The sequence below is a fragment of the Durio zibethinus genome, chromosome 2, assembly GCF_047325235.1.
Source record: "Durio zibethinus cultivar Kanyao isolate XHJ-2024 chromosome 2, ASM4732523v1, whole genome shotgun sequence".
NCBI lineage: Eukaryota > Viridiplantae > Streptophyta > Magnoliopsida > Malvales > Malvaceae > Durio > Durio zibethinus.
In genome coordinates, this window is record NC_143163.1 from 12842344 (window position 1) to 12914432 (window position 72089).

General features: G+C 28.2%; 2 protein-coding genes, 1 non-coding gene and 1 pseudogene across 17 annotated transcripts; 1 reads left to right on the top strand and 3 right to left on the bottom strand.

Annotated features, from left to right (window-relative positions):
- Positions 1-10815: 10815 nt before the first annotated feature.
- On the bottom strand, positions 10816-11199 carry LOC111308463 (protein RALF-like 22 pseudogene; annotated as a pseudogene).
- Positions 11200-35092: 23893 nt separating this feature from the next.
- On the top strand, positions 35093-46334 carry LOC111309310 (protein NLP6-like). 14 transcript variants are annotated; one of them, XR_016331386.1, is made up of 6 exons: positions 35093-35429; positions 35733-36297; positions 36500-36547; positions 36694-36868; positions 37000-38177; positions 38731-38960. XR_016331386.1 is itself a non-coding variant. In XM_089750560.1 (5 exons), exons 2-5 carry the CDS (start codon positions 36004-36006, stop codon positions 46003-46005), a joined length of 447 nt encoding a protein of 148 aa, XP_089606686.1. In that variant the 5' UTR covers positions 35093-35429; positions 35733-36003; the 3' UTR covers positions 46006-46334. The 14 variants fall into 14 exon arrangements, 2 of the variants coding, with proteins under 2 accessions (XP_089606686.1, XP_089606692.1); XR_016331395.1 differs by lacking the exon at positions 38731-38960 and adding an exon at positions 45529-45951 and having other exon boundaries at positions 36500-37917; positions 38112-38177; XR_016331398.1 differs by lacking the exon at positions 38731-38960 and adding an exon at positions 45529-45951 and having other exon boundaries at positions 36500-37917; positions 38115-38177.
- On the bottom strand, positions 41238-41344 carry LOC149520011 (small nucleolar RNA R71). The gene has a single exon (XR_016335628.1). It is a non-coding gene; the product is annotated as a small nucleolar RNA R71 (small nucleolar RNA).
- Positions 46335-58146: 11812 nt separating the features above from the next.
- Positions 58147-60048, bottom strand: LOC111309312 (transcription factor bHLH162-like). Of its 2 annotated transcripts, XR_002692443.2 has the most exons (4): positions 59852-60048; positions 59407-59742; positions 59013-59297; positions 58147-58543 (listed from the first exon to the last, which is right to left on the bottom strand). XR_002692443.2 is itself a non-coding variant. In XM_022908371.2 (3 exons), the coding sequence occupies exons 1-3, from the start codon at positions 60023-60025 to the stop codon at positions 59157-59159; spliced, it is 651 nt and encodes a 216-aa protein (XP_022764106.1). In that variant the 5' UTR covers positions 60026-60048; the 3' UTR covers positions 58953-59156. The 2 variants fall into 2 exon arrangements, 1 of the variants encoding a protein (XP_022764106.1); XM_022908371.2 differs by lacking the exon at positions 58147-58543 and having other exon boundaries at positions 58953-59297.
- Positions 60049-72089: the final 12041 nt, after the last annotated feature.

The following is a 72089-nucleotide window of genomic DNA, read 5'->3' on the forward strand; positions in this document are numbered from 1 at the left end:
CCATTATCTTTCTCTTTCTTATCGATTTCAAGGTTTTACCTCTTGAAAATTGCTCGACACCAATAGCTTCTTATGTCATATTATAATTTGATTATAATAGAAGTTATTCCAATCCTAATTTTGAGATGAATATTTTGTTTATATTGTTTTCATGGATGGTTTCAGTTTATTGCTTAAATACTAGGAAATACAAAAAATGTAGCTATTTTTCTCATTTCCTATTTTCTATACTTTGTACAATAGTTGAGCTTATGTTAAGAATCTGTACAGCATAGCCATCGGAATGATACCTATTAACATTGTAATTTTGTTACAAGTTGATGTCATACTTAGCACTCTTTTCAGTTATTGGCCTTTGATCTAAGCAAATTTTTGGACATGTAAATGGGTTTAATAACTAAATTTAGACTCTGCACTTGAAAGATATTATGTCCTAATGACTTTTCTTATTTCTAATTTGAGAAAATATGATATTTAGGTCAACTTTTTGAGTAAAATGACTAATACAATTCCATTGAATCAAAGGTAAAATATATGAATATATTTTTTATGTATTATCAATGTATGGATTTTATATATTATTAGCAAATCAAAAGATGTCAGATGAGTAAATAGTAGTCTTTAAAATAAATATACAAAATTAATATTTTTACAAAAAATTTACTCATTAATGAGGTATAATCATCTGATTCACCTCATTAATGATGTGGCATCATTTGATTCATTGATAGTATGTAAAATCTATATATTGACAGTGCATACAATATAAATAAAAAATATATTATTGGTTATTCATATGATTGTGTTTTCAAAATGGTCAGTTAATTATAAAAATTTTAATTTTGGTTATTAAATTTTGAGTAAGTGCTTTTTGTTACCAAATTATTAGTCTCTAACAATGCATTGATGTGATAATAACATGTCAACTATTAAATGTTACAACATATTATCACATCATTTAATGTCACAATGCTTTGAAGTGATAATAACATGTCAACTATCACGTGTCACATTGTATTGTCACATTATTTGATATATCATGTGATATTACTGAGGTTGCATTATAAATTTTAGAAAATTAAAGTTTTGCTACTATGATAATGGCACGTGACATCTAATAGATAACATGCCATTGTTATGTCACCATTTCGTTAAACACTAATGATTAGATGGCAAAAAACACTTTATCAAATTTTAGTGTGACCAATATTGTAATTTACCCCTTGAATCAAATGCCTTTATATCTTTGTCTAACCCATTTTGACTTAATGACTGATAGTTTTTAATAGGGATGCATGTTTGTAATTGGTTTATATTAACCATGAAATCTTTGGTCTAGGCAAATATGATCTAATAGGTTAAAATAATAGCTGTAGGATTAATATGGAAAGATTAAAAGATAAAGATTGCATCATGCTTTCTATCTTTCTAAGATGTATGACAAAAGGATCGAATTACACTAAAAACTATACACTTAAAGGTTAGTCAAATTATCTTGATTTTTCTAACATTTGGGTGATCATGATGTGTTATTAGATGTCATTTATATTTATAAATAAAAAGATAATTCCTAATTAAATTATTTTATATTTATTACCAACATATTACAATAAGGTGACATGATGAATTAAAATGTGATTTATGTTATGAAATGATGAATTTCATAGAAAGACTTCATCAAAAAGTTTAATCAAAGAAAAAGGAAAAAGTATAATTTTACTAAATAAGATAGTCAAACCTATCTCTATTTAACTAAATCTTAGTTGCCTCTTTGCAAAATACAAGTTCACAGGATTTTATCACACATTTTACTCCTTTATAAGGTTTTGCCAAATTTGGCTTATTCTAGGTCATGTTAGGCTTACCTTTAAAGCTATATCATAGTATACATGCACGACCCAATAGGAATAGTGCCCAACACTAGGTCATGCTAACTGACCCATACTACTAGAAATTAGAGTATCATCGATGAAAAATTTTGTTAGTATAAGATTAATTTTCATCAGTAAAGCATTTACTAATAGAATTTACTTATGAAAATCCTTATTGATAGTAAGTGAATTGGTAGTAACATTTGATCAATAATTTTAAAATTTTGTTAGTAATTATCGACGCATAATTTTGTTGGTAAATAATTATTCTATCAGTAAATATATTTAAATAAAGCCATAAAATTTAATTGAAAAGGATAAAATTTTGTCAATAATCCGTCGAAAATCCCTCGATAATTCATAGGTTGTCCATTAGTAATTAGTTGGTAATCCATTAGTAAAAGTTAATTTTTGCTAGTAAAAAAGGAAATTCTGTAGGTAATTTAACTAACTCATTTGGTCAAATCCATTGATAAAAAATTTTATCATTAATTTGACTAATTTCATGGATAATTATTTAAGAAATCTTTAAATTAAAAATAAAACATGTGTGATTCATTAAAAGCCTATTATTTTTTCGTAAGAATTTGACATTTATTCAAATGGGTAAGTATTAAAGTTAGATATTTATTTTTGTCGATAAAATAATAAATTCATAAAATTCCAAAACAAAACATAAAGATCAAATCCACATATTATGAAGTTAAATTCACATCATAAAGTTCAAATCCATAAAAGTTCCAAAACAATCCAAATTATAAAGTTGAAATCAATAAAATATAGTGTTTGAAAACAACCCAAATCATCATAATACAAATCCTAAAAAACATGTCATTGTTATGCATCTCCCAACCTAGAATCTATATTGCCATCATCAAGTCTACAAGGTACCTTTGATTGTGTTAGATGAAATTATTTAAACCTCATCAATTGCATCATCTGATCTATAAAAAATTTAAAGTCAATCTTTAGCTCAATCCTTAACTCATCTATTTGTTCTTGTAATTAAGGTTGAGGATGTTTAGATGATGGACTATAACTAAGTTGGACATTGCCATAACATTGGACTGATTAAAGTAAAATAGCTTCTTAAATATGTTTGTAAATCCAAAGTTATATATACAAGTGCGTGTAAGTTTAACCCCTTCAATAGCTTTAGCGTATGCTTGTGGATCAAAACTTGGATGACTGAAAGAGTTTTCACCTTATTTCTGAAATAATGTAATAGCATAGTTCTTCTACTAGAAGTTTAAAACGATTATCATTCCATTTTACCTCTATAGCTTAAGCTATCTAATTCAATAAAGTAAGACAACTTGAAACAATTCACAATGTCAAGATATATTGAAAAAGGAATAAAATTTGGACAAGTTATGATTGAATACAAAACAGTTTTCACCTTTCACAAAGTTATTACATCTCAATTCACATAAAACACTATCTAGTTTAGTAAAGAATTTCCTACAAAATTTAAGCTTTGAATTAATATAAAAGTAGTTCATCAACAAGCACAATATAAAGTCATTACATCTCAATTCACACAATACACTATATAGTTTAATAAAGCAAGGCAATTTAAAAGCATTACAAAGTCATTGCAAAGTCACATAGACTAATAACTTTGGATTTGTTGTTAACAAAATCATCACATCCTCTTAAATGTTTGTGAGTGCAATTGAATCATTCTTTAAATTTAGGGTCATTGCATTTCAATTCACTGCATTTGTTTAGAATAATATTCAATGATATATGTAACAATGCAATTTATATAAAATTCAAATGTGATGATAAAAATAATTCATGAAAAAAAATCATACCATTCTTTTTATATGAACAAGAAATGCAATCCAACCGCTAGTGTGCTTTGTAATACTTTTTTCTTTTGATGTTTAACAATTTGTTTTTGCTTTTGCAAATATGTTTTACCATTTTCAATTGATCCATACATTCTTAATAAGAGCATACTAAATCAGAACAGTGATCCACCTCCGCTCCATCCCTTTATAGTGTATGATTTTATTAACTCTATGCTTTTTCATCACTAATTCCCTCTCATTTAACAGTAAGTTTTTCAATTGATTCTTATAAATATTATTCCATGTGCATTGAACTAAAGCATCATCAGACTTAACTCATTAACATTTTTTCTAACATAATAGACAAAAATGCAATAAGTTATTGACATGAATATGAACTTTTCATTGAAATAAAATAAATATATACAAAAATAAGTGTAATCACTATCTTTAATTTATCAAACATTAAATTCTTCATTGACGTAGGAACTTTACCTTATGTTGGCTAGGACCAGTAGAATTCCCTTAAACTATACTTGAAATTGTTGAGCTAATCGATAATTACTCAAAACAACTATCAAGGTCCATTTATTAGTAAGAATAGTTAAATTGTATGAATTGTTTAAAAACCAAATAATAATAAGAAAAAATTAATAGTAAAAAGTATAGCTTATATCTATCTCTTAATGGAGTAATCCACTTTCGTTTATCTAGATTTATGGGCGTTTATAAGCTTTTTTGTCCCTTAGTCCCCTGCCTTGTTATTCTCCATTTTTCATTAAGACTACCATTTGTTGATTGACCAATAGGTGGTTCCTTAATAGATGATGGATTGACTTAAGGCTTTGTAGGTGGATTATCTATCATTAGCGCTAAAGATGAGCCAATAGGTGGATCATCTCTCAATGGTGTTGAAGATGACCTTATAGGTATACCACCTCTCATCAGTGCTAAAGTTGACTCTATAAGTGGATCACCTCTCATCGATCCTGCTACGTATCCACCTCGAGTGTTATAGCTCTTTCCACGACGTCCCATTATAATTGTCATATAGAACAAAAATATTCCATAAGTATTTCAAAAACATAATGAAAAAAATAAACATATATAATATTCCATTAGTATTAAAACATTAGATGAATTAAGCAAAAAAAAAAAGCATACGAGATATTATAATTAAAATAGGCCAAATCAAGTAAATATTATATTTAATGTTACATATATTAACTAAATCGAATAAGCATTATATATGGCATTAAAAGTCATGCTAAATACATCCATCACTACTAGAATAAACAAACTCATATGTTTCATCATCATCATAATCATCATCGTCATCATCATCATCATCATCATTATCATCATCATCGTAATCTTTTCTTTTTTTTTTTATTTTCTTGTTTTTGTTTTTGTTCTTATTCTTATTCTTTATCTTCATCTTCATCATTTTTTTTCTTCTTTTTCTTTTTATTCTCGAATCATTTGTAATAACTTTATCTCTGTATAATCATTAACAACAAGAATTATAAGATTATCAAGTTCTTTTGAGATAGTAACATTTTGTGGAATAGACATTTTGACTTCTTGGTACATATCTTCATTTAAATTAGTTATTTTTCTTCATCTTCATCATTATTAATAAGCTGATATGTACTTATAATCTCTATTTTGAATACTACCTACCAATCATTTCAATCTTTTTTTTTAAAAGATAGCTTGTATTGGAAACTTGATGTATTTACTCAGACAAGACAAATGGTTCATTGCTAGCAAGTATTGAATTGTGATTAATTTCAACAAGACCATGATAGAGATCTACCCTTGCACTATTTTCTATGTCAAACCAATGACATTTAAAAAGTACAACCTTATTCCCAATTTTAAAGTACTCTAACTCAATAATATCTTCGAAGATATCATAAAAGTCATGCTCATAATTGTTATAAGAACTTTCTTTCACACATATCACATAATTCATTGTCTTTCAAGTTTAGCCATAGTTAGCTATATAAAAATAAAGCCATTCACAAAGTAACTTTTGAAACACCTAACCAAGCATTTTGGGCCATAAACTATATCAATTAGATGACGATCAACCTATCCAATCATTAAACATTAAAATTAATCATTCTTCAAATTTATATGAAAATATAATTTCTATTCATAGTTAGTATTATGCTCTAAACTTATAAATTGTCTTAACTATTATGAAAATCTTGCATCTCATGCTTTTTCCAATTCCGCATCACTTATATTCATAATTTTTTTTTTCATCTAGCCATCAAATATCCTATCTTCTGCAACATACACTATAGAGTTGACATAGTAATTACTCAATCTTAGGATTTATCTCTTTACAATTCAATAAAACATATAAGTGTGTCATAGTATGCTCATTCACTGTTAGACATCAAGACTTATCTTCTAGACCCAATGCTTGGCCAAGATGAGTGAAAATTGAAAAATATCCTCTAAATTGCATGACTCCCCTATCATCAATACATGAAACTCGGTTCAATCTTATTGACATATTTGGATCAATATAGAATGAGCAAAAAGTGGATACCTTATTTTAGCAACTATTAAATGTTTAAGATTTGTGCACTCAATATTATGCAAGTAGCAAAGATAGATTTATTCTAAAAATTAATATTACTAAAATGATAATAAGGACAACTTATTTGAATATTTTGTAAAGATAAAATTCATGCAATTAAATATAGTCATTAAAAAAACCTATCAGATTATTTTGAATCATTCACTCTATAGGAGACTTTTTTTCAATCCATCAGTGTATCCATTTTCATAAAATTAAGCCTTAATGTAACATAAGCACAAGATAAAGAAACATCACAAATTTGGATAAAGAGAAATATAAACAAACATGGAAATCTCTTAAAAGGAAAAAGATCAATTAATTTCAACTATCTTTGTATCTTTGACCTAAACATAAAAGAAAAATAACAAACAAGATCAAAGCAACAAAGACATCTGAATATAAAACTACAAAATACAAAATGAAATTGAAACACCGTGCTTTTTAATGCCTTTAGTTGCCATGGAATCAAATATATAGTGTATATTTAATTCGTCACCTCCTAAAAAATTCAAAACAAAAGAAAAAGCTCAACTTGAGAAAACTTCTAAATTTAAGCAACAATAACACTTAAATAAAAATAATAAAGAAAATTTTATTTATCAACAAAATTTTGAAGAATAAAAAATAGTTGAGGGAGAGAAAGAGACATTTACAACTTGTCCCATGATGGTGGTTGACAATGAAATGAACATAGAGGTTCGAGATAATAAAGCGATTGACGGTGATGAATAATTAATAGTAATTAACAGTAAAAAGAGTTGAGAATGGGATTTTGTTAGCATCTACAAGGGGCTAGTAGTGTTTTCATTTGTTTTTCCTTCATCCTTCTATATCCTTTTCCCCTTGGTTTTTCCCAAGCTTTCCATAAGTTACTTAAAACTAATCGATTTTTTATCACCCATAAAATTATGAAGCTTCTCTAGAAGCTTATGTATAACTTTTTTTTGAATCATTATCATTATTTTCAAAATATCTCAAGTTGTAAAAGATAATTTTATCCCCAATATTTTTAGTAAACTAATAAAACTTTCTAATAATATATTGAATTAAAAAACATGACATGTGTCAAGTAATCAAACTTGAACACATGTCATACTTGCATTTAATTAAGGGAGAATCTCATCCATGTATTGCTAGAATAATAACCCAGTTAGCTCGGGTTGTAATTTTTTCATTTTTATGAAATATAAATTTTTTAATTTAATAATACATTAAAAAAATTAAATAGTTTTTTAGTGTTTTTTTGGTTTTTTTATCATTTAAAAAAGGAGGGATAGTTATTTATCATTTAAAAAAGGGTTTTTTTTTTCATTTACATAGGAGGGCATTGTGGTCTTTTTGTCACATGTCAAGTAATTAGATAAAAATTGAAAGGGCAAAATTATCATTTCTTTGGTAGATTACTTTTATATATAGTTATAGATAATATAGAGTATTATAGTAATTTTGATCAATTATGATAAGAAAGATATTTTTGTAATCATGCTAGGAGGGATATTATAGTAATTTTGCAAAATTATGATTGGAGGGACATTTTCATAATTATGTAGTAAGGGCATCACAGTAATTTTGTCAAATTTTGTTAGGAGGGGAATTATCATAATTTTAACTAATTTATAGTAAAAGGGACATTTCTATAATTATGATAAAAAGGATATTATAATCATTTAGAAAATGTATCAACTCTTAATCAAAGAAATGTTGTGGCATTTTGATAATCTCAATTAGATTAGTAATTTAAAATGTAGTTAATTTTATATTATGTTAAAATTTAATATATATAACTTAATAAGAGTATTATAGCAATTTTCAAATAAAATTTCACAAGTCAAATTTCTATGAAATGATGATAGAGGTATTTTAGTAATTTAATATGTGATTAATTCTATATTATTATGTTAAAATTTAATATGTAAATTAAAAGGGGTATTATAATAATTTTCAAATAAAATGCTACATGTCAATTTCTTAGGAAGCAATCATAAGGACATTTTATAATTATGGTAAAGAGCATTATAGTTATTTTGATCAATTTTGGTAGAAAGGTATTTTCGTAATTATGATAGGAGGACATTATAACAAATTTGGTCAATTATAGTAGTAGGAACATTTCTGTAATTATAGTGAGAGGGACATCAAAGTAATTTTAGTCAATTGTGGGATGAGGAATATTTTCATAATTATGACATAAGGGTACCACAATAATTTAACATTTATAGGAGGGTATTTTTGTCATTTAAAATGTAAGGGGCATTATAATCATTTAACAATTATAAGAAGGTATTTTTGTAATTTAAGATAAAAAAGGCATTATAGTAGTTTATCATTTAAAAGAAGGGTATTTTTGTCATTTACTATTGGAGGGGCATTGTTGTCTTTTTGGATAGGTGTCAAGCAATTGGTAAAAAAATTGGAAGGGTAAAATGGTCATTTTGCTAACATTAGAGTCATTTGATATTTATAAGAGGGATATTTTTGTAATTTAAGAAAGTAAGGCATTATAGCAGTTTATCATTTAAAAGAGGTGTATTTTTTTCATTTAATATAAAAAGGGGATTATTGTCTTTTTTATAGGTGTCAAGCAATTGGTAAAAAATTGAAAGGGTAAAATGGTCATTTTGCTAGCATTAGAGTCATTTGATATTTATAAGAGGGATATTTTTGTAATTTAAGAAAGTAAGGCATTATAGCAGTTTATCATTTAAAAGAGGTGTATTTTTTTATTTAATATAAAAGGGCATTATTGTCTTTTTGATAAGTGTCATGCAATTGGTAAAAAATTGAAAGGGTAAAATGGTCATTTTATTAGTATTATGGTCATTTGATATTTATAAGAGGTGTATTTTGTAATTTAAGAAAGGAAGGCATTATAACAGTTTATCATTTAAAAGAAGGGTATATTTATCATTTAATATAGGAGGGTCATTGGCTTTTTTTGGATAAATGTCAAGCAATTGGTAAGAAATTGAAAGGGTAAAATAATAATTTTGCTTGGGGTGGCGTCATTTGATATTTATAAGAGGAGTATTTTTGTAATTTATGAAAAAAAGATATTATAATAGTTTATCATTTAAAATAGGGGTATTCTTTGTCATTTAATACACGAGGGGTATTATCATTTTTTTGGATAGGTGTCAAGCAACTGATAAGAAATTGAAAGGGTAAAATGATCATTTTGCTAGGGGTTTACTACTATAGACATATATATTATATGATTTCTTTAATCTTTTTGGTGCTTTTGTCGGCGCAACTACAATAGGTTTTAATTTTTCATCCAAATATTGTGTTTCAAAATTTTTTAATAAATATCTTGAAACTTTAAATTTTTTGGGATATTGTTTCTTTTTCTCAAACAATATATATCACATGAAAAGAATTTTTTTCTCAAACAATCTCTCTCAATCTTTTGTTTATATACTTTATATGAATTTAATCATTTTTATTTGATTTATATACATGTCGTTTATATTTTTCTTTATGTAACAAATTATTTTTATCATATATATTATAGAAATATTGTGTTTAATTTATTTTGCATTTTTTCATGAAATAGATTTGCCATCAAGGATTTTCTTTTGATGAGAGCTATCAAGGATTTTGCATTTTAATAGTTACTTGCAAAAATAAGTGTTTTTTTCACTTTACCATGAGCATAAAAAGAATTAAATGGAAGGGCTTAATTTTGGAAAAATCATAGGCTTTTTTTTTTAAGCTCTATTTACGCGATAAAGTAAAGAGTCGTTGATTTGAGAAAAGATGTATTCTTTTTTTTTTTTTACCAAAAGAAAATGTGGAATAAGATGACTCATATAGCAGGTGATCATTTTTTTTTCTACCAAGATTATTAGTACTTCCTCCTACCCATATTGGTTGTCCCTCTTTGACCTTTAAGGAATTTTAAAAAAATAATTTTAGTATACTTTATATTAGAATTTTAAGTTTTTATAAAATTGATGTACCATAATTATTAGTGTTAAAAAAATTAAAAAATATAAAAATAATTTTAAAATAGAAAAAATGTAAGATAATTAAGTGTTCAATAAAGGAAACAAAATACAATTTTGGAAACATAAAAAAAAGGACAAAAAAAAAAAGAGCTTCGGTGTAACAAATTAAACAAAATGTCTTAGTTTGCATGGTTACTGTTGTCGCTTCTAATTTGATATTGATCATATAAAAACGTCAATATGTAACTGAAATATGTCTCATGATCTTATCTAAAAAGAAATCTCAATTTCGACATGGAAAAAGAAAATAATAGTAATTAAAAGAGGAACACAGAGGAAATTAAAAGTCAGAGAGATCATCATGTATTTACATTCAATCAAAACAAAGAAAATCAAATATTGAAAATAAATAATTACTCCCTCGAAATTAAAGATCCCTGCTACTTTTCACTTTTGTGAAAGTATGATCATAACGTAAATATAATAACAAAATTATAAAAAAAAAACCTAAATTAATTAAAAGAAGGAAAATATTGCCCTATAAAAGTGATAACGTGAAGAACAAATGCATGGGAAATTTAACGGACATAGAATTGCTTCGTTTAACCAGTGTATCGATAGCAATGGGTGATGACACTGCAACCTCTGTTGTAAGGATTAGCCTGCCCAGGAGCGCCACAGTTATAGTAGGAATTGCCCTGACGATTGCATGGAACGCTGTCCTGCTTTAGGGCGGCGTAGCTAATGTACCTTTTCGCCTCAGCTAATGCCCTTCGGCTTACATCCGATTCCATCACAGTTTCCTCCTCATTGCCTATGCATTCGCCGAAGAGGCCTTGACACGTTGGCCTTGCACCCCGACTCCCATCGCGGATCGTGCTCGAGAAGGAGGTTCGACTCCAATGCATGCTACTGTAGGGGGAGGATGACTCCGCCGATAAGGCCAGAGAGATAATGAGGAGAGCACAAGAAAATCGAATATTCATTTGAGAAAAAGGGAGGGAGAAAGTTAGGCAAAGAAATGAGTGATAGTTTTGGTTTTTCGTGACAAATTATGGGTCTTAAGCAATGCTTTTTGTTATTTAACATTTTTCACGCTTAGCTCAACGTTCGTTAGGGAATGCCCGTTTCTTGCTCAATGAAATTTGGCCTAAATTAACTATACCAATTAATTCTGTTAGCCTATATTGAAGCGTCATGATGGGATCTAATCGTAGCTAATTTCGGAGGAAAAGAGTCGGACAGTGAGATCAATAAATCCAGTAGCTATATTGTGTCATCCAAATTATGTAAAAAAAAAAAAACTCACCAAAAGTTAAGCTATATTGTGAAAGAGTTCGAACTAGCTAGAAAAACCCTCACCAAGGTTTTTTTTTTTTTTTTAATGCGTAAAAAATTTATGCAAAAACTATTATAAATTCAAATTAAAATTATGCCGGGTCCCTATTATATTGGGCGTTTTATTTTATTATTATACTTTTTTAGTGTAATTTTACCATTATATTATTTATTTTTGGGTGCAATTCTAATCATCCATAGATGTAAAAAAAAAAAAAAAAATTGATATTCACTTAAAAATTAAATTCTGATGTGGCTATTTCAAAATAGAAAAATGACCACATGGATGATGAATTGGAATTTTGAAGAAAAAAAGGTGGCAAATTAAGTGAAAAATTGCCTAACTAAAAAACAACCAAACCAATTGAAGAAGTAAAACCTATTAAAGAAACCCACCCCGATAAATGCTATCGCTGCAAGTGGTAGAGGACGTACGGAAGAAAGATCAATGGAAACATTAAAAGGGAAGGTACTACTTAAAAAACTTTGAAGAATACCTATATGGGCATTGGTGGGAATAGGTATTCTGCGTACTTCAATTTCGTGTTTTGTAAGTTTGACACCATTCTTTTGGCCCTTTGCAGCGCCGAAATGAAACGTTCATGAGTTTGGAGGCAACTGGTGCTAGATAAAGGATTAATTAGTCAAGTCATTGTGGAAGGTGATTCTATGCTTGCGGTTTGAGAATTAAATATTGATGTTGGGATTTGGGAGCTATTGGGAATTATTTATTCTTCTTTTTGTCATGTACTGCGTGAATCCAATGTTTTGAGTTTTCACTTATGCGCTGGCTAGATTTGATTGTTTAATTGCTCAAAGGATTTCGGAGGCTGCACTACGCTTCCTCCTGCTCTATATAAGTAAATTTCGATTTCAGTACTTTAAAAATTCAAGTTTTTCTATAAAAAAAAAAAAAAAAATCATTGTTTTACATTTATAACCTCAAATTTTGTACTACTCATTTTACCCTTTTGCTTTGTTTTTCATTATGATAGTTTATTTTGTTATACAATGGTACTGCAGTTGGTGATTTGTGTTTTAATTTTTTTTTACCATAAATCAACTTAATTATCTTTATATATATATATTTATATTTCCTTAGGTAGCATTTCTTACAAATAGAAATACAAATATTTTTGTGTCAACGTGACATAACAAAATCTTGAATAAAGTATTTTATTTTCATTCATGGATGGATGGCTAAAATTACACTAATCATATAATAAAGTATTGAAATTGACCTAAAAGGAATTGTGTAAAAATATAGATATCCATTACACCAGGGTTTTAAAATGAAATTACCTAGATTGAGTCAAGGTTGAAAATGATATGAATTGGACTTAACCAAAATAAAAAAATGACATAACTTCATTTTAGCCAAAGTAAAGGGATGAAATAACTTGGACTTAGTTGAAGTCAAGAAATAAGGGTGACTAAATTGAAAATGAAGGTGATTGAACTGAGTTCAGGTCGAAACTAATGACTTAATCTGAGTTTATAAGTTGAAAATGATGATGATGATGACTTCGCCTGAGCCTATAAGTCAAAATGAAGATGATGACTTGGATTTAATCCTAATTAAAAAATAAGATGACTTAGTCATAGCCAAAGTAGGAAATAAAATAATTTGGTCTTAGCCGAAGTTAGAAAATGATATGACTTGAATTACTGAAGTTAGAAAATGAAATGACTTGGTCTTAGTTGAGATAAAAAATATATATAAATATTTAATTTGAGTTGAGCCAAAAGTTAAATGTAAATATGATCGGATTAAATCAAAGTCAAAATGGAAGTTATTGGACTGAGCAAAGGTCAAAAATAAAAGTGATCAGACTGAGCCAAGAAAAAAATTGAAGGTGACCAGATTGAACCAAGGTCAAAGATAAAGATGACTAGATTGAATCAAAGTCAAATATAAAGGTGATTGGACTTAGTTAAGGTTAAAAACTAACTAGGTTTGAGCCTAAGTCAAAAAATGAGATTAAAAGATTTTGAAAATAATAATCGCAAGTTTAAAAATTATACTAAAAGGTCTTATAGATTGTACTCAAAAGACTTTAAGATTATGTTTGGAGGATTTACAAATCTTATTCATTTTTAAAATACACTTCTTAAGACAAAAGAATATTCCTTGAAACTTTTTAACCAAAAGTCAAGGTCTTATCCTTTTCTTAATAAAAGATTATCTTTTAAAAATTCTCCTCAACCAAGGATTTACGAGTTCAAAACTCCATTACTTGAAAAATTCTTATCCATTCGGTATTCAAACTACTTGTTTACAATGTATGCAATGGATTTCATGGATGTAATGCATGACATATAATGAATGCATCCATAATTATGGTAAAAAAAAGGTTCTTAAGACTCTTTCATCCATCTTTGAAATTGGTTAGCTTTATAACTTCTGTCAACCCAAATATCTTTTCACCAAATCTAAACTTTTTTCAAAATGGTTTTTTTTTTTTTTTAAAGTTCTGTGAATCAACATTTTCACAAGTTTCTTTCATCACATTATTTTCATTATGCCCCTATCACTATCAATTTCTTTTTTAAAGTAATATAAGGATCATTTATGTATTTTTCTCATTTATAGATCATTCCAACTTCAAGAGAAATGCAATTCATCACATATTTTCTTATTACAACAAGCAAAAATGGTGAGAAATATGGTGGTTTTAAGAAAAAGGATACACGAACAAGTTTAGTAAATGATAATAAGCAGATAAACAATGTTAAAGCATATTGTTAGGATAAGTGTTTAAAGGGATTTGAACCTTCAAAATAATAAATGTTCAGACAATTTTTGACACAAATCCAGAATTCTTTCTTAAAAACTTATTTTGTTGCCATCTTTAATCTCTTTTTAAGTTTAAAAATTCAAAATTTACCCCTTAGCCGATTAGACTCTTGAATATTTTTAGGCTATCTTAGTTGTGCTCTCAGTCAGTATATCTTATTTAACTTAAATCACCCTTTTGGATTTTTTATTTAAGTCTTCCTTTTCCCTCATTTTTATTTTTTTATTTTTTCATTCTTTTTTTTTTTTTTGCGTTTCATTCCTTATAGGTATTCCTATATGAATCCCTAAAATATAAGATCTCACTATCATCTAATCATACCATAAGCATGCCTCAGTTTAATATATGATTCTTCAATTCAAGCATTCACATTTGATCAAAATTGACTTTTAAAGCACATAACGTTGGCTATAGTGAAAAGTTATAAAAAAAAAAAAGAGATAAAGTAGCTAAAAAATATATATTTGAAAAGGTGTAAACCATAGGATCATCTTTCATCATTTAAAGCAATTTGGCATTTTGCCCCATTTTTTATCAAATGCCTTCACATTTTTTTGTCTTTTTCATTTTTCCTTTCATCTTATAATCTCATTTTTTTCTTTCAATTTTTTTTTTCAAGAAGGGTGATCCTTGATGGGTTTCTTTCAAAGAAATCATAGTAGGCTCAAAATGGGTTGAAAGTGGATTATTTTACTTTTCATGAAAGGTAAAAGAAAGATGGCCATATCTTATTTCAAATATAAATACTTTATTTAAAGAACCTATATTGAATGAAATTGAGATTATGGACATAAGAAACCATATTATTCTAGAATGACTTTATTTTTGCCTTTTTAGCATGCCAACTCTAATTATCCAACAGATTATGGGTCTAAATCATTAGTCTTATCGGTATGAATGAAATTTCCAAGTTTGAATCCCAAACTATTATCACAATTGTCTGAACATTCATTATTTGAAATATGAGAATAAATGAAATATGAAAGGATATAAAAGTAAGGATAAAAAAAAATATGTAATGAAATGCACTTTTCATTTTATTGAAATAAGAAATAAATATGAGATAAACACATAAAAGATTACCCTATAGTTCATTACTTCTAAAAAACATCTTTTCAAAATTATGCCACTGTATCATTAGGTAGAGAAATTTTAATGATGCTCTACCCTCTTTTATCATCAAACTTGATCAACCTAATATTGATAAGACCATGTACCTTATGCTTCAAGGCAACATAATTTTCTGTTGAATAACCTATGTTCCTATAATGATATTATTATGAAGCATTAGCATCATACCATTTTAGATAAGGAGGTTTTATTAGCTCAACACAAATGATTCTCTAGTAAATATGGTAGCAAATCTATGTATATCATGGGAATGAGATCAAAAGAGCCCTTTTCTTTGTTTTTTTACAATTTTCTTGCATTACTAGCCTAATTATAAGGTTTTGGGGTAAACTTTATAATAGGTGCGGTGGTAAGGTTTTATGTATGAGTTAATGGGAAAATATGTGGATAAGTAGATGGTAATGTAGATTGATAGGTGTAAGGTGCTACATTATTTATAGATAGATAATGAATGGATACATCGGTGGGGGGCATTAAGGAAAACTTCTAAATTGTTGACTATTATAACTCACAGCTTGAGCTTCATTCTCTTTTTTTTTTTGGTATTTCACTTTTCTTCGTGTTGGCTGACTTTTCTTGGCCTAACTTGCCATTTTTAATCGTATTTTTGATAATTTCACTTGAGATCACCACATCAATAAAATTTTTCATTGCATTCCCTATTATTTTATCATAATAAGGTAACTTTAAGGTGCTCACAAATAGCATTATAGTTTCTTTCTTGGTTAAAGGTGGTTGGACTTGAATAGCTATGTCCTTCCACCTTTGGGCATACTTTTTGAATAATTTTATCACTTTTTTCTTCATATTTTGTAAAAAAAGGTGATCACTGACTAATAAAGGCATAGGTGAGTTTTTTTCAAAAATGGATGAGTTTTGTCCAACTGAATATATCACTTTATAGTCAAACCCGTAAGACTATCTTAAAACATATGAATTAAGAACTTCTCATTACTTGTGTATGTGGTCATTTTTTTATAGTACATAATGACATGTGTGATCGAACACTTTGCACCATCATATTTTTCAAACTCAGAAACTTTGAATTTGAATGAATCATAACATCCAATATCAAGCAAAGTCCAAAAGCATCCATAAAGCCATAAAAGTCAATTCTCTTCATAACTCGTAACCTTTCCTCAAATAGATTCATCTTTTGTTAAGATTTGTAATCTTCTAAGGTTTTTATTACCTTTAACTTCAACTTTTTTTTCTCATTTAGTTAATCTAGATCAAGAAATTGTACTGGTTCTGAAGCTTTCTCGCCCAAGACTGGATTGACATAACTTTGAAAATGCCTTTATGCAGTGATAGATTGCATCTATGGATAGGTATATGGATATGCCTTATGGAAGTGTGCTTGTGCCCCTTGAAAAGGCTGGCATTGATAAGGGTTGAATCCAAAATGGCACAAAAGATTAATTACATCTTGCATCAGACATTTTGGCTAACTTGGAGCTTCTTTTACCTTTTTCCTCTACTCAAGTTCTTCAGCATTTTCATCGTTTTGTTTATATCTCCCTTCAACTCTTTCTGGGCTTTTTCAAGCTTATCAAAATGGCTAGCATGTTTTTGTTCCGTGATCTTTGCATATACATGAGTGTTATATCTGTGATGAGTAGGTTGCCTAGAGTTTTTTGAAGATTAATATACACTTGAACCTTCAATACCACAATTAGCATGCTTATGTTACTAAGTGTTAATGCAAGAAGTTTTAAGATTATCTTAACTTGCTTAAAAGTCCTATATGCAATGAATGAATATGATGTGTAAATACATGAATTTGAGTGGAGTATTTCACTAGTCATTACAGAGATTATCATTTCATAAAAGCATAGATATTTTACTCCTTCTTAAGAGGGATGAGTTCGGGTATAGAGCTCATGTGATGAACTTGTATGTAATAGTGTATATGAAAGAACACATATATCTATATTCATAATTCTACCAAGCTAAGTGAAAGAATGATATATAAAAAGTAAATGTAAACAAAAAAATAATAAATAATTCAACATCAATCAAACCAAAAGTTAGGATTATTCAAAATTAATTAATGGCTTAACTCTCTATGTTTCCAATAAAATTGTCAAACTGTCATAACATATAGATCCATAAACCTATCGCTATACACAACTTAAGAAGTCACCTCCAATCTTTTTTATCTAGGTGTGTTGGTCATCTAATAAATCTATTCCTTTTTAAAAAGATGTCCTAAGCTTGACTCGGATATCTTTAAATGATAGATTCTAGTCTACAAAAGCAAATCTAAGTTTGGAGTATAGTTACGTGTGAAGAAAGTTATAACACTCCCACACATCAATCATAAAAAGGGAATATTTAATTTCAAATTATCCTAAGGATTTTGGTTCTAATGGTCTTCTATTAAATTTTAGTATTTAAATATAAAAAATAATTTCTAAGATTTCTTCATTAATCTTGTAGAATTTTTAAAAATAGTTCCTCACCTCAACAGTATTTAAGAATTTTATTTTTTTCTTGAAAATGTTTCATCATCATAAAAAGATTTAATCAATCATTTTTTTATTAAGTTTTTGTTTCATTGATAATATGTCTAATTTTTTCACCATTTGAGCCTAAATTAGAAATATTTTTCTAGAATTCAATCATTTATTTCTCAATCTTAGATAGAAAATAACATTACAATTATTTTTTGAAGTCTCATCTAAATTCTTTCACAATTGGGATTGAATTTAGAAAAAAAAAACTTTTTACTTAAAAATCTTATAGAAATTAAGCCATTTGTGATTTTTCTTAAGATTTCATCATTGGATAATTGTCATATATTTCCAAACAAATTTACAAGTTATATTTTTACCTTTTAATTTGGAAAGGAATGCAATTATTTTTATTAAAATTTTGTCTAAATTATTCAATCATTTGGGTTAAATTTAGAGAAATTCCTTACCTACAAATTTTTTAGAAAATTTACCACTTGAAATTTTTGAAAATCTCATTATTGGATAATTGTTAACTTATTTTCAAAATTTTATAAAGCTTATTTATATTTTTTCTTATAAATTTGTAATTTGAAAATAAATATTAATTGTTGTTATTAAAATTTTATCTAAATTTTTATTGCATTTGTGTTAAATTTTTTAAAAAAATTTACCTAGAAATTAACCATTTGTAATTTCTAAAAATTTTTTCTTTAGATAATTATAACTTATTTTTCAAAATTTTTTTATTAAAGTTTTATTCTATATAAATTTTTTATAATTTAGATTGACTTCCTCTAACTTTTCCTAAAATTTAATCATGCAAAAAATATTACAAAATAAATAAATAAATACCATAAAATATAAAAAAAAATACAAAAAAAGCCACCTCGGCTTGGCTTGGGTCGTGTATTCGACTACTACACAAACGGTCAGCAAGGCTATATGGCTCAGCTAGCTTCGCGACTTGACTTCAAGGGCTGAAAGAGGAAAGGGGTCCATGGATCAATGTGCTTGAGTGGAGTTGGGTATTTGGTGCAATATGCAAATCTTAGGCATTAATGAAGCTCAAAATGTTGCCGTTTCAATCCAATATAAGAACTTTGAAATTTTGTTTTTGTTCAGATTTCATTTTTGCTCTCTCTCTCTCTCTCTATCTTTGATATTCTCTACTTTTCTTTCTAACAGGGGAAGAATAACAATGGCTGGACACCTAATGCTAGCTAGGATCTGGGTTTTCATTATTAGAATCTCACTGCAGATCGTCGGGATTTGAATTTCATTACCCAGTTCTGGGATGGTAGTTGAAAACTTGGAAAACTCATCGAAATTTCGCCAAAAAACTTGAATATCACCGTAGAATTCAATCAAAAAATTTAAAAATTTTCAAAAATTTTTAGGAAACTTGTAGAAAGATTCTGACAACTCTTTTTGACAAACTTGACTCCCCAAATCCTGTTTAACCTTGAATTTCCTCAAAATCACTCTTAAAATCCCTCAAATCTCAAAACCAAAATACTACCTCTAATTAAATTTTGCTATTGAAAAAATAGCTCAAATTTTTGCTTTTCCTTTATGTTTTTCACTCTAATTTGTGTGTTTCTGGATTTTTTGCTATGTCGAATACCTAGCTATTTATCGAGGAAATTCAATAGAAATTTCTACTAATCTAGGATTACCAACTAAATTATCACAGGCTAAATTTTATCTTGAAATCAAATCCTAATCCCAATCTCCTTTCAACTTTGATAACCCAAACTCTATTTGATCCTTTTTGTTTAATACTTTCAGTTTTTTTTTTTTTTTACTTTTTTATGAGATAAAAATACAATAAATTAGATAAACTAAAAAAAAAATAAATAAATAAATATGAAATTAAGATAAAAGAGATAAAATAAAAATAAAGATAAATGGATAAAATAAGAATAAAAATACAAGGATAATAACAATAATAATAATAATAATAATAATAATAATAATAATAATAATAATAATAATAAATACATTTAAAAATATAAAATAAAATAAAATAAAATTTAACAATTGGACCTTTGGGCTTGAATATAGATCAAGCTCAAAGGACTTAGACCCAGGACTAAATGGGGTGTCTGCAATAGTGAGATTAATTACTGTAATAATGAGATTAAAATCAGTGGTGGGATATATGTTTAGATTCAAATACAATTGTGACAATGAGGTGAAGTATAGTGAGAAGAGAAAATAATTATTAAGCACATTGAATTAAATTTTGTATATAATGAAATTTATAATATATATTTGATATTTGAAAAATTAATATATAATTAAAAAATAATAAAACTATGTTTATATATCAAATAATATTTTTAATAAATAAAAATTACTAAAATTAGTTTTATAATCAATAACATTTATTTTTTTAATGTTATTTAACATTTAAACTCTTTTAAGTTTTATTTAATAAATTGTGACACAATTTTATTTTAAAATAATATTTATAGGATTTTAAATAATAAAAAATTTAATAACTATATTTCATAAATATAAAAAATAGTTCATATATAAATCTATATATATAAATTTATTTATACTTTAAATAAATATATATTTAAAAACCTCAAAGTAAAAAAATAACAAAACAAAAAAAATAAAAAACAAATGAAGCATCGAGGATAAAAGAGAAAGTGAGAAAGTTTAACAAAAATAAATAATTTAAAAACTTTTAAGTTAAAAAAATAAATTACCAAAAACGAGAAAGGAAAAACATTAGGGTTTTAAAATTAGGGGCATTTTAGGAAATACATTAAATATTCAAATATCAATGTGGGAAAAAAATAAATACTATGAATAAAATTAACTGTAATTTATAAATGTAATAGGGATATTTTAATCCAAAAATTAAAAAGGTAAGGGTAAAATCATGAGAAACATAACTTGATGAGGATAAAATTATCCAATTAGGGATCCACTGATCCATTGGACCTCTCTTCCTGTGGTGAAATTTGAACCCTCTGATCTAAAGGATCCAATAGCAACTTGCATGTGTTTTGTAAAACACCAAACTCCAGTGCGATTAACCCATAAAGTTACCTAAATGTAGCGAAAATCAAATGGGACCTTAGTTATTTTGGGTTTAATTATCGAAAGCGTTGGTTTTCTCTTCATGAACAGATTAAATCTAGGGTTGAAAATAGTGTTGTGGGATAAAGAAGGCTATTTTGTTTCTTTTTTAAGGCATGAATACCTAATTATCAAAATCATACTTTGAGGTTAAATTTTAAGAATAATTTTATCTGACAAATTTACAAAAAAAAAAAGGAAGAAAAATATTATTTTGGAGATAAAACTTATCATCTACAAGAAAAAGATTAAAAGATTTATAATCAATAATCAATCTTAACTTTTCATGAATTTATTTTAATATTTTATTGATATAGAACGCTTTGTATGTCATATATATATATATGTATGTATATTACAACATACATCATTATTAAATAAGATTTGTTGATGTAAACATTTATATGAACAGTCGATACGTAAGAAAATTTTTTAAATTTTTTATTGTAATGACACATAAGATATTATTTAATTTTAAATTATTTATCAAAAAATATATTTAAAAAATTATTGAATTATCCAAAATTTTCAAAATTTAAATGAAAATCAATTTGGATTTAAAATAATTAAATAGATAAAATTATTATTTTTTGTAAGATTTTATTTAAATAAGTAAAATTAAATTTTTTTATGGAGTAAATATATATATTAAAAAAATTATTAATTATCCAAATCTTTTTAAGATATATTCAAATAACAATTTTTTAATTATCCAAATTTTTAGATATATTATCATTCTGTCAATGAACATTACCTGGCTTCTCCGAAGAGCATGATTCTTCACCGTCACTAGCGTCCCATTCAAATAATAATAATTTGAAATTTTAAGAAAAATAGGAAAAATCGGGTTAAGAGATGGGAAACAAAAAGAATCCAAACACAGGGAGTTCTAACACATTAATAGTTTATTCATAGGAACCAGGAAAGCATAGACCAAGAAGCAGCATATAATAAATAATATGGCTACAATGACAAGCACTACGGGAACCATTAAGCCAATGAAACTTCCAACAAGAACTAAACCATAAGATGAAGACAATAAGATTAAGACCATCCTTAAAACAGTTAGAAACTTCATGTAAAAAAAGTTTATTTTGGTAATTATATCCGATCTCTTTATAATGATATATAAGATATTATTTAATTTTGATCTATTTATCAAAAATATATATTTCAAAAATTATTGAATTATCCAAATTTTTAAAATTTAAATAAAAAACTAATTTAGATTTAAAATAATTAAATAAAAAAAATTATTACTTAAAAAAATTTATTTAAATAAGTAAAATTAATTTTTGTTTTTTATTTATGGATTAAATAAATGTATTTAAATAATTATTGGTTGTCCAAATCTTTTTAAGATATATTCAAATGAAAATTTTTTAATTATCCAAACCTTTAAATATATTATCATTATGTATATCAACAGTAAAATGCCTTCTCGAATAGCGTGATTCTTCACCATCACTTGGCTTCCCATTCAATTTAGTTCCCAAAACAATATATGATCTCCTCACATACTTAATAACATTAACATTACTCTATTGGTTTCCTTTTCCTTCCAACAGTGACAAATTTCTATTTAGGGTCGGAATTTATTTTTTTTATAGGTAGTTACGGTAAGTTCTCTCTATTTAACTTTGACACTTTTTTTTATATATTATAATGTATAAAGTTACAAAAGCACATCTATTCTTATATTTTTTTGATACTATCTACAGATTTTTTATTTTTACTTTTGACCCTTCATTCAATCGAGTAATATTTTTTTACTTCGATTAGTGTTTTTTCATCTATTTCAAGGTACAAAGTTATATAAACATTTATTTTTATCTTTTATAGGTATTACCTATAGAGCTTTTAACTTTACATTTGACTTTGCACTTAATTAGATATATATTTTTTAAAATTAAATTTTTTTATGCGAAAAGGCTTTCATTATCAATCTACATAATTACAATGATTTAAACCTATTATTCGTGTCAAAATACTTTTACTAATAACAATAACTAATTGGAATATTTGAAAATCATATTTTATATATTTTGAATATATAAATAATTAAATAATGTTAATTTATATTTTTATTTATATTCATATTTAAATAAAATAAAGATAATTCGTGTCTCATTCGAATGATAAGTTAATTGATAAGATAAATTAGGAAGTGAATTGAAGTAAAAGAAATAAAAAAAAAGGTTAAGAGTTAAAAAACAAACGATCTAAGAAGTTGACACGAGACAACTTTATAGATAATTATAGGTTTAAATAAATTAATGTTAAATAATTAGATTTTTTTTATTAACTTAAACTTTAGGACATTTGGTAACTCAAGTTAACAGAAGCCTAATTCATAAGCGTAATTCATTTGTATTTATTATTTAACAAACGCACTACTAAATATCAATTTAGAAACAGAATTGAAACGCGCAAAATTAACTCATCATTATCCATATAGGTTTCTTTAATAAAATTTTTCAAATTTCGTTCAATGAAATTTGCTAGGATTTTACCACTACATAATAATTGAAATTGGAGGTCTTGATTCTAGCGACTTGAGAGTTAGGTATTATTGATCGAGTTATTTATCCAAATGCAATTTTAGCAGGATTTGGACATAAATTAATATTTTATAGTTAAATAATATTTAATTTCATTTTAATTTAAAAATTAATGTTAATAAAATTTTATTACTTTAATAATAAAATAACAATTAAGTGAGTGGATTTGATCAAACTTAACTAAAAAAAATCTCAATAAAGACAATCTAGAGTTATAATTACTTCTTCTTTATTATGAAACCAGACATACCAAAGGAAATACACAGAGACCAAACACATTAATTAGGGTAAGTCATTTTTGTTAGAAATAATGACTCAAATCTCATAAGAGATTTATTTGAGATTTATTAAAGATTTTTTTAGGATTGGTCAGATATTGCTTGATGGATAAAAAATCTTGCAAAAAAAGAATTCTAAGAGAAAAAAAGATTCTTAATAGGTAAGTTTGACTTGCAAGAGAAGAATTATAAGAGGAAAGAGATTTTTAATAGGCAGACTTGCAAAAGAAGAATTCTAAAAGGAAAGTGATTCTTAATAGGCAAGTTTGTATAGTTATAAATAGGTGAAGTCTCTACATGGTTAGGTATGAGAAAAAGATGTAAGAGAGTTGTAGGGTTTTGTGGGATAGACACCCCATAGGAGTATTAGGGCTTTACGTCTTATGGGTGTGTATGTTTGTTTGTGAGTAGACTATAAAAGACTGAGAGGGTCCATATAAGTATGATGTATGGGTGCATATGGATGTGTTTTGTTGTATTGAAAGAGTGCATATGAGTATGTATTTATTTGGGTTAAGAATACTCCATAGGACTAAAAGAGATTGAGAGGGTCTATAGGTATTGATTGTTGAGTGAGATTGATTTGAGGTATGTTTGTAAATTTCTATAGCTAATGGATCTTGTTTCTCATTCATGGACGTAGGTCAGTTGGATCGAATCACATTAAATTATTTTCTCTTGTGTGATTGATTGATTATTTGATTTCGCTTTTACTGGTGTGATTGGATTGGAGCTTTTTAGCCTAACAATTTTGTATATGACATGATTATCTACTTTCATAGCAGGCACTTATTATATCACATAATAGTGATTTTGGTGCTCAAAATTCAAGATGGACTAAATCGGCATATGAACTGATTTACGTAATATTGTTTGTTTTAAAAAACCAAATTAAACTAGCCTGGTCGATTAATCAGTTTAACTAGAAATAAATCTATGATCTGTTTGATTTGATAACACGTATAGAATCAGAAAAATATTGAACTAATTAAAAATTAATTGAACATTTGGTTCAATCAAGTTAGGTTGGACCAATTTGCTATTGGATCCGTTTTAAGTATTTTTATTATTTTTTATTTTAAAATTTTTGTAAATAGTAAGATTTTCATTGAAATAAGTGTATGTTTTAGAAAAATTTTTACTGTAATTAACATTTGTTTAATATTAAAAATTAGGTTTTCAACAAGAAAACTTATTTAAACAAGGAATTGCAAGCTCTACCGGTTCAACTCTAGTCCGATATTTTAAATAAGTTATCGGAAAAAAAAGGATTTGCACATTAATCCATGAAAATTTGAGTTAATTAATAACATTATATGAAGTGATTTTTTTTTTCATTTCGGATGGTTTTGGTGAATATTATATATAGCAAGATATATATATATATATATACACACACTAAATCACTTCTTGTGCATTGCTACAACTGTCATTTTTCAATGCGTTGATTTAATTTATAAGTATTCAAACTATTTAATAGATATGTCAAACACCAAATATATGAAACACTAATAAATATAGAGGTAAGGTGCATAAAGAGATTTTCTTACCATTAGAGATAAGACACCAAAACTTCTGATGTAAGAATCCGAAAGTTTTATAATATTGTGAATAAAGCCAAAAAAAGTCATAAGACTTTTTAAAATATGAATGTAACTCAATTTGAACTTGATTTAAGTTTATTTATATATACTATTTAATAGTATATGTGAATCTAAACTCAATTTATAAAACACAAAAAGCAAAATACTTTCAATAGCATAGTTATATGAATACTCTAAATATATTTATTCATAATTAATTGGGTTCATAGATCCAATAGATTCATGAATAGTTAAGTTTATAAATAATTAAATTCATGCAATTTAGATTTGATTCATGTTATTTATAATATTTAATATGAATGATATGATTCTATATTCAAAATTTAAATGACACTAAGCATGAAGTACATTCATCATAGTTAATTAAATTAATGAATACCATAGTTTAATAAATGTTTAAATTTATGAATAGTTAAATTCATGTAACTTAAAATTAAAAAATAAAATATTAATTAAAAATAGTCTAAACATGCATGCAAGTGCATTTTATATCTACATAAAAAAAAAACCAAAACATTAAAAAATTAAATATTATCATCTAAATAGTCTTTTAAAGAGGACACATGTCACAATTATGGTAATCTGGGAATGACTCATACTTACAGGTCAATATCCGCATTACAAAGCATTAAAAACATGAAATGAAAATATTTATAAAGTACATAAAAACTATCCCCATATTCTTTTATGCTATAATTTGGTGGACAACTATCCTATGTTTTAAAAAAATTTGAGGGTAAATTTGGAGATAGTGTATATTTATAAAGAAATTTGGAGTGGGTAGATTTGAACAAAGTTGGCAAAAGTGAAAGCAAATGCTATTGAATGCATTGCTTTGGTTCTATAAAAGAAAAAAAAAACATAGTAAGGGGAGGCATGCATGACACTTATCCAATAAGAACTGAAAATGGTTTTATCATTTGCTAAAGATATATGGCGAAAAAAGAAAGAGAGAGAAATGGTTTAGAAGGTGAAAAAAAAGAAGGGAAAGAATAAAGTTTTGACTAAAAGGTTTAGAAAATGGATAAATTTGAAAAAAAAAAAGTAAGCTAAGGTAGTCAACCATGGGAACAAACACAAGGCTCGAGAATGACAAAAAGAGTGAAAAGTACACAATTATTAAGACTGGCACACATTAGTCACTTTTCTCTTTTTTCCCACCTCACTTAAACCCCAAAAGTTTTAGTAATAATTGTCCACGTATTATTATAGGGATATATCATCAATGTCAAAAAATGTTAAAAGATAATTTTGGAAAAAAATTATTTAAGGATAAAATCATCTTTTTAAAACTTAAGATATTGTTGAAAAAAAAATTATTTAAGAGTTCAAAAAAAAGTAGAATGTTTTGGAGCCTCAAAAAGCTTTTAGAAGCTTCACAATAAAAAAAACAAAGAAAGACGAAAAAAGGGAACAACAATGAGAAAGAAAAATAAGGTAGAGATAGAGAGAGAGAAAGAAAAGAACCAAGGGTGGATTGATGGCTACCTACTCAACGATGAGTCAGGTCAATAGTGGCTCGAATTGAAGTAGAGAGTGTAAATAAGAGATTAAAAGGGATAATGAACAGAAAAAAAAAATAGAAAAAAAGGCCAATAAAAAGAACTTTTCAACTACTATAAGTATGGGACCAATGATCTTCACTATATTCTAGGTGGCCTTAAAATAATAATCAACTTTGATTAACCAGTGGAGTTGTCCCAAACTAGATTATTGATGTAAGCATAACCTAATCAACTCAATCTCTAAACATTTTCAATGTTTCTCTTTTGAAAAGAAACTTATCTTGTAGGGTAAGTATACCATCTCTTCTCATCTCATTTTTCTTGTAAGAATTTGGATCCCACCTTAAGTTAAATAGATTAAATTTTATGCAATTTTCATTTTGGGTTTTGTTTTTAATACTTAGAATAGAATATGAACCAAGTGAAATTTAAACTTATTACTAATTTAATTACTATTCATGTGTAAGAAGTTTAACTTTGATTTTGCTAATTAAAAAATACAAATGGACAAGTCTGTAGAGTTGTTTACAAATTCAAAGTGTTGTTTTAAAAGAAAAAGTAATCATTAATTGAATTAGCTTTTGTTATGAATCTTAATTTACTATATCTTTTGGTCATTTTTTTTCTCATTAACGAGTTCAATTTTTTCTCAATATTTATTGATTTTTCCTTTTTTTTTTGTGCATGAAATTTTTTAATGGAAACTTACCAAGAACATAATTTAGATTTTTCTAGGTATGAATGCTTCATCAATTAAGATTTTTATCTCATATTATTTTAAGTTTAGACTTTTGTCTTCTTCAATGTTTTCTGCTATTTAGATTATCAAAGAATATTTGGGCATATTCCCGGTATGTTTGATTTATAAGTATTGTTTTAGTTTTATTCAATTTCATATATAATGAAGTTTGCCAAGTATAGTTATAGATATATTTTATTTTGTTCATTAGTGGATATTCTAAAGTCTAAGCGTCTTTATTGGGCTACTTTCTGACAAAGATTTTTATCCAAATAATGCAATCAATAGTGAAATTTGTGTAATCCAACTCTATGATTATGATATGTACTTATTGTAAGTTCTATTGGAACCAAACTTCATTTTATATCAGTTTGTTTGATAAGAATTGCCTTTAGAATATCAATTTTTTTTAATAGTTCAACTTTGGATCTTTGGTTTGGTTTTTTTATTTTCTTTGATGTTGAACTTTGTGATTGTAAGTGGCTAGATGTTTATTGATTGAGCCATTTCCTAAATCACCTCTAAATGAACAAGCTGGCAGGATGCTACTTGAAAATTATGAGGAATGGTGATCAAAGTAATTCCCTATGTATGCTTAAAAGATAGTAATTTTGGTTGCTTAACATCTAATATATTTAGATTATCATGGTAATTTTAGTTATTTTGCTTAGTTTCTACAGATTATCATGGGAATTTTTCATACAACATGTTAGTTTTCATGTCTTTAATTATGCTATAAACATAAGTTTGAAAAGTATTAATTAACATTTTGGATTGCATGTGAGTTTTATCTTTTATAAGTGTATTTCTCTGTACTTAAGTAGTTGTCTACTATATATGTACGTTTTTGATCTAGGTGTATTTTCTTTCATTCTCCAATTTAGTCTACCTTTTAAAATCTGTCAATGAAGTATTATGTTTTTGTTGAGAAAAAAAAAGTAGTTATGCTCTATCATACATGATATATTTGTATTTCAAAAGTCTTTTTTAAAGTTCAACTATAATATGGTGATCTTACAAACAAAAATAAGGTCAAGATTTTGATGTAATTTTATGCACTTATAGGTCCAAGGTTTGTAATAGAACTTATAATCTATCGTAATATTTTTTTTGTTCTGAATGCTTGCCTCTTTCTTAAATGGAATAAGCAGACAAAAACTAATAGTTTATGGATTGGGTAAAAAGCTTTTGGAAGAGCTTGCTTATACATAGGTATGTTTATTGCCTAGGCTTTTTTATGTATATAAAAATGTAGTTTTGCATTATTTCTTTTATGTTAGATCATTACTAAGGTTTTAAGTTTGAATAATTTCTATAGCTTTAAAATTAAATTTTCTTCTGTGTTGATTAATGCATTTTTTAAAATTGATTTTTTATTTCTCTATTTTTCAAGTTAGTACTAAAAGCTTTTATTAGCGCCGCAATTGATGACATTTATAGGTTCTTACTTTTTTTTTTTCATGTGTAGGTAATTAATTTTTTTGTAATATTGATTGCTATATTTTTTTCTTCAAAGTTATGATCTTTTTTTTTTCTTTTTGATGCTATTTGTAATGCGATACAGGTTTTCAGTTACCATAGTATATTTTTTTATGGATCTTTTTTTTTTGTGTTCAAAATTTATTTACAACATAGTACAATATTTTCTTATTTTTCCCTTTTAGGTTTCTTTGTCAATACGAGTTAACTAGAACTATCAGTTTTTTTATTAACTATTAAGTATGAACTATCATTATAAATTAACATGTATAACAAATTTTCTATAATAAGAATTTTAGTAAATTTTGAGCATTCATGATATCACGCAACTTGATTTGATTGTCTTATATTATTACTATTTTCATTCATAATTATTTTAAGAGATTAATTAAGAAAAGTTATGACATAGTATGGAATAGAGATGAGGTGTAACTTTCTTATAGAATTAAGGCAAGCTGTTTATTTTTTTGGTTCTAAGGAGCTATTAGATGCACATGACAAACAAAAATGTATCTTTGTTATCTTTTGATATCATATATATAAATGCTTCATTCTTTTTTAATGATATATCTCTTTATATATGTTATTTTTATTTTATTTTTGTTATTAATATTTTGTTGCTAGAGCTAAAAGCATGAAGAGTTGTTTTTGTATAATTTTTGTTATTTATTTGTCCTGAATAAGCTTAAGAGATTGTGTTTTGTAAATTTGATTTTAACTTAGTTTTTTTTTTCTTCTATAGGTTGCTCACTCATTTTTTTCTAACAAAGTTCTATAAATGCATTTTGTTTAAATCACCATGAAAAGGTATGCTTGAGATTTTAATTTTTCTATATAACTTTGTATCCATACTGCTTTATTTGGGCCACTTATGTAGTTATCTACCTATTCTTTCATGGTTAAATATTTTCATTGGTCATACTAGTATTTTAAATAAGATGAATTTATTCTAGATTTTTCATGACCTAATTTAACAATCTTGCTATTAAGGCAATAGCTTGCAATATTTACAATAAAAATAATAATTTGTATGCATTCATGTTCAACTCTTTCTTTGAAGCATATACATCCACATATATATATTCCAAAAATATTGCATTCTTCATATCTTTTTGAATTTAAATATTATCATGAGTAGCAACATGCTAATATCTGTATAAAAGTTTAAGGACTGTTTAAATTTTGAATGGTTACATTTTTAATTCACAATAGATTATGATTGTTAATGAATCATTTTATTATTTTTTATTATATCCACTTACTTTAGTAATGTAGAATTTCATGATAAAATATTTGTCATTTTTTATTAAATAACTTCATGATGTAGTTAGGTTCAAATCTAGTTGTAATAAATTTTCTCACTAGGGTTTCTAATTCTCACATGAGGAGAAGAGATGTGGTAATTGATCTCATCCTAAATTAGACAATATGTTTCCATTAATTGATTTTTAGTCCAATTTTTTCATTGTATTTATTGACCTTTATATCACAAATACTTCAAAAAAAAAATGTGCTAATGTTTCTATTAAAATTTTTTTTTTCATACATTAAAACTATAAAATAAAATAAAATGTATATAAAAAATAATTTAGTAATATAATATACTTTTAAATTAATATTTTTAATTGTAAATATATTATTATTAGTTTTTTATAAAATTATTATTTGATATAAAAATAATTACAGTAAATTTCAATAAACTATTAACTCATAAATGTTAAAAATATAACGTTGTATTTACATTCTAATGTTTATTTTACTATTGATCTTAATCTCATTGTTATTATACTAAATCTTTTAATTATAGTAATTAATCTCACCATTACTATAAATTTTAATTTCATTGGAACCAATCTCTTCATCCATTTAAATGGATCCTTAATTAGTTTACTAATTATGTGCCTTTAGTTTGGAATAAAATTAGGTTTGATTAAATTATTTAATGAATAAAATTTTGAATGATTGTATCCATGTGGGAAAATATGTATTGAAAACATTTAAAAAAACTAAATTTAAATCAATACAATTAGATTAAAGTAGTCCACTAGTCTTTTTTATGCAATTTACAGCCACCTCACGTTAGAATTACTTATGATTTGAGGTTTAGTGGTCGAAGTTAAAGTGGGGTAAATTATGAAAGGAATGTTAGGTAAGGCTAAAAAAATCATTTTTAGTTGACTGTTCCTTTTGGTAGAGAAATTTGAAAATTTGGGTTGTGGTTAAGCACAAATCAGATAGGTCCCACAATCATGACAATATGATGAAGAAAAAGTATTCTTCACTGCTTTAGTGATGATGTGTCTATGTCAAAATTTTGCTTTGTTTCTTTCTCTTTCCTTTCCCAATTTCTTTAATCTCTATCTCACGTTTAATTGTTTTTGGTTAGCTCCATTCCAATATATAAAATAAATAAAATTTGCCCACTATATTTCAATTTAAAGCACATCAAATTTGACATTTAAAATGATTTTAAGGTTAAAAATTTCTATATAATAATTCACACATAATTAAACAATGATCTATCTTGATAATGACTTAAAATATTAGGCTAAAAACTACTTAACAAAATTCATTATTATAAAAAAAATGATAGCATTAAAAATTATTATATTTTTATATCATAAAGTGAAAAATGTATATTAAGATATATTATATTTTGAGATTAATTCTATAAAAAATTATAAATATAAACAAAAACCTTGACGAAGTGGGAGCCAAAACATATTATATAATAAATATATATGTATGATACAACGAACACAATCACTTAATTTTATTTGCATATATCTTTGGACAATCTTAAAAATCACTACCAAATAAAATTACAAGATATGCTCGGTCAAAGATATAGCAAGATGTTTGGTCCATTTGAAGACGTCCAAGTCTCAAAATAATTAGCTTAAATCGAGAAGATACATTATAATAAAAAATAAATTAATTGTTTACTTACAAACAAACTATAATAAGTTAAAGATTAATTAAGGAAAGATTCCTCAAGACATAAACTGCAAACTATATGATCATTTGAGAGAAAAAAAAGTTATAATCATACATTGTAGACATCTAATTTTATTAGGAACAATTTGGGTTTGTTTAAATTTTTAACTTGATTTGGACATTGCGATTTGAATATATTTTGAGCATTTTAATTGGATATATTTTATTGGGCTATTTGGGCTTTATTGTTTTAAATTATTTTTTGTATGTGTTAAGGTCTAATCTAATTCAATTTGGGTTAATTCAAAATTGGATCAAGTCTAAGATCAAATTTTAAAGCCCATAATTTGGAAATCCGATATTCGATTTTAATGCCCAATTAATTAAAGAAAAAACAAAAAAATTAAAAAAAAAAGAAATTTTGCAAAAAAAGATAGGGTTAGTTGCCATGGTAGCTTTTTTTTCATTCCTTTCCCTGAATTGCTACTCGTTTCCAACATTGCATTTTTTCCCTCCCAATTTACCTTACTAACCTTTTAATATGAACTAATCAAACCAGCTCTGTAACCACAAAATATAGCATTACACCACATGAAAGTTGCAGCATCCATTACTACAACAAGAGTCCAAAAAATCTCAACTCCCAATTAGAGATTTTCATCTTATTAGAGGATTGATTCTATAAGGAAACCAAGAATTTTGCAAAAAGGGGTTCACACAATAGGAGAAAGCAAAAATCCAAATTGATTTGGCCTTCACTAACCCTCTACCAGTCGATCGCAAGACTAAGACCCTTCTTATCACCACTGCTGCCTCTTTCTAAAAATAGAACCCTCTTGAAAAATCCTAACACAAAATGAAGTTGCTAGCCTTGCCCATCATTTCTTACTACCACTATCAGCCTCACCTTCTTCCAAACTTCATCTTAACATTGGCCTCCATAAACTCAACTCGCCACTAGTAAACAACCACCAAACAGTATCTAAATTTCACCTACCCTTGTTTCTCATTCTATCCACTATCAAGACCACCCCATGCCAACCCCTACTATCACCTAAACCACCCTAAAACCATCACTTTTAGCACACACTAGCAATATTTGATAACACCTAAAAGTAGTATTTTTATATGCAAACATTGGTGCTAAACTTTAAATTTTTATCAAAATTTAGTGTTTTAATGCTATTTTTTTATTTTAGGGTTTAAAGCATATGGATGAGGAAAGCATCTAATCCATGCATGAAGGTGCATATTCAGCCATACAAGATCAAGGGTTAGTTGAATCTCATTGGTTCAAGGACATTCAACCATGCAATCAAAGAGGAATTTTACATGTACATAGGCTCTCAAATCATCCTTTATTTAGCCAAAACAAGATTGAAGACTTTAACTTGCACTAAGACTTGTTTATATGGCCAAGAGAGGAATTTACATCCATGAAGGACTTCTACACCATTTGGCCCTATTTATTTTTTAAGAAGATTTCATGCAAATTTAAATGCACAAGGACTTTCCCCATGCGGCCAAAAAAAGTTTGAATTTTATCATGACTATTTTGCTTAGCATTGAAAACTTTCAAGCTACCATAGACTTCACCTTATTTGGCCAAAAGTGTTTGTGTTTGATATGGATTTTTTTGCTCATCTTTTTGAATATTTACAAGCTACATCCTAAGAGTTTGGATAAGAATCAATTACATTGTCTTGAATCCTACCTTAGCAAAACCTATGAGGAAATTGCATCAAGATTATATCAAGCAAATATCACATGGTCAAGATTGCTTCCCAAGACACCCATTTAGCTACACCTTTTCAAGAAGCAAGAGTTTCATTCAGTCAAAGCACTTTGAAGATGAAGATAAGCACTACAATAAATTTGACAATTTGTGATGCTTTTTATAAGTGACGTATTATATTTCGTCATGCAAAGTATGTAAAAGATGACAAATAATATATTTCGTCACACTTTTATATTTTTTTTGGATATTTGATATGATGATATAATGATATATAAAATCCTCACATGATAACATCACTAAAATCTTGTTGCGATAAATTTTTTTATGACGTTTTGAATTTTAGGTGACAATATAATTTTGTTACCAATTTAAAATGTTATTTGTAATGAATTTTTTAATAGATTTTAGGTGACATTATTAATTTTTATGATAAACTAAACACTCTAGTTAACTATTAATGACATTGTAATTTTGTCATATCAATATATGGTGTTATATGACAATAACATAAATGTCACAAACTTTTATCATCAAATTTATTTTGCAAGAAATTTTTTTGTGACGTTTTGGATTTTAAGTGATACTATAAATTTGTCATCAATTTAAAATTTTATCTGTAACGAATTTTTTTAATAGATTTTAGGTGAAGTTATTAATTTTTATCACAAATTTAACACATTAGTTAACTATAAATGACATTACAAATTTTTTTGTGATGTTTTGGATTTTAGGTGACGTATTAAATTTGTCACAAATTTAAAATTTTATTTGTGATAAATTTTTTTTGATAAGTTTAAAATTTTATCAAATAATAACAAAAAAATAAACTCATAATTCTAAAAATTAAAATTCAAATCTTAACAATCTTAAATAAAAAGAAAATTTTATAATGACAATCCATTCCTAACATTTTTATTAAATCTACAGTCATGATTTCTTCAAAAAAAATTAGTGTGATATAACAAGTATTTAACATTATTTTTATTTTATATTTTTTATACTCTTACTTTACGATTCAATGATTCATAAATTTATAATATATATATATATATTACCTACATTTATCATTTTTAATTTTATTTGGTACAAATATATTTAATTTGTTATTAATATCCATAAAAATATTTTAATTAAAGTTTTTTCTAAACTATACCATTTAAAATGGTATATGCTTTTATTATATTTTTCATACTCCCTCCGAAACCCATAATAACAATCTCATGGGTTATTTTGCCAAAACCGTCTCACCTCCTATTCTCTTTTACCCTCCTCTCTGGCTTTTTGCCAAATCGATTAACTGAGTAGAAGCCACTCTCTAATGTTAATCAAGTAGAAGCAAGTGTCCAAAAGCAATTTGGCCGACGTTGATCGACTAACAATCCAAAATTTGTATTCCAAAATCACTCTCCAAAAACTATTTGTTTAATTTTAGGGTTTACCCAAAAAAATATTTGTTAATCGTTGGTTTTGGGCTTTGCCCCATAAGCTAAGCCCCAATAATTGGGACAGGAATATTCTGCCGCCGCTCGTGCCGGCTCATCTGGCCCCCACCGGTTACGATCTTTTTCCTTTTTAACTTGATAAGTTTGCAAGTGATTTCTTCCTTTACGTTGATTTGTTTATATGCTTTTTTTTTTGTTAGCTTTGGGTTGCTTTTTTGTCAAGTTTTTCTGAGTTGAATTAGCTGTTTCCTTTTGGGTGTTTTATGTTTTAATTGGTTGGTTTGGAGCACCTGAATTTTTATAATTTTCTGGTCTTAGTCTATATCCTCATACTAGAAACTATACCTGTGTAATTGAGTAGAGCATCTGTTGTTTAACTGACTTGATTTGTATTTTAAATTGTACTATATGCAGGTACTTCCAATCCGGTAAATGAAAATCCAAAGGAGGACAATGATAATAGAGGACTGCCTTCTCCATTTTTGGGACTGCTGCCCCTTGAGAACCCAGATAGTTATTGTGTAATTAAACAGAGGATGGCTCAGGCATTGTGCTACTTCAAAGAATCAACTGAACAACATGTTCTAGCTCAGGTTTGGGCACCCGTAAAAAGTGGGGGTCGTTAACAACTTCGAGGCAACCCTTTGTCCTTGATCCGCATTGCAATGGACTACATCAGTATAGGATGGTTTCTTTGATGTACATGTTTTCTGTGGATGGAGAGAGTGGTGAACAGCTAGGACTTCCTGGCCGTGTTTTCTGGAAGAAATTACCAGAATGGAGTTCAAATGTACAGTACTATTCCAGCAGAGAGTATTCACGGCTTGATCATGCTCTGCATTACAATGTCCAGGGAGCCTTGGCGTTGCCAGTCTTTGAACCTTTTAGACAGTCCTGTGTTGGTGTACTTGAACTCATAATGACTTCACAGAAGATTAACTATGCACCTGAGGTTGATAAAGTATGCAAAGCACTTGAGGTTGGGTTTCTTTCCCTTTCCCATACATCCAGCCTTATATTATTATCTTATTTTGATTAGTGCGAAATCATCAATCCATTCCTTGGGAACTTTTTTGGAGAACCTTTTTTTCTTGCATTCTTAAGCATTGATTCTTAGCAAATATTTGTAGTTTTAAAATGCCGTAAGATTCCTCAGTCACTTGATTTCAGTTCTTATGCAGGCATTGAATCTGAAAAGTTTAGAAATATTGGATCATCCAAGCACTGAGGTGAGCTTCAAAAGTATTTTTTTTTTTGAAGAGAACTTTAGCTGGTTGATTGAAGTAATAATCAAGCAAAGAGAAGAAATATATATCAGATTCTGTCAGACAAAGCAGTCTTTTTTATGGTTTTTAGCATTGGCCTTCAAAAAAAGGTGGCTGCAGTGATGTTGTTAGCCTTTGTAAGAGCATATAGGAGTCTATGCCTCGAAGGAATTCAGATATACACTGCAAATGCTTTGATAGATTGATGAAAGTGGGAATGAGTATCAGGCTGGTGTCCAAGAAATGAAGTAGCGGTGACACATGCAAAAGGGAACAAAACAAGCTGTAAGAGGCCATTCAACTTGAATAGTAGCCCAGTATCCATGTGATGATAGGGCAAAAAGCCTGAAACTGTGGGTTTATTCTGCACGTTTTCATTCATCTAGAAATTTTATTTTTTTTCCTGTATCTACCAGGCTGAAGATTTGTTGAAGAAAAATAGGCATACACTTTTGGAAACTGGAAAGGCCTCAGAGGATGCTTGGATGGAAAAGTCATCAGGCCAATGGTAAATGAACTTGAGTTCATTGGGTAAGAACTGGATGAAGTAATTGGATAACCAATGGACAGAAGCCAATAATTCCTGGTTTTGTTATATTGTTTCACTCAAGTTGAAAATTTAAGTCTATAGTAAGAGCTTGGAGCTTGTAATTTTGTTCAAGGAAGATGATTTGCATATAGGATTAACCTATATATACACGGTGTCAAGTTCGTTGATTTTGCTGGCAAATGGGATAATTGAAGCAAAGTCTTAAGCATTAATTTCAAGCAAAATTTGCGGCTTTGCTTTGGAATAACTCTTCCATATAATATTCCATGGAAAAGCAAATATGAAGATGATAAAGACAGGCACTTTATTGTTTGTTTAAGACCATAAATCCAAACTAACTAGATTTTTGTCTCATTGTTCTTAAAATGACAGGGACAAGAAGGTGAGAAGATGGCTCATTTCTGTCTGCTGATATAGTGGAAAAAAAAGGGGGCATTTATAGAGTTCTTTGACTAGTTTACTATTGATGATTTTGTTGAAAATAGTATGTTTATATGTATATACAAACATTCAGAAAAGGCTGTCCTATTTAAAGGGACAAACATTCTACAATTACTTAGTTGTGCAACTTGAGCTACGAACATTTCCTTTTACACACCCTTAGATAATTTTTGTTTTGACTCATGTCTACATTGAAACTATTGCTTAAGGATGATTCTATTTTTATTCGTTATTATTAAACGATTGAAGCAGTAGCGTGCATGGTCATTATCTTTCCTTTTCATTTGTAGGAGAAGTTTTTTAAGATATTGATCTCTTTCTTCCAGACAAAGTGGGTCTTAAGGTATTATGCAGATTTGATGAGTCTTATTTAGGATTATTTTGTTACCTAACTGACATGGTTTGTTTAAGTAGAATTGAGCAGTTGAACTGAATACAAATTTGTTTCAATATTGGAATCTGTTACAAATCTGTTTTTTTATTTGGTTTGGTTATGAAGTAATCTAAACAGTCCCTAATTCTACTTTTGATGTGCAGCAGCGAATAAAAAAGAAAGTCTATCTTTGGCTTGGACCACTTGAAGATTGTCAAAAACAAAAACAAGTAAGAATTTTAATATAGTTTTGAGTTGCATTATTTCTTGTCAGCTGCTAACAAAATCCCTATGTGATGCACTAGCCTTAGGTTTTGTTAGAGCATACATATATATATACTGAATGAACCTTGATCCCTTTTACGTGCATGTTTAGGGAATAGGAATATTTCAATATGTAATGTTTAGGGCACATTATATATGTAGTTATACTAATTGGATTATAGTTGCTTGGTTTAGATTGAATTATTATGAATGTTTCACGTGCTTTGTGTCTAGAATGATGATTTATAATTAGGAAAGTGAAAGATTCATAGTAAAATTGAGATAATTTCTTTTTATGTTTAACGAAAAACATAGTACTAACTTCAACTTATTGTAAAGCTTGTTCTAGAATGACGATGCTGGGTTAATTGTTATGTTTATTAGATTCTAATATTTTTGTAAGTTGATTGGAATGTGAGTTATTGTATACTTTATTTTGATGGATCCTATGGTCTTGTTTTGTTTTGATCGTATTGTTTCTATTGTCATTTAATATTTGTTATTAATTATTTATTGCAGTTTCAAGTGATACAAACTCACAATCAACACAATCACCCTCGATACAAGAATTGTATCGAGAGATTAAAGATGTGCTTTTGATCACGAACTATTTCATAGTTTTAATACTCTTCGTTTTTTAGACAATATTATTTCTATATAATTTTAGAATTGATTTTAAAGAATGTACTATATTTAAAATCAATGCAAATATGTGGATGATAATTTATCATTTCTTCTTATTTATACAAGATTTTCTAAAAACAATATTAATTATATTAGATTATTCTAGAAAAATGACAGTTAGGATTTGTGACGTTCAATATTTTGTCACCATTATAAAAGAAATTTTTTTCAACATTAAAATGATTAATTTGTCATTTAAAAATATTTTCCATGACGATTATAGCATCGTCATATTCAACTAATGATATTTATTTTAGTGACGAAAATAAATTTGTAATTAGTGATGAATTTAATTGACATATATTTAATATATCGTCACCTAAATTAAACATTTTATGTATATTTAGTGACATGGAATTTTTTATGACTTATTTTATATAGGTAACGTTAATTGTGTCACTATTATTGTGATGATTTACCTTTCTTCATTGATATATTAGATTTTATCATTTATTTTGTGATGATTATAGCATTTAATGATCGTTTCTTTTCATATATAGCTGATGAAACCTAACATCACAAAAAAAAAAAAAAAAGCATAAGTTGGCGGTTGATTTATTATCACGTTTGACGTTATCTTACAATCATAGGTTACGTTAATTGTGTCACTAATATTATGATGATTTACCATTTGTCACTAATATATAAGCTTTTATAATTTATTTTTTGATGATTATAGCATTTAATGATTTTTTTTTTCATATATAGCTAACGAAACCTAACATTACAAAAAAATAAAGCATAAGGTGATATTTGATTTTATTGTCACTTTAGCTTCACAATAGTTGATGATATTTTGGTATCATCACATTCGACATTTAGCGACGGTGCAAAGCTAACAAATGTCATGACATTTAATCTTGTGTTACGAAATATATATGGTGACAAAAAATAAATATTTAGTGACATTATTCTATACCCTACTAATGGCTAAATTTATTGTTATCTCTTAGCATTTGATTTAAAATCAAACTCTTATAATTTTTATTTCTCTATGGTCGAACCCATTCTATAAATAGAGAGGCCATTCTCACTTGTTTCATTGTTCCATTCTTCTCCTCTCTTCTATCCTTTTCTTTTCTTAATTTTTCTTTAATTTAGTTTTTAGCTTAAGTGACAAATTTACCAATAACAAAAGTTTGTTTCTTTAAATTTTTTTCTTTAATTCAAAAAGTTCATTTTTCAAGATCTCATTTTCTTACTTTTGGTTTCAATTCTTGTTATTTTCTACTAACAAGTTTTTGGCATTCATTTTCTTTTCTCCTAATCTATTTAATTTCATACAACCTTTACTTTTTAAATTTTCTTTTATGCAAGATTAGTTTTGACCACACTTATATTCTTAGAAGCTTTTCATGCTAGAAATTGTGATCCCATTAGCCTTTTATTTTCGGCAATCTCAAGCTTTCATTATTTTCAAGTTTGCAATCATTATTTCCTTTTAGATCTTGTTTTGGCTTTTGTCTTTAGCTTACCAAGAGACTGTTGGATAAGTGAGATTTAAGCTTACATTACTTTTCTATTTTTTTATTTTGTAATCAACCTTGAATTTCATTTGTTTGGATATAAGATTTTAATATTTCAATTTTGGTACTTATGAATTACATAACAATTACAATCTATAGTCTTTTGGGAGATGATATTGGAACACTTTCATTTTTTTACTTGATCTGTGTATTGATAGGCTATACAAAAAGCAGCAATCAAGTTTTAGACGTCATTGCTAGGAATTAAAGTGTTGTTTTGAATATCAATAAGTATTTCTTAAACTTTTGTAATCTAAACTCTTTTACTTTTATTTGTTTTTATCTTTTTTTTTTTATATTTTCTTGCTTGCATGCATGAATCCATAAGTGTTGTTTTAGCTCCAATTGATCAAGAGCTTGAAAGGACTTTTAGAAAAAGAAGAAAAGAGCAATCAACACCACTTGCACCAACATTAATGGCTAATGCAAACAATAAACCTTAAAAAACTTTCAGGGATTATGCAGTTCCCAATTCTAATGGTTTTCGGATTTCAACCATCCATTATAAGGCCAGTCATTCGAGCAAACAATTTTGAGATCAAGTTTTCAATAATACAAATAGTCCACACTTCTATGTAGTTTGGAGGACTATTTAACGATGATCTTAACCTTCATTTTTCAAAAGTTCTTGAATTATGTGATACTTTTCATTATAATGGTATTTTTTATGATGCTATTCGATTACGATTTTTTCCTTTTTCTTTTAGAGACAAGGAAAATAGTTAGTTAACATCACTAACACTTAGCTCTATCACAACATGGGATGACTTGGTATGGAAATTTTTGGCAAAATTCTTTCCACAAGCCTAAACAACCAAACTTAGAAATGAAATCACCACATTCATGTAAATAGAAGGTGAAAAACTATATGATGCATGGGAAAGATGTTAGGAGTTGCAAAGGAAGTGCCCATATTATGGATTACCCTAATTGTTTCAGATCCAGATTTTCTATAATGGTCTTACATCATCCATGAGAACCATTTTGGACTTAGTTGCTAGAGGAGTAATCATGAGTAAGACTGCTGAAAAGGTCAATAAGCTAATTGAAGAAATGGTCGTTAACAGCAATCAATGGAGCATGGAGAAAAATATAAATAAGAAATCTACTGGTTTATTTGAAATTGATGCAATTACCTCAATAAATTTATAGTTAACCACCTTAACCAAAAATGTAGAAAAAGCCTTAGGTGCCCAATCCCAAACCAACCATGTGAATGAAATCCAAAGTCCCTTTGTTTCATGTAATATATGTGAATGACCTCATTCAAGCGAAAAATGTCAGTTTAGGATAAAACTTGTCCAATTTATCTAACAATCCAAGTTGAACTACAATCCATGTAGCAACACCTACAACCTTGGATGGTAAAACCACCCCAAATTTTCTTGGAATCAACCTAACCACCAATCCACCAACACCAAAAATAATAACTTTCACCTTAATCCATCAACTTACAATCAATCTCAAGAAAAAAAAAAGTTTTAAGGATATGTTAACCTAATTGATGCAAGCCAACAATGCCAATACTCAAAACCAAGCTGCATCAATCAAGAATATTGAAAACCAGATAGATTAACTAGCCCAAGCTATAGCCAACCACATTATAGGTATCTTACTCAGCAATATTGAGTCCAACCCTAAAAGACAAGACAAGAAAGCTTGTAATACTATCTGTTCATTGGGAGATGTTGGGATAGATGACTTTGATAAAAAGGATGATATCATGAATGAACCAATAGTGGTAAGCCTTCCTAGCTTTTTAAAATAACTTGAGGTAGATTTTATGAAAAAAGAGGATATATTGGAAGGTGAGGAACTATTAAGGTTTGGAAGAAAAATTTTGAAGGGTTTTGACCCAATGTCACTAGAGGCCTCTAAAAATATTGAACCTTACGAAAAAGATCTTAAAAAAAAAAATGTTGAGATGGACTATGAAGAGAATTTTGAAGAATATGTTGAAAGATTTGTTGAAGAAGGTCAGATGCTATTGTAAATGGGAAGAGCACTACTAGAAAGCATTCAACTTGAGCTTGATGAGGTAGTTTAAGAGGAGTCAAATCAAGAGGAAGTAGTTCAAGAAAAGGAGATACAAAAGGAAGCTTAAGTAAGGCTAAGGATGAGCGTAAGAATGTCTACTTACAGACAATGTTTTAACGTAACACCACTTATTTTAAGGCCTATTCTAAATGGGCTGCTTAAGTAATTAAAGAAGGCCACATTTGTGGAAAATTATATCCCTAAACTTCAACAACTCTTGCTAAAAAAATAAAAAGATCTAAGGAGTTTTACTATTTCTTATAGAGTTAGACATTTAAATTTTGATAAAACTTATTATGATTTTAGGTCTAACATAAACTTAATGCCTTTAAATGTTTTTATGTAGCTAGGGTGTAAAAAGTTAAAGCTTGTAAAATTCAACCTGAAATTTATTGACCACTCTACCATGCTACCGTAAGGGATGTTGGAAAATATGCTTGTAAAAGTTAGTAAGTATGCATTCAATATAGACTTTACTGTATTAGACATAGAGGATGATAAAGCTCCATTACTATTAGGTAAACCTTTTCTGTTAACTGTCAAAGCCTTAATTGATGTATACAACTCTAACATTACCCTCAGATTCAAAAACAATAAAATACAATTTGACTCAAAGGTATGGTATCCTTAGAGATGAAGATGATGTAAATGCAATAAGGTAAAGGAAAGCCTTAAAGATTCTAACTTAGTTGCTAAACCTCATAATCCCTTGTTACAAAACCACTTGGCAACCCCTGGCTCTAGTAATGCCAAACCCATTATGAACTCAAGTTCTGTTTATGTTATTCCAACTAGGAGAGTTAGTACACCTTCTAAGATTATTTTTGGTTGTGTCATTCCGTAAAGAAGGATGTAACAAAACACACTTTCTCTTAAAAGGATAAGATGATTTTGTTAGATTTAGGGATGGTCAAGCTTGACCAAAACTAGCTTTGTTTGAAAAGTTACTTAAATTTTACTTTTATGGTTTATGTTTTCTTTATCTTTATTAGGACATGTATGTTTTAATGTTTTTGTTTGAGTTTATTTTTGTAGGAATGAAGTGAAGCAATGAGGATATCTCATGCAAAAGATGATTCGATCCTAAAATGAATTTAATGAGTATTTCTTTTCCCTTGGTTTTAGTTGATTTGATTTGTTATAATGTTTGAAGTAAGTGTAGGAGGGAAAAAAATGGTTTTTTTAAACTTCTTTGAAAGTTTAACTTATTTTTGCTTTAAAACCAAATTGACATACCAGATTTCATTGATACACATGTCACGAGTTAAGAGTTAAGCTCTGAACTCACGCGGCTTCGGGATCCGAGCATTCACTCATCCGAGGTCTCAGATCAGCTTTCCTATCACGATTCACACCCTTATGAGGTTTATCCGTTTTGGCTCTCTTGGTCTCACGATTTTATCCTACAAAAGGTACCTCACAAGGAAGAGATGGTGTGAACTCTTTTATACCCCAGTGACCTTTCTTTTATATTCGATGTCAGATTCATGACTCCTCTTTAGGTCCGTGATATTTTTTTCTACCCAACCTCGTGATGCCTTTATTATGGAGGCTGATCATCCTGCCTACCTCTCTCGAGTCACTTGACGTGGATTGAAACTTATCACTGGTCGAGACTTAAGCTTCGAACTCGTAGATTTCGAGACCTGGGCATCCACTCATCCGGCGTTTTAGATTAGTTTACCTGTCACGGTTCACACCCTTGTGAGAAATTTTTCGCTCTGGCTCCTTGGCCTCACGGTTTTATCCTACAAAATATACCTTACAAGAAAGAGATGGGGTGAATCTTTTTATACGCAGTGACCTTTTATATTCGATGTGAGATTCAGAACTTCTCTTTAGGTCCGTAACACACACACTTAGTTAATTTTGCATAAGTTTTCAAAGAATGTCTTGAGTATGAAATTAAGTTAATTATGAGTATGGTGAAACTTGAAAGGAATTTTTTAGCATGTTTCTCTTTGGATATGATTTTTGTACATATGTTTTTTATTCTCTTTCAATGAAATGTTATGATTCTTGTGAAATTTTTATGAGATGTGGATTTGTATGAAAATTTGAGGATTTGAATAAGTGCTCTAGAATTCACCTACTCAATCTCAAGGTGAAATTCTATATTGTCTTTGACTCAAGAGATGATCTACCAATTTTTTAAACTGTTTAAGCCTTTTTTCAGCCCACCTTTTAATGATGCATCTTTAGTACCTATATTTTGAGCTTGCTATATTATTCTCTTTTCTTTGTTTATTTAGCAACATAATAAGCCCAATAAGCTTTTTCTTTGATTATTATCCCTTCTTTGTTTCTAACCCAATGTGCTTACTTATGTATTATGGACATTTTTATGTATTTGAGAAGAAAAGAGGTGCAAGGTTTGAAAAAAGAAAAAAAGCCAAATGCAAGGCAAAGCCTAATAAAGCTAAAAATGACTAAAGTTTAAAAAAAAAAAAGAGAAATGCCATGAATAAAGAATAAAGTGATATCTAAGAATTCAAAGTTTCAAAGTCCAAGAAATTTCAAAGAAAGTAAGCTAAGGGTTTTGAGCCTAAATTTTTTTTCCTACCTTAACCCAAGCTATACTTTACAAGCTTAAAAGATCTTTTGATCTTGAGTCAAGTATGTAAGTCTAACATTAATGGAGAGGAAAGCAAAAAGTGAACATATGAAGCCTATTCTATCTTTGAATTGAAATGTGATGAAATGTTTTACATTTTTTTTACTTGAATTATATGCATGAATTAAGGATTGAGTAATTCATAAATGTAAAAAGCATAAAATATTGAGAGCTTGTTTTTGAAAGAATTTTTGGTAACCCTATATTTATATTTAACTTTGTATTTTACAATAGTGCATGAAAGAAACTTTAGGTAATTTTGACTTTGTGAGTATGTATAGTGATTTTTAGTTATGTTGATTTGAAGATTTTGCTTTAAGACAAGTAAAGATTCAAGTGTGGAGGTGTGATAGTACCTAAAAATATAGTATTTTTACATGCAAAAATTGGTGCTAAATTTTAAATTTTATTTAAATTTTGGTGCTTTAATGCTTTTTTATTTTTTTATGATTTTAGGGTTTAAAGCCTATGGATGAGGAAACATGCAATTCATGCATAAAGGTGCATATTCAGCCATATAAGATCAAAGGTTAGCCAAACCTTATTGGTTTAAGACCATTCAACCATGCAATTAGATAGGAATTTTACATTTACATGGACTTTCAAGTCATCCTTGTATTCAACCAAAACAAGATCCAAGATTTCTACTTACACTAGGAATCTTTCATGTGGCCAAGAAAGGAATTTGCATCCATGAAGGATTCCTACACCATTTGGCCCTATCTGTTTTCGTAGAAGACTTCGTGCAAATTTAAATGCACAAGGATTTTTACCATGTGGCCAAAAAAAGTTTGAACTCTACCATGACTTTTTTGCTTAACATTGAAGAATTTTAAGCTATCATAGACTTTACCTTATTCGACCAAGAGTCTTTGTGTTTGAGATGGATTTTTTTGCTTATCTTTTTGAATATTTATAGGCTACATCCTATGAGTTTGGATAAGAATCAATTCCCTCGTCTTAAATCTTATTATAGTCGAACCTATGAGGAGATTGCATCAAAATTATATCAAGCAAAGATCACATGGCCAAATTGCTTCCCAAGACACCCATTCGGCTACACCTCTTCAAAAAGCAAGAGTCCTATTAGGTCAAAGCACTTTGAAGATAAAAATAAATCATATCTCTTAGCATTTGATTTAAATTCAAGCTATTGTAATTTTTATCCCACTATAACCGAACCTTTTATGTAAATAGAAGGCCATTCTCACTTGTTTCATCATTTCATTCTTCTCTTTTCTTCTTTTTTTGTTCTTAAATTTTTTTTAGTTTAGTTATTAGCTTAGGTGACAGATTTGCCAATGATAAAAGTTGTTTCTTTAAATTTTTTTCTATAATTCAAGAAGTATTCATTTTTCAAGCTCTTTTTTTCTTACTTTTGGTTTCAATTTTTGTTATTTTCTACTCGCAAGTTTTTGGCATTCACTTTCTTTTCTCTTAATTTATTTAATTTCAGGCAACCTTTGCTTTTTAAATTTTCTTTTATGTAAGATTAGTTTTGCCTACACTTATTTTTCTACAAGCTTTTAAGTTTCATGCTACAAATCTTGATCCCATTAGTCTTTTACTTTTGACAATCTTAAGCTTTCATTATTTTCAAGTTTGCAATCATTATTTCTTTTTAGATCTTATTTTGGCTTTTGTCTCTAGCTTATCAAATGACAGTTTTATAAATATGATTCAAGCCTACATTATTTTTCTATTTTCTTATTTTGTAATCATCCTTGAATTTCTTTTGTTTAGATATAAGATTTTAAGATTTCAACTTTGGTACTTGAGAACTACCCAACAATTACAATCTATAATCCTTTAGGAGACGATATTGGAATACTTTCATTTTATTACTTGATCTATACATTTCCAGACTATACAAAAAGCAACAATGAATCTCTCCACCACATAATTCACACCCAACTTACTGCACTTACCATAGTTTGGTTCACCTACCACCTAAGCTATGAAAAAACAAACACAAAAAACTAACTTGCCAGCCACATCTCCAATAGGAGAGCCACAGATGCAACATAAAGAAAGAAAGACAAAAAAAATAGCAGAAGAATAAAGTTCTTAAGTTTAAAAGAGTTTGAGCTTGACTAAGCTCTGATAGGATTTTTTTTAGGTTAAAATAAAAAGGGAAAAAAAAAAAAATAAGCCACAATTGGCAATAGAAGTGATGGCACTATAAGGAGGGTGGCAGCGATAATGGACTTTTCGGTAATCGGATACAGTGAGAAGGTAGAGCATGGAGAGAACCTCAATATACTAAAATCTAATAGAGATTAGACAGTAAAAGAAAGATTTTTTATGGCTTGAAGTTTCAGGCTTCCCTGATAAATCTAGGACTTTGAGGGTTGATTTTGGAAAATTAGAGTTTGGAATGGTGATCAAATGGTTAAGAAGAGCATTTGGTAAAAATTTGGGTTGAAAAAAAGATTAGTCAGTGGTGAGGGATAATGGAATGCAATAGTAGGTCTACCAAAATATGGGTTTGGGGGGTTTTATTTTTTTAAATGAGATGATTTTTTCTGAAAAGGAGATGAAATGAGTTTAAACAAAGGTTTGGTTTTTATAATGTGAAAAAAAATGAGTTGACCAAGTTAGACCTAACTCGACTTTTATAACCCGTGACTCATTTGACCCTACCGAACTGGCAACCTAACCAGACTACTGTTAGATCCTGTTCATATCATCTTTTTGGCCTAATAGCTTTCTTTTTCTTGGGCTTATGGATTCTCTATTTTTGGCTTCAATATTAGAAGCACATTGGGTAAAATTTTTTATCTTTAATCTCTTATAATTTGTCTATATCTTTTTTATGCAGATATATATATATATATTGAATCAGGAAATATGTAAGTATATAGGTTGGACAAATAGTAAAAATAACTTTTTTAATCTAAATGTCAATCCCATAGAGATTAGGTAGAACTTCTTAAGCTAAGTACTGGTTATCATCTTGCTCTTGCTAAAGTTGGCTTAATCAAAGAATATCCATGAATATATCAAAATTAAATTCTACTAAAAAATAAATGATGAACTAAAACCAAATAACAAAACAAAACATGGAAAAAAAAAAAGAACAAAATGCAAATGAAAAATCATAACTAATCTTAAAATGCAAAAACAAGTAATAGCTAAAATAAAATTCATGATTGAAATCAAATATGAAAAGTATGTATGAAAATGATGTGAAAATGAAGAAATAAAAAATAATGCATGAAACTGAAAATGATGGCTAAGATGAATATAACCAAAATAAAACTATAAAGTGCACATGTACTCAAACTAAAAACATGCGAGGCTTACTAAATGTGAACTAAATTTTGAACTAAACATTAAGCAAGCTATATGAAAACATGATCTAAGAGTAAAAAAAAATGAATTGAATACAAAAGAAGAATCAACCAACTATATATGGCAAACTAGAAACAACAAGAAACAAACAAGTTGGAAATTGGTTTTTATACTTCACAAAATGGCACAAATAAAACTAAACCTAAACTGAAATTTTTATAATAGAATAAAAGACTATGTGAAAAATTAAAATTGCAGAAGAAAACATGCAAAAAATTATAACACTTGAACAAAAACTACTCCAATTCTAATATGTGCTAGAAACATATGAAGAGTGTAAAAGAAAATTTCAATATGCAATTATTTAATGAAAATAAACTTCATCTAAAATGGAACAATATAGATCTATAAATTAACTACTTAAATTAACAAGAAAATAGCATGAATTAATCGAAAAAAATTAGCTCAATGAACTCAATTTCAAAAATAGTGCAAAATATGAAAAAATAGAACATGCTCAACAAAAATTAACCAAACAGTACTTAAAAGCATGAAATTAATTACACAAAATGAAACTGAACAAGGTTATTGATAGAACTAAAGATTTAAAGAAGAAAATAATGCAAATAAATTGCCAAAGTGGAGAAAGAATCCACGCAATTAGTATCCTCACCTGGCTTGCACCTGTCACTTACATTCGTGCATGACTTCCAACCTTTGTCTAGATTAATGTGATGAGAGTACTATGTTGTAGCTCTATGGATTAGGAAACTATGAAAACAAGTTTGAGCAAAAGCAATGAAGAGTTGATAGAGATATGAGCCAAAAACCGTAGGTATGTCAAAGCAAATAGATTCAAAAAAATTTTGAACATCAATGAGAAATCAATAGATTTGAACTAGAAAACAAATGTACATGTAAGTTTTATTGAAAGATTTTAAAAGGGCACTGAAAAACACTTGAGAAACTATAAATTTGCAATGAAATTCAAAGGAAAAATGCTAGAAATAAAATGTTTAACTAAGAAAATGTAAATTGCAAAAAAGAAAATGTAAAAAAATAAAGAAACAAAAATTTAAATCCTAAACTAACTCTCTTCCTATAGCCAGCCTTCACCTCCTATTTATAGGTAGAGGGAAGAGCTTTAGGTTCTAAAAAATTTTTAAAAAAATCTCCAAGCATCATGGCTTTTAAAGCCTTCTTCTTCTGGTGCTCATGGTTGAGTGCTTGTTGGTGCCACTTTGGTGCTTGGCTATTTCCTTAATAGGTTTGCAACTTGTTTTCAGATGTAATGGTTGCTCCACAAAGTCAACATAATAGCCAATCACAGCCTCTTAAAATGCCACATCAGCTTCTAGCCTTGGTGTTTTAAACCTTGCAATTTTGATGTTCAACTCAGTTTCCATGCATATGTCCATGCAACACCTTCTTCACTTGTCAATTTTTTTCTTTGCAAACAATTCCAAACACTTGATGAATTTATTTATCCTACATTTTATTTAAAAAAAACTATGCAAATAGTATTAAAAAAATTATGCTAGAAAAGTCAAGAAAACTCTATAAGCATCAATTTTGCTTATTAACACTAGTTTAGGTCATTTGCACAAATTGCAAAAAAAATTACTTCAAATTGTATCCAAATTGGTCAAAATTCTTCAATTTCATTATTTGTACCTACACATAAGATAAATGTGCATTTAGGAGTAATTTTGCCAAAAATCCTAAAGAACAAGCTAAAATATATGAAAAATTGCATTAAAAATAAGCATGAAAAAGCTAAACTTTTAGCGCAATTAAACCCCCAAACTTAAGCTCTTGCTTTTCCTTTAGCAAATAAGATTCAGCAAGAATCATATTATACTCTCAATGCTTCATTCAACATGAATGCCTCATAGCTTGATCAATGGATATAACTAAAGTAAAATCATGAACAAGTGCTAATATACAAGAATCTACCTAGGCTAAGATCATTCGTAACTATGGTTTCATAAGCAAGCAACACCTTTCACATATCCTTGCATGAAATCTAGTAGTGTTATGTAAAATATGAAACTTTAATAACAAGGATCCATAAACTTTAATAACAACAAATTTTAAAAGAAATGATTGTAAAGAAAAATGAAGATGAGATTTAAGGAATAAAATATTACGATGATTGAAAGATTAAAAAGAAAATTTAGATGAAAAAGGAAGAGCTTGTAAGAAGAGAAGTTTGGAAATTTTAGAGCGAAAAGAGTTTCTAACTAAAAAAAAATCATTTTCCAAAAATCGTTTTACCTATGATGATGGGATGGTTTGGCAAATGAAATATGATGAGATTTATAAAGTTTTTTAGCTTTTATTTAGAAGAAGCTTTTTCAAATAAGATTTTTAAAGTTATTTACCTTTATTTAGGATGAGCTTGTCCAAATGAGATTTTTAAAATTGTTTACCCTTTGTATAGAAGGAGCTTTTTCAGTTAAAAATTTAAAGTTGTTGAGTTTTTATTTAAAAGAGCATTCATAGGTGTTAAGATTTATAAGACTTTCGGGCATAGTCTATAAGTTCTTCGAGCAAGATCTATAAGTTTTTCAAGCTAAATCTGTTTTGGTGTCACAATTTATAAGACCTCCGAGCATAGTGTCTATCTTCGGGCAAGATTTGTAAGTCTTTTGAGTTAAATCTATTTTGGTGTCATGATTTATAAGACTTATAAGTATAGTCTCTAAGTCCTTTGGGCAAGACTTATAAGTCTTTCGAGCAAAATCTATAGTGTTACAATTTATAAGACCTTTGAGCATAGTCTTTAAGTTTTCCAAACAAAATTCGTAACTCTTCCGAGTAGAATATCTAATGTCACAATTTATAAAACCTCCGAACATAGTTACTAAGACTTTCATGCAAGATTCATAAGTCTTTCGAGTAAAGCTAGTTTAGCATTAAAATTTGTAAGACCTAAGGGCATAATCCCTAAGACCTTCAAGCAAAAATGAGAATGATTTGTATGTCCTCAAGGTATAATCCCCAAGACCTCCAAGCAAAGATAGAAATAATTTGTAAGTCCTTTGACCAAAGATAGAAAGATTTGTAAGACTTTCTAACATAATCTCCAAGTTATTTTGTTATGTTTTCAAAAGTTAAGGAGTCTCTAATTAGAAGAGTTTTTCAAATAAAAAAAAAACACAAAAATAAAAAAAAAAGAAGCAAAAAGAGAGTTTTAAAATTTTTTTTAAAAGTTGTAGAGCTTCTTATGAAATGGGTTTTTATATTTATTTTCAAAAGTTGCGAAGTTTTTAATAAGAGCAGTTTTCAAATTTAAAAAAAGAAGAAGCAAAAATAAGAGCTTTTAAATTTATTTTTAAAAGTTGTGGAACCTTTGATAAGAAAAGTTATTATAAAGTAGTTTTTATATTTATTTTCAAAAGTTATTGAGCCTTTAATGGAAGGAGTTTTTCAAATATATATATATAAAAATATAAAAAATAGCTAAGAAATGCAAGAAAAACAAAAAAAACTTTTGAAAAATGTTTAAATTGCTGACTTCGAACAACATTATTGTCTATATTTTTTTTCATATTCTTGATTCTCATTAATGTACAATGAGGGATAATTGTAAACATCTAATTTTGTTCGGAACAATTTAGATTTATTTGTTTTTTGTTCTTAATTTGGACATTTTAATTTAGATTTGAACCTATTTGAGCACTTTAATTGGATTTATTTTCTTAGGCTATTTGAGCACTTTAATTGAATTTATTTTTTTAGGCTATTTGGGATTTATTGTTTTAAATTATTTTTTACAAGTGTTAATATCAACCCAATTCAATTTGGGTTAATTCAAAATTAGGTCAACTCTAAGAACAAATTTTAAAGCCCAAAATTTGGAAATCTAATATTTGATTTCAAGGCCCAATTAATTAAATTTTGATTAATTAAAGAAAAAACCAAAAGAAATTAAAAAAATTAAGGAAATTTTGCAAAATAAAATGAGGCCAATTGCCATGGCAACTTTCCTGGCATTCTTTTCCCTAAATTGTTTCGCATTTCCAACGTTGCATTTTTCCCTTCCATTTTACCTAATTGACCTTCAACATGAACTAATCAAACCAGCTCCATAACATTAAAATGCACCATTACATAGCTGGAAAGTTGCAACATCCATTACTATAATAAGATTATGAGAAATCTCATATCTCAATTATAGATTTTCATTCTATTAGAGGAGTGGTTCTATAAGGAACCCAAGAATTTTGTAGATAGGAGTTTACACAGCAAAAGGAAGAAGTAAAGATTCCAAGCTGATTTAGCTTTCCTTAGCCCCTTAATAGCCAAACCCAAGATCGAGACCCCTTCCAACACCACTACTACCTCTTTCCACCACCAAACCCCTCTTGAAAAATCCAAACACAAAGCCAAATTGCTAACCTTACCGACCACTTCCTACCACCACCATCAAGCTCAACCTCTATCCAAACTTCGCCCCAACATCCGCTACCACATACTCGACCTTCCACTAGCAAACAACCACCAAAAAAACACCTAAATTTCACCTAGCCCTTATTTCCCATTCTATCCACCATCGAGACCACCCCATGCTAACCCTTATCATCACCCAAACCACCTCAAAACCATCATTACTAGCACACAATAACAATCTCTCCACCACAAAAATCACCCAAAGCTTTGTCGTGCCTACTAAAGTCCAGTTTACTTACCACCTAAGATATTAAAAAATAATTGCAAAAAAACTAACTTACCAGCCACATCCCTAGTAAGGGAGCTACAAAAACAATAGAAAGAAAAAAAAACACCTAGAAAAAAATAGCAAAAGAATAAAGTTTTCAAGCTTGGAGTTCAGACTTGACCAGGCTATGAAAAGATTTCTTTTAGGTTTAAATAAAAAAGGAAAAGGAAGCGACAACAAGCCATCGTCAATGATAGAAGTGATGGTGGCATAAGAAGGGTGGCAGTGGTGACAAACTTTTAGGCGATCAAACAGGTGGAAAGGTAAAGCATGGAGAAAAAGTTAACATACTAAAATCTCAAAGAGATTAGACGGTGGAAGATGGATTTTTAATGACTTGAAGTTTCAAGCTTCACTCTTAGATCTAGGACTTTAGGGGTTGATTTTTGAAATTCAAAGTTTCAAATTATGACTATAAAGCTAAAGAGAACATTAGGTGAAAATTTAGGTTGAAAAGGAGATTGACTAGTAGCGGTCGACAATGAGGGACGATAACGATGCAACGATAAGCTTTTTGGAATCTGGGTTTAAAGGGTTTAGTTTTTTTTTTTTTTTAATGAGAGATAATTTTTTACGAAGAGATGAAATGAGTTTACAAAAAGGTTTGGCTTTTATAATGTGAAAAAAAAAAGGAAAAGAGTTGATCGAGTCAAACCTGATTCGACTTCTATAACCCAAGACCCGACTTATGACTCATTTGACTCGACCTGGACTGGCTACCTAACCAGACCATTGTTGGATCTAGCCTAAATCATCTCTTTGGCCCAATAGTTTTCCTTTTCTTAGGCTTAGTCTCTATTTTGGGCTTCAATATTAGAAAGAATATATTTTCAAGTAGAATATATTCCTATTTACAAATTGAGTTGTCATCATTTTTAAAAATAAAATAGAATAACATTTTCAAGTAAAAATATGTTTTTGGAGACCTTACTCGAATATTAAAGGGAATTCTAATGATTAATTTTTTACTATAGAATATTAATTTCGTTTTAAAGAATTATTAAAGAATCAATTTTCTTGAATTTCACCTAAATTTTGGGAAATTAAGAAAATTTTCTATTACTAAAACTTTTTATTTTTAAATGTTTTATCAAAGAAATAATGATAAGAAATATAAAATTAAAATATTTGAAAATAAAGGATAATATCAATTATTGTCATTATTTGATTTTCATCATTTGTTTCATACTACTTTGTATGTATTGTACTTGATAATAAAAGTGAAATGATAAAATGATAATTTTAAAAAAGGGTTTTTAGAAATTAAAAAGAATAATATCACTAAGTAGAAATAATTCTTAGGCCCATACCCAAATACTAGTGGATTTCTCTGTAATTATTTTTTATGAGGGAATTTTATGTTAAATTTTAAGAATTATCAAGAAAATTTTCAAGTAGAGAAATATTTTTTGAAATTTCACCTAAATATTAGGGAATTTGAAAATTTTTTTGAAACCAGAGATTTTCAGTTTGTTCGTAAACAAAATGATTTAAAAACAATAAAAAGAATTTTGCAAAAAATAAATAAAAATGAATTATTTTAACTATTAAAATTAAGACAATATTTTATCAATGCTAAAAGATAACATATGATTAATTGGTACTGTCTTTAAAATAAGTGCTATGATGTGTCAATCTTTCCTTACATATTATCAAATTCCCAAATCCATCTTTAATTTCAAAGACCAAAATTATTTTTTTGATAAACTTGAAACTAGTTGTTAAGGTTTTATTAAAATGATAAATTTTTTTTATAACCAATCGCACCTAACAAAAAAAATATTGGTAGTAACTTCTTATTTTGGTGATCATTTTTAAAATCATCCAAGCTATCGGTTTCTTAACATACATGTTAGAGGTAGTTAACAACTTCATCTCTTATTAGCATAATCAAGAAAAGCATAGTTGAGCAAAACATGAAATGTTTTTTGTACAATCAAAGACAAGATTTTGTTAAATTATTTGTTCAAACAAAAAAAAATACCATACATGTTCGACGTTCAAGTAGATTTGACAATTGTAAACACAATAAGATGAAATGATATGAAAACAATATAAAAAAGATATTATTTAAAATTTTAGTAAAAATCGTATATAGATTTGGTAAAAATATATTTTGTAGCCCTTTAAATAAATACACAAAAACTTGATTAAAAAAAATTCTCATTATGAGGTGGCATCATATGCTTCATTGATAGTTTATATAATATATGCTTTAATAGCATATTAAATATAAACTCATTATGAGCTCCCACCACTTATTAAGGGATTTTTGGCAAATTTTCTCAACTTCTTCTCTGATTTCTCTCTATAATTCTTTTTTTCCTAGTTTTTTTTTCAACTTTATTATACTTTTTACTCAACCTAACTTTATTGTCTACCACCACTTACTATTGCACTCAATACTTTAAGATCTGCTTTAATCCACCTTTTCGTTATCTCCCAAACATTCTATTTTACTTGTTTTAACACTTTTTCTCCTTATTAAAAAACTTATTTTATATTTTGATGACTTTATTAAAGAAGAATGATTGCATTGAGTTAAAATTCTCTACTTTTATTTCATTGAAAATATGAGGATTCTACTGTAAATCAAAATACTCAGGCCCCTGCCAATATCCAAAAGCGAATGAAGATGATTCAAACTTCCTAAGAAAGAATGCAAAAATTGGAAGAAACTATCTCCTAGCTTACATCTTCCAGTGCCATAACCTCTTAAGTCCAACTTATTACTAATAGGAATGAGAATATTTTCAATCGAGCTATCTATCCCATAAATGGCAATGGAGAAAACATATCATATGCGCCTAATTTTTATTTTAATGAAAATCTTGGTGTGAACAACATCTTAGTTGTTGGTACTTCTACCTTGACTTTTTCTTTGACCATGACTCAAGGCTTTGTCAAAAAGAAGTGCTTTAGAAGTTGCTTCAAAAGAAGAACAAGAGTTGGATTTTTTAGTTTGATCTCAAATTATCTTATCTCGCTAATATGGCTTCTAAACATATCTCAAGGACAACACTAGTCCTAAGTTCAAGCAATTCAATGGCAAGATTAGGGATACCCAATAAGCATGTCATGAATTTGTGGAAACTCTTGGAATAGCTGAATTAGATGATGATTTTAAGTTGAAAGAATTCCCCATCTCTGTATAAAAAGGCATGTGCTTGGTATGTCAAGCTTACTCTTAGTATTGTCAAATCTTAAAGTCATATGTGTACGATCTTTGAAGAAAAGCTCTTTTTTACCTAAGAAAAAGTTACTCTTATTAACTTGGAAGAGAACATCAAAAGTTGTGTGAAGATCTCATGGATTACATCCAACACTTTAGGAAAGAATGTTTGACATCTAAGATTCTCACAATTAGAAAAAGTTGGTGAAAATGTATATCAAAGGAATGTTTGATAAATATATCGTGTATTTAGAGAATTTATCTCTTTCAATGTTTGCTATTTTGGTTGAGGTTGCAAGAAGAACCAATTATATAATTCTTAGGTTAAGAGAAATTAATCACTTCACTAAAAGGAATACTCTTATAGTGAATGTAAATCAAGGATGGGGATGAGAAAAAGAGAACCTCCTCATTCTAATATAAGCTTTAAAAAGGGCAATCCAAGAATAAGACAGTATGATGGTGTTAACTCTTTAGCATTCTCAGTTCCAATAGACATAGGGAAAGCATTTTTCTAAGAATGGATCACATATAGAAATGTAAACTACTTTATGTTCCATGACATCAGAAGAAAAATCCGAGCTAAGTTATTGTGATTACATCAAACAATTAGCCACCCATTTGTTAATTATAGGAACCTTTATAGGGTATTTCATCGAAGAGTACATACAAGAGAAGTGTTAATTGAGAACAATCCATTCCTAGCTCATTGAAATCCCTAAAGAATGTAAATACAATTGTTCATGCTCATCATGAAGATTCTTCTCCTTCAGCCACTTAATTTGAAGATGTGCAAGCAACTAGCATAGTTCCTTCCTTTATTATAGATTCACATACAAAAACTCCAATTTTCATGCATTTATTAGATCAACTAAGGCTTAAAGATGAATCAAGAAATGATGCACCTGTCGCACTAGTTAAGAGAGTGGAACAATGATATGAAAAGTGTAATATGGTAAGATGATCTATAAGAAAAATGGCAATGTGAATCTGAGAATACCATAGTCTTCACAAAAGTAGATATGTGTACTTTTGATCCTTATCACAACAAGCCTCTTTATTTAGAGAGTATTATCAATGGATATCCTATCAAAAGAACATATTCATTGAAGATGGATCTTCTATGATACTCATGCCTTTGTTCACGTCGAAGGCAATGAACATTAACTTGAAAAGTCTATGTCGTCCTATGACTATCACTTCCTTTGATAATAAGGAGATTTTAACATTGAAACAAGTAAAAGTGAACTTTGAAATAAAGTCGAGTCAAGATCACAGTTGTTTTCATGTGATTGATGCTAATGTAGCTTATCATGTTCTCAAAGGAAGAAAGTTCTTGCACATCCACAACATTATCTCGTCCTTATGTCATCAGTATATTAAAGGTCACTAAAAGGGGAAGGAAATCTTCATTCTAGCTATTGAGGCATCATTTGAGCAAAATGAAGTGAACTATGCTAAGGCATCTTTCTTTAAAGATCCAATGGAAAATGGAGAATCGACTATTGTTGAACCTATAAGTGTTTCACTTCTAAAATGGGAAGAGTTCTCTTATAAGAAAGAAGATAATGGTGGGAAAAAAAAAAAAGAAGCATTAAGGTGGAAAAAATTATGTAACAATATTTCTGGATAAGGAAGTGAAAGAAGAAGGACAAACTATAGGAGTGAGTTCTTATATTCGTGAAGATGAAAAAACTGTTTATTGCTGATGATGGGACACCGAGTCTAAAGAAACACTTTCTCCTAAACCCATATCATGACAACCGTCGTATGAGCAATCATTTTGTTTCCAATTGGAAGTGAACAAAAAAGGGCACAAGAGATTGTATCTTCACCAAAATAACTTAAAGATCAACCTATACCACAAAGAGAAGTACAAAACGACTTAAACAATAATCCGATTAGAATGTTTGCTTTTCTTTGTCATTGTCAATTGTACTTAGTTCAAAAATGTATTTCCTATCCTATTCAATGCATGTTTTACAATTTAAAGAACTTCTTTACAGTTGCAAAATAGCTTTCATTAATAAAACCAATAATCATCAGCATTACAAACATATGATACCCCCGGAGAGGAACCTGGCATTAAATTAGGAGAGCTTGAGTGATCTTCTTGGTTCTACTTTTGGATCTCTTGCCTCTTATCTTCGAGAATCTGTCCCTTTCTTTTCTTCTCAAATTTCTACATTTTATTTCTGTTTTCTGCTGCTATCATCTGATCCATGTCTAGTATGGGCATTGCATCTTCTATGCAACCTTCTGCAATTTCAGTATCTTCATAACTACATAAAAAGACTCGATCAATATCTGAATCTCTCATTCAAAATATTATATTGAACTCAACCTAATCGATCACTATAATACTAAGCTGCAAAATCCAGCTTAGATTTAGGAATTTTTCAAACCAAAAGGAGCTTAAATTATTTAATTATATCCCACGTTCCCAACCATTTCACCAACCTTGTTTTTAAAATTATATTTATTCTTTTTTTAATTTAAAATTTTGAAACATATAACAATTAGACACATGATTAACATTAATTGTTGATATACCAAAAAGATGAAATTTTTTTTTTAAAAAAAGCATAGAATAAATTTCTTAAAATTTTCCTCTTACTCTCTAGAAACACTTCGAAAATTTGAAAAGCCCCTTAATTAAATGGTTATGAGCTCCATTAATGGAGAAATGGCTGACAAAAGAACAATATTAATTATATCAAGTGATAAAGGGCACTAAGGCAATATCATTACATCCACTGTAAGGTTCACGATCTCTAGTACACAGACAGGAAGAAAATTCTGATGCACCAGCAGGCAGCCTAGCTAGCTAGCTATGCAGCTTTGGAAAACATCAAGGCTGCTCTTCCTATCTAATTCACTCCTACGGTCCTTGAATCACATGATTGGGAAATCCCACATATCAGGATGGATTTCATCGTCCCATAGCTCTTGTCGAAGCTCCTGTTCGCTGCTGGATCCATTCACAAACTTGTTTAGTTTCTCCTTTAATATTTTTGCTGCACCAAATTCTCCAATCTGCGTCGACCAAAGAAATTCAACATTTCACGACTTTCAATTTTTCTCTTCGGGTGAAAAATAATTAAAAAAGAACTGGAATCGAAATTGGAGAGCAGTGGTTAATTACCTCAGCATGAACAACGTGGAAAACTGTATTCCCAACAACCGAGAAATTGGCGTGTAGTACTTCTGCTCCTTCTTCATGAAGTATGCGGATGATCTCATAAAACATGAACTGACCGTCTGGCCCTGTCATCATAACCACCTCCATAGCAGAACCCTTTTCGTTAATCCTAATTTCAGGAGATCTCAAGCTGGCCATGGTTTCCGCTGCAATACATCTATAAGATCTCCTTCTTCCCATTAGACTTTCCTTTTTCTCGCTGGATTCCTTCAACCTTGTTTGTAGGCACTTTATGTAATTCACAGCTTCATCTATTTGATCAGGTAGTGATAATGGCTCCTGCAATTAGCATCCACAATGAAATGAAAACTGAACTCCTTTAAGATCAATTCTGACAAAATTTTGAGCCCCGGCAAATTATTAATGTTATGAAGAAAGAAAAACATACCTTAGAATCATGATGGGGAAGTAGAGAATTGAGTATGGAGAACAAATTCTTCGTATGATTTCTCCTGTTCTTCTCAATGATCTTCCTCTCAACCTTAGCTGAAGAACAACGAGACCTCTTCATTCCCTTATTCATACCCAAATTATGAACTAAGTATTCCATTTGAAGATCCATTGGTGTAGCCGAATAAGCTGTCTTATGTTGGTTTATATACCCACAAACGGTTGTGGCTAATAAATAAAAGGACTGAAAAAGAAGTGGAAAACCCGAAACTTCAGTAAGCGAGTAATAGAGGATTACGATGGATGATGGAAGGAAAAGAGGGAAAAATGAGAACACGCAGGCGTCGTCATTTATGTTACGTCAGCAGTCACTCATCAACATGATCAGCATTGGGGATATCATGCGGGGGTAGGCCCAACTCAGCCGCCTTTTTAGAATTATATGCTCTTTAACATAGTATTTGCACGTGCCTATCTGCTCCTTTTTGCTTTTCTGCCGTTTCCTGGAAACTGCAGATTTCTTGATTTTGATTAGATTCTCATCCTATCAAAGTCTGTCCTTTTGCGGACAAGGTCTATTCCATTTTTTATGCGTGCATTTTTTATTTTTGGAACTTCCAAGAAATGTCAAAAGTTTTTTTTTTTTTTATATATAATTTATATATCAAGTTGTTTATTTATATTATTATAACCGTAAATAACAAAGCTAACTCCAACTTTGAAAAAATCTTTAGAATTTGAACTCAGTATAACTCGATTTAAAGAAAACATCAACAAATAAATCTTAAATAATTTTAATTTTAATTAATTTGAATTTAAGATGATTCAATTTTAAATACTTTGAAAGATTAATCCAAATCGACTCAAAATTAAATTTATTTATCTTGAAAATTCAGTAATATAAATCTGAAAATTATCCAAATTTGATAGCCTTAACCTGAGTAACATAAGTGTCAAACATGAAGATTTGAATCCCTAATGACTCCAAACAGGAAACAACTGGAAATAACGTGATCCAACTCAAAATTGATCTAATCCATCCAATTGCCATCTCTAGATTTAGAATTCACTCAATATTAATATTGAGAAATTTTAAAATTTTTTTTTATATATGCTGAGTTATAGTACTAATTTAAGGCAATTTTATAATTCTGCATAATATCAGTAATATTGGATTGTGAGTTTAATATTTTTATATATACTATATGCATTAGACTTAGATACACCTATTATGTGACAAATATATATATATATATATAATGTGTAGATAAAAAATTTGTCTTTAAAAAAATAATATGTAAACTAGGAATGGATAGTTTTTAAATGAGAAAAAATGTTTATCTTTAATTTTAAATTTTTTTTCATATTTTGGTCATTTCAACGAATTGAATTTATGTTACTTGACTCATGAGATCAAATTTAGACAAAGATTTTATATAAAAAAATAATTTTGCACACTTACAATCAACCCAACTATAATATGAAATAGCTTGAAAACTAAACTATACTTTGAAATTTAATCATTTATTAAATTTAAATATTTATATAAGAAATTGAATCCAGAATACACAAAGCTATTTTATCTTAAATTAATCAATTATTGTTATGTTTGTGTATAATATTTTGAATTGTAAATGTAGAGAATTATGTCATGTACATGGTTTTTTTTTTTTTTTTTTTTTTCTGATGATTTGAAGACATTTGTTTATAATTAATGATTAGATCTTTTGAAATTTGTCACGTGATGCGTGGATTGCGTTAACGATTTGCTCCACCAGCAAAATAAGTTGGAAGAACAAGGGTAAATTGGGGGTAGCACTTTCTGGCCTTAACGGCCCGTACCATAGAGGTGTCAAAATATATCCATTTGATATAGGTTAATGTTGACTTTCTATTAAGTTCAAGTGTAGTCGAGTCTACTCTAATCAACATAGTATCAAGATCAATTTTAACTCATAACTTGCAATTTAAATTTAACTCGTTCAATTTTAAAATTTTTACTTTATACTCGTTTTGAGAAAAAAATTAACTAATTTGCATTAAATTAATTAGGCTCCTAATTAAGTAAAATACAAGTTTGATTTAGTCTAAACTTCAGCTTGGATTACCATGCATTTTTATTAAAGATGGTGAATATATCTAAATTCATCGGGTTTTGACTCGATTATTTTAAAAATTGAGCTTCAAGTAAAATTTTTTTAAAAATCAAATTAGGTTCAGCTCTAAGTGAGGTTTTAGATAAATCTACTCCTACCTAGGATATATAAAATATGTTTTATTATTTATTTAATTTTATATTATATATGTATTATATTAATAAAATTATTATTTAGTAATTTAATTTAAGATATTAACTTAATAAAAAAAATTATATTTATGTATAATTAAATTTATATTAAAAAATAATATTTTTATGAATATTATACTAAATTAAAATTATTAAATTATTTTAAGTCGAGTCGATTATGATTTTATATATAGGCAGATCAAGTATAAAAAATAATATTTTAATCTCAAGATGGAGTCGAGTATATTATTTATGAAATTGGGCAAAGTCACAGCGAGTAAAAACTTGCCTCAATTTAAACTCAGTTTTGCTTGACCCTTTGAGCTGTTCTCAATTTGAATTAAAATGCTAATTTTTATTCATAAATATTTATAATAAATTAAAAGTTGTTTATATAAAATATATAATATAAAAAAAATTAAAACACATAGGATTAAAAAAATCACAAATTACTTAAGTTACATATATCATAAAAACAATTTAAATTCAGTTTTGCTTGACTCTTTAAACTGCTCTCAATTCGAATTCAACTAGATTTTAATTATATACGAGTTGAGTGAGTAGGGTTGTAAAAGAACAAAACATTCGATAAATAATTTGTGAATATATTTAGTTTCTAATCGTTTATATTCATTTATTAAACTTAACAAATAATTAAGAATAGCATTAAATATTCATTAATTAAACAAAAATATCATGAATATAAAAGAAAAATTCATGCATATTCAATTTGTTTACACGTGACTGTAAACAAATAAAACATTCAACAAATAATTCATAAATAGTTTCGATTTCTATTTATTTATTAAATTTAACAAAAGATCAAGAACAATATTTTAAAACTCACGATTTAAAATAATTTAACCTTGAGTCGAAAGCAAATATATATTTTATGATATTGGGTCAAAGTCAGAGTGAGTAAAAATTCATCTTAACTCAACTCGTTGTCATCACTAATTTTTACATATAAATATTTTATAATAAATTAAAAAGCTATTTATATAAAATATAAATATAAAAAAATTAAAATGTATAGTATTAAAAAAATTACGAGTTACTTAAGTTGCATATATCATAAAAACACTTTAAACTCAATTTTGCTAGACTCTTCGAGCTGCTCTTAATTCGAATTCAACTAGATTATAATTATATTCAAGTTGAGTGAGTAGGGTTATAAAAGAACAAAACATTTAATAAGTAATTCATAAATATATTTTATTTTTAATTGTTCATATTTATTTATTAAATTTAATAAACAATTAAAAATAATATTTTGGATCCGTTAATTAAATGATTAAATCAATAATATAAAAAAAAATCGTGTATATTCAATTTGTTTACACTTATGCATAAACAAAAAAAGCATTCAACAAATAATTTACAAATAGATTTGATTTCTATTTATTTATAATTATTTATTATATTTAATAAAAGATCAAGAACAATATTTTAAAACTCATTATTTAAGGAAAGTAATAAATATATTAAAACCTATTCATCTTTGATTCGTTTATTTTTGAAGAGGTTTTTTCGAGTAATATATTTATTCCACGCTTAATACATACCGGTGGATACCATCGGATGGTTGATTAATTTAAGTGGCAAAATAAATGTATTTTTTTTATTATCTAAGTCTAAATTCGTTGAAAACCTGTAAAAAATATTTTTTTATAAATTTATTAACCTTGAAGTAAATTAATTTGTTTGAACTGATAAAAAATATATATTAAGCAAAACCCAACATACCTGTGCCGTTAAAAAAAATTTGGTGGATCACCTGCTTTGTTTTCCTTGTTCTTTATTGACGACTGGATTGGGGCCCGGAAGGAGGGGGACGTGTCAACTACGACTTGAAGAATGAAGACCAAGCAGTTGCTATTTAAGAGGTTTGACCTTCGTAACGCGATCAGATACATGGGAAAACACTGTACAAATTGCGGCTCCACCAATAACTACACAACAGAGTTGGGCTTGACTCTCCTTCCATTCAGTGTTGACTGTCAACTACCAAGTAAAGGCTTTATAGGAATACTATTTTCTTGAGTGTATAGAAAGGAAAGCACCAAGTCGGACTGGAAAGGTTGTTGGAAACTGATAGGTGGTGCCATCGAACCAGCAGATCTCAGACCAGACCACTCTCTCTCTCTCTCTCTCTCTCTCTCTCTCTCTCTCTCTCTCTCTATGATTTTAATGTCAATGGCTTTTTCGTCATTTCCCTTTTTTTTTTTTTTTCTCTTTCCTTTTGGTTCACTGCTGCATGAATAATTTCATTGCGGAGAATTGCCACAAACTGAAATTTTATATTGTATATCACAATTCACATTGATGTAAATTGTCATGGTGGAAGTAGAGACTCCAGAATATTGAAAGCCTAAGTCAAGACTAATTAAATACAAAATTAATTGACTAATTCCATGATAAACGTTGATGAATGTTACCAATAGTAATGGTACTAACTATAATCATTGTAAATTTTAGGTCCATTTCATTTTACAATCGCACTTTGATATAAATATATATGTATATATATTTCAAATTCAGTTACTAACGGTATAAGCTTTTTGCGCATGTAAAATTGTCATAATGACTAAAAAGGTATTTATATTAAAATTGATTATGTGAATTTTGGAATGCTTTATAATGCAAGAAAAAATTATCTAATTTATTATCAATAAAATTTTTAAACTACATAAATAATGTTAGCAGAATAACACACTTTTTAGTGTATATTAAAAAAATAAAACATGTAATAATTTTTTAATTTAATTTATAAAATTAAAAAATTATATTAATAATGTATCAAATATAAATTCTTATAATATAATTTTTTAATTCACAGATAAACAAAGACATGTATAAAGAAAAGCGAGAGATAATATGTGTAATTCTATAGTATTCTTTCTTAGATGTGGTCTTCCAATAGATAATAGTTGCAGGAAAAGAAAAAAGTTGGATAAATATTTTTGTCAATTATTGAAATAGGTGAATTATCACTAAAACTATTATTAATTATAATAAACCCAGAAAGTTAACTTACTACTCCAAGTTTTCCACTCACTACTTCGTTTGGATATATACCTAAATCAAGATAAGTCTCTTTACTTTTTCATCTGTCTTCACACTTTTCTTTGTCTTCGTCTTCTTCTGTCCTGCAAAGTGGATCAAATATGAAAATTTCTAGGACGTTTCCTCAAGCCAAGGCAATGGAATGGAATAGAAGATGAAATCAAATACCAACTATTTTTCAAAGATTATTTTCTTTCTTTTTTTGGGGCTTGCAGTAAGGATATCAATGAGTAGGATATGAGAAAGAATATTTTTCATTTTCATCCTTAGATTTTTATAATATACATATTTTCATACCCATATTTAAGGGATATTTTAAATTTATTTTCATCATACAGGTATTTAATAAGTATGAATAATCCTCATATCCATAACTTAAAAAAAATAAAAATAAAAATATATTTTTTATTTATTTTTATTTTTATTTTGTATATTTAGATAATTTTTTATAAATATATATTAACATTTTTCTATAAAAATATATTAATTCTAATTAATCTAAAATAATAATTTATATTATTTAATAAAATTTGATTTGCTAAATATATATAAATATATATATGCAGGGTACGGGTACGAATATAGAAAGGGTGTTATATTATCTATTCTCATCCCCATACCTAATAAAAATTTAAAATAATATGAATCCCCATCCTTATCCCTACAATGTAATACCTATCCCCTCATCGTTCGAGTAAAAAGTAGAGTTTTTTAAGTATAAGTAAGATTGACATCCTTAGTTGAGGTAAGAGATGAAAGGAGGATTAGAATTAAAAAATTACTAGATGGAGACTTATGCTTTGTCACAGAAATCTAGTGTTAAATGGATGAAGACAATAAGAGCAATTTTTTAAGCTTCGTATTTTTTGGGAATATAAGTTATCCAATGAAGATACCAAATAGATATAATTGAAATTGAAAAAGGAATGTTGTGTTTATATAATATTTTAGAAGTTTAGCATGAAATGCATAATTAGAAAATATAGGTCCAAAGGTTAATAGAAAACATAATTCCTATAAAACATATATATTGAAAGGTGTATCATAATGTATAGATTCATAGACCTACCATCAGACATAGATTAAGGGAGTCACCACCAATTTTTTTTGTTAAGGTGTAATTGGCCATCTGATCGAATCTGTCCCATTTAAAAAGAAGTCCCAAGATTGACTTAAGTATCTTTAAATAGTAAAATTTGATCCATAAAATTAGATTTTAGGTTTGGGAGTACGGTTACACGTGAGGAAGGTTATAGCATTCTCACAGCACCCATCAAAATATGATACCAATTTGATTTCAAATTATCCAAGCGTTAAAAATGTTTATAATTTACCAAAATATTTAATACTGAAAGCTAATCTTAAAATTACTCCTAATTTGGTAGCAATTTATGATAATTTTCTCACCTCAAGAGTATTCATAGAGACTAGTGTCCCACCTTGAAGAGGCTTCATTGTCAGATTTATTAATGTATTTTATTAAAAAGAATTAGTAAAATTCTCTAATAGTTTAGTAAGATTTTATTATAAAATTATTTATAAAAATATTATTTTTTTTGAGAAAGTTCATTAAATCTTCCAATCGTATGGTAAGACATAATTTAAGAAATAATCATCAAGTAATTTGGTAGGATAAAAATATTTCTTTTGACAACTGACTTATGAAATTTTCTAATAGTTAGATGGATTCTATAAAATTTAAATTCATGAAAATCCTCCAATAATTTGGTGAGATTTCTGAATTTATTTTAAAAGAATTTTTTGTTTCTTTTTTTTTATATTATTTTTTCAAAAATAATAAAATGAACTTTTATAAAATATTTAATAAATAATAAATTGCTCAATAAATAAAAAAATTAGTAGAATAAAATAAATAATAATAAAAAAAAGTTAAAAATAAAAATGAGATAAAAACTTAAAATATAAAATGATAAAAAAAAATAAAATCAAAAAATAAAAATAAAATGAACAAAAAACCTACAATCGGTTAGGTCGAACCACAAGTGACGAGTGGATCCTACTCGGGTTCACACAGATCCTGGATATGTAGAAACAACATCATTTGAGGTGAGTATAAAAGCTAAGTCCCTCGTTTTTTCCTTCAAAACGTCGACCCCTTCTCTTTCTAACTTTAAATCCCTCTGCCTTATTTCTAGAAAATAAAAAATAGCCCATTGAAAATTGAAAAATCTATCGATTTCTAAAAAATATCACTAGAATCCCACCCGAAAATCCAAAGCTTGTCGAAAGACTCAACAAAAAATTCAAACATTCAACCCAAAAAACCTAGATTTTCCAAAAATTTTCTAAAAATTCTAGAAACTTCTAAAAACTTAAACTTCAATTCCCCGAATCTAACTTTCAGCACTTCAAACCTAAACCAAAAACTTCAAACTAAACCTAGAATCTACAAATCCAGAACCTTCAAACCTAGAAACTAAACATAGAAATTTTCTTAGAAATTTAATACAGAGCCTTTTATCCAAAAATCAATCATGCCTTATTCTACCATATGGTGTCCAATTTATAGGCTATCCTCAGTAGCAATTTTAAGGATTAGATAAAACCAATCTAGGTTTGAATCTTGCGATTTGATTCTGTCCAAGCATGATTTTAGGCTAGGTCTCAACTGATTTGTCTAAATTGAATTAAAAACCTTTCATTTGATTTTAGATTATGATCTTTGACCGAGCAAATTGGATCCCTCTGAGTTAGGAAATTCAATATCCTTGTTCAAACGTAGATTAGGAAAGAAAGGAAAGAAGAACAATAAAATAATAATGATGATGATGGTAATATAATAATATAATATAATAATATAATATGATATTAATAATACCAATAATAACAAATAATAATAATAATAACAAAAATAATAATAGTAATAGTAATAATAAAAATCAACCTTGATTAACCACGAACATAGATGAGTGTTTGCAGCTGCTCTTTTTTGCACATTCCTATTAAACAGGGATGATGCAAAGATCTAGACATCTACTATGTTCTAATCTAAAAACAAGAGTCAAATCACTAAGCAAAAATGATCGGGACTGAGCCGTAAGTTTAGAAAAAAAAAGATTTAGACCAAATTGAAATCAAACGATTGAGATTGAATCGTAAGCCTAGAAAACTGACTTAGAACAAGTCGAGGTCAAATGATTGGGATTGAACCACAAGTCTAAAAAGATGATATGGACCAAGCCAAAATCAAACAACTGAGATTAAATCATAATTTTGGAAATACGATCTAAACTGAACTAAGATCAAACGATCAAAATTAAATCACATATCTGGAAAGATGATCTGAACTGAACCAAGATCAAACGATTGAGATTGGACTGCAAGTCTGGAAATCCAACCTAGATCAAGTCAAGGTTAAAGCTAAATGATTGTGGTTGAACCATGGTCAAAAGATGACCTGGACAGAGTCGAGATCAAATGACCATGATTGAACTGCAAGTTTGGAAGACATCTAGATTGAGTTAAGATTGAACAACTGAAATTAAATCGTAAGTCTGGAAAAATGATCTAGACTGAGTCCAGATCGAACAATCGGGATTAAACCACAAGCCACAAAGATAACCTGGATTGATCTGAGATTAAAACAAGTGATGAATGATAATGCAATGATACAAGTGTATGCCCTATCTATGATGCAAATGAAACGTCAGTCGTGGTACTAAGGTTCCAACAACTTTTTTTTGTATTTTTATTTCTGCATATTTCTCACAATAAGTTACAAACCATTATTTGTTACTCAGGATAAGCACTTATCTTTATCCTAAGAGGAAGCTTTCAAAATCAATGACTTATCATACTTTGAGGATTTCATCCTTGGTATTTATCCTTTTTAATTCTCTCAAGGTAATACACAATCTCTTATGATGCTATTTAATTATTAATCATTATCTCAATTTTAAAATATGATATGCTAGTTATGCACTTTTTTCATTTATGGCAAAGCGTAAAATGAGAAAACCAAATATTGAAAGTGGAAAATAGGATGAACTAAATATTATTTATTTGAAAAAGAAGTAAATTATAGGTGGTAGTCAAGGAACAAAATAAAAACATATATAGATGGTTATTTGGGATAGCAATGCCCTAAATGAACAATCAGATAATCATGACAACAAATCTTGGACTTTTTTAAAAACTCAACCATATGATGCCCCAGTACTTCAGAGCTTTTCAAAATTCACTGATTTTAGTATGCCTCTCAAATGATGTCATATCCTTTTTATCCAAGTCACTTTCGTAGTTTTTCAACTCAGATAATCCCCATTTAGTTCAAGTCACCCTTTTAGGTTTTCAACTTGAACTCTTTTTTTTTTTTTTGCTCAAGCTGTCTTTTCAGATTTTCAACTTGAACTATTTTTTTTAGATCAAGCCGCACTTTTGAGTTTTTAACATGAATTTTTTTTTTTGCTCAAGTTGCCCTTTTGGGTTTTTAACTTGAACTTTTTTTTTAGCTCAAGCAAAGTATTTCTTCATGACCTTAGAATGTACAGGATTAGGAAGATCATCTTCATCCATTTATGAAAAAATTAAGGCTCCTCCTAAAAAAGCCTTTTTTACAACATATGGTCTTTTCGAATTCGAAGTCCATTTTTCTTGTCATCATGTTGACTCGAGAGAATTTTTTTCAACACCAGCTCTTTTTTTCAAAATTGATGAGATTGGACCTTTTTTTCATGGGCTCTCATAATTCTGTTTTGGTACAATTGGTTATGACAAAGTATTGCTAATCTCTTTTCTTCAATGAAGTTTAATTGTTCATAACTTTCTTGGATCCATTCAGTTTCTTCTAACCTTACTTGCTTTAGGACCTTCAGAAATGTGATCTTTACTTCTACTGACAATACGACTTCCATTTCGTAGATAAAAAAAAATGGAGTTACCCTAGTAGAGGTGCATACACATGTTTAGTAGGCATGTAGAGCAAAAAGTAATTTTTCGTACCAATTTTTATATGTTTCAATCATCTTTTTTAGAATCTTTTTAACATTCTTATTTGCAGATTCTATTGCACCATTCATTTTTGGGCAATATGGAGTTGAATTATGATATTTAATCTTGAACTAAGCACATATTTCTTACATCATCTTACTATTTAAGTTCTTTGCATTATCTGAGATGATCATTTTTGAGAGTTCGTATCTATAGATTATCTCTCTTTTAATAAACTTATAGACTACAGATCGAGTTACAATTATGAAAGAAGCTACTTCAACCCATTTAGTGAAGTAGTCAATCATCACAAAAATGAATCTATGTCGATTTGATGCCTTTGGGGTGATCGGACCAATGGCATCCATTCCCCATATAAAAAATGGCTAAAGTGGTGTCATAACATGTAAAGCAATGGGTGGAGCATGAATCTTGTTGGTATAAATCTAGCATTTGTGACACTTTCAAGCATAATCAATGCAGTCTCTCTTCATTGTCAACCAATAATATCTAGCTCTTATAATCTGTCTTGTCATCATATGTCTATTTGTATGTGCTCTATATATGCCATCATAGACCTCTCCAATGATCTTTTTGGCCTTAAAAGCACATACACAGTGCAATGATATTTTATCTCTATTTTTCTTATACAAAATCTCCCTGTCTAAGAAGAATCCCATAGCCAGTCTCTTCAGGACTCTCTTAACATTCTCTGTTACTTAGTCCAGGTACTATTGATCCATAATGTCATAATACTAGGGATTTTCATCTTCTTTCTCTTCCAAACTGGTATAATGCACCAACATACCCTTAACATCTAACTTGATGGGTTGAATTTTAGCAGTATTACCAATTTGCACTATTATAGCCAAAGTAATCAAGACATCTACGATTTGATTTTCTTCACAAGGTAAATGTTCAAATTGGACGATCTCGAATTGGTTGCACAAGCCTAAGACGTATTTATGGTAAGGGATGTGTTTTGAGTCCTTCATTTCCCATTCTCTCTTTAATTGATATATAACCAAGGCTAAATTCCCAAGTGCCTTTAATACTTTAATTTTTTTATTTAGAGCAACATTCAACTCATAATACAGGTTTCATATTTAGCCACATTTTTAATACATTTGAAGTTTAACCTTGCTATGACAAGGTAGTATTTTTCTATTGGAGATATTAAAATCAGCCCAATCTTTACCCCATAGCATTAGCAGCTCCATCAAAATATGTTCTCCATGACTTGTTATCATCATTAACTTCTTGTAATTTTGAAATGACCATTAAATCTTCATCTTAAAAATCAAGTTTCATTGGTTTATAATTGTTATCCGACCCGATCCGTAAGAAATTTAGCAATGGCACTTCATTTGATTGTCTTTTGGCTTACATACACTATGTCATACTCTGAAAGCATCATTTGCCATATCATGATCTTTCCTAACAATGATAGTTTCTCAAAAATATACTTGATTGGGTCTAATTTAGCTATGAGCCAAATTATGTGGTAGAGCATATACTGCTCGAGTCTTTTAGCTATCCAAGCTAAAGCATAACACATCTTCTTTAATGATGAATACTTGGACTTGTACTCCATAAACTTCTAAATCAAGTAGTAGATAGTTTTTTCTTTCTTGCCAGACTCCTCTTGATGTCCTAGCACACATCTCATTGACTTCTTATGCACCACTATGTATAGAATCAATAGTCTTCTCGAAATGGGTGGTGCCAATAATAGAGGATTTAACAACTGTTACTTAACCTTATCAAAAGCCTCTTAACATTTCTCATTCCATTCGTTGAGATTATTCTTTCGAAAGAGTTTTAAAATGGGGTCATATTTAAAAGTAAGTTGAAAAATGAATCGAAAGATGTAATTTAATTGACCTGAGAAACCTTAGACTTTCTTTGGTGTACTTGGTGAGGATAAATTCTG

Bases quoted from the DNA above. Each gene is read 5' to 3' on its own strand.
- LOC111309310 (XM_089750560.1), top strand. From the start codon at position 36,004: ATGGTTTCTTTGATGTACATGTTTTCTGTGGATGGAGAGAGTGGTGAA. The intron at 36,298-38,111 runs GTTGGGTTTCTT...TTTGATGTGCAG, and splicing joins AAGTATGCAAAGCACTTGAG to CAGCGAATAAAAAAGAAAGT. The intron at 38,178-45,528 runs GTAAGAATTTTA...TTATGATTTTAG, and splicing joins ATTGTCAAAAACAAAAACAA to GGTTTAAAGCCTATGGATGA.
- LOC111309312 (XM_022908371.2), bottom strand. From the start codon at position 60,025: ATGGATCTTCAAATGGAATACTTAGTTCATAATTTGGGTATGAATAAG. The intron at 59,743-59,851 runs GTATGTTTTTCT...TGCTAATTGCAG, and splicing joins TTCCCCATCATGATTCTAAG to GAGCCATTATCACTACCTGA. The intron at 59,298-59,406 runs GTAATTAACCAC...TGGTCGACGCAG, and splicing joins TCCACGTTGTTCATGCTGAG to ATTGGAGAATTTGGTGCAGC.